This window comes from Gossypium raimondii, chromosome 6 (assembly GCF_025698545.1).
Source record: "Gossypium raimondii isolate GPD5lz chromosome 6, ASM2569854v1, whole genome shotgun sequence".
NCBI classification, from domain to species: domain Eukaryota; kingdom Viridiplantae; phylum Streptophyta; class Magnoliopsida; order Malvales; family Malvaceae; genus Gossypium; species Gossypium raimondii.
Window position 1 is genome coordinate 54014538 of NC_068570.1, and position 71833 is coordinate 54086370.

Here is a 71833-nt window from a genome sequence, read left to right on the forward strand (position 1 = left end):
CCATGAACAAATTAATAAAACCCAAAATGGAAATTAGGGTTTACAGAAAAAGAGAGAAAAAGAATACCGTAAGTGAGAGCACGAACAAGAGCGGAGTGTCGAGCGTTGTAGTCTTTGAAGATCTCTTCAACAGTACGAGGACTAGAGGAAGCCATTTTTTTCTTACAAATAACTATGAATTATTATAATTATAAATGTAACTCTGTTTGTGCAAAAAAGGAAAATTGTTCTTTATTTCGAAAAAAAATTACAGATCTTTTTGTTTGTTTGTTTGTTGTCCGAAAAGAAAAAAGGTTTTTAGCAGATTTTCATGGAACATAAAACAAGGCCTTGTTTGGTCTTGGCCCAAACCAAAATAACAAGGGCTTGTTTGGTCTAGGCCTCTAAAGATCACAAGGCCATTTTGGTTTATAATCATAATTATTTTAAATTTAAATATAACCCAAGTTATATTTTGGTACCTTCAAGAAATCCATTTTATGGAAAATTTTGATTTTATAGAATTTAATTAATTGGGTAAACTATAAAAATAGTTATTTTTATTTCTCTCATATTACATTTTAGTCATTTATGTTTGAAAATGTTAAGTTTTAGTCACTTATGTTATCGTTTTGTTACGAAGTGGTCATTTTTCTGTTAAGCTCCGTTACCTCTCTAACGGCAATCCTATGTGGCAGTCCAAATGAGTTTTAAATGGTAACTTGGATGTTTAACTGAGACAAGAATGGGTTTTTAATTAAATAAATTTAATTAATTGAAATTAAATTAATTATACCATGAACTGGAAAATAAAAACCGTTCGTCTTCTTTTTCTTTTAGTTTTATTTTTTATTTTGACTGAAAAAATTATTCTCATCCCAATTGGACATCCAAGTTGGCATTTAAAACCCATTTGAACTGTCACGTAGGATTTCCGTTAGGAGGTAACGAAGCTTAACGGTAGAGTGATTACTTCGTAATAAAATGATAATATAAGTGACTAAAACATAACAATTCAAATATAACTAAAATGTAATCTGAGTCAAATAAAAATGACTATTTTTGTAGTTTACCCTAATTAATTTTTATATAAAATGGTTATAACTTTAAAAGTATTTTTAAAGAATTTCAGCCAAATATTTAATTTTATTATGCATAATTTTGTGTTTGTTTAAGGTAGTAAAAATAACAATGGATAATTAGAGTAATATATTTTGTGATTGAAGTTTATGACAAAAAACAACATGTTTGTAATAATTATTTTAATAATTAAAAGTTTGTTGAGTGTTTTTTTCTGTTCCTCTTAGATGGTAATGTTTGTCTTTTTATATGATATAGGTATTGTTCATTGATATGATATATTAGGTACGTCTCATACATGTCAACACGTATTTTATTCTAGACTTAACACGTATTTATGTGGTCCCATGCACGACCTCACGTCTGGCTTCGCAGGAGAATGTAGGTACCCATCCTGCAAACATCTATTATCATGTGAGCTCGATAGAATCCGGGCCAAACCCTTTGGATTTTAGGCAGTGATAACAAGTAGCATAACAAGTTTCATTCAAGAATGCATAATACTATTTTTGTAATTCACACCAGATGGTTGGTGTTCCAATTACTGGTTCTCTAAGCTCAGACAATAAGGAAACAAACCACGCAATGTCAGCAACAGCATTTGCAATGTTGCCATACTTAACATCTGAAGGGGAGCGAGCAACCAGATGCTGCTTCTTGGAGGACCAACCAACAAGGTTTCCTCCCAAATAAATGCAAAACCCTAAAGTAGATCTCCGATCCTTAATAGAACTACCCCAATCAGACTCACAAAGGTTGTTAGGGTAAGTTTCGTAGCAGGTGTAAAACAGAAGACCATGAGACAATGTCCCTTGTAGATTTCTCTGCAATCACTTCACTGCCTACCAATGCTTATCAGTTGGAGCTTGCATGTACTGACTGATTTTATTCACGGCAAATTTAATATCTGGTCTGTTCAAACATACATATTGTAGACCACCAACAATACATTTTTACTTCACAACCTTGTCAGCAGATAAAGGTTGACCATCTGAAGCAGACAAGGTGGGAGATGTGATCATTGAAGTGGAAACAGACTAGGAACTTTTCGGCTCAGCTTTTTGCAAGAGCTCAGTGATATACTTCTTTTGTGACAAGTGAAGAGTACTTGTCTATGAACCTCGATACCCAAGAAATAATTCAATTCTCCTAAGTTTTTCAATGAAAACTCCTGATTCAAATCCCTTATAACTTCATCAATAGTGTGAAAACAATCTCCAATCAGTATAATGTCATCGACATATACTAAACAAAATATGCAAGCATCATTATGTCTTCAAATGAACAAAGAAGGGTCAACTACAGAAGTAGTAAACATCAGCTTGTTTATGCTCATAGAGAGCTTTTTTTCAATCTACACACTAGAGAGTTGCCAGTATCATCATATTGCTCAAATCTAGGGGGTTGGGTCATATATACTTCCTCAAGAAGCTCCCCGTTCAAGAAGGCATTGTTAACATCTACTTGCCTCAGCTGCCATTGATGATTAAAAGCTAAAGCAATGAGTGTGAACAGTGCATGTCTCTGCCACGGGACTGAATGTATCTTGATAGTCAAATCCAGCTTTCTGTGCATATCCCTTGGCCACCAGTTGAACTTTATAGCGATTAACCGTGCCATTAGCTTTTTTCTCAACTTTAAACAACCATCGACAGCCAACAACTTTTTGATTTTCTAGTAAGGGAATTAAATCCCAAGTTTTATTCTTTTGCAAGGCATCTAGCTCAGCATGTATGGCTTGCTGCCATTGTAGATACCTCATGGCTACATGAACATTTGCAGGATCAAAAGGAATATTAGTAGCATTATACACATGAAGTTCTAGCTTAACAGTACCTGATTTGCCTCTTGTAATCATAGGATGAGTGTTGATATCATGAGCATCAGCTTGTCGATGTGCTGAATCTAAATCTTCATCTTGCTGGGGTAAAGAATCACCAACAACATCAGTTATATGTTCAAAAATCATTATAGAACTTAAAAATAAACTTAAATTTGAATTTTTAATCGATTTAATCTTTCATTGGATCTTTAAATTTTTAGTTTGTATTACATGTCGGATTGAATTATATATCGATTTTTAATTTAATTGGTTGAATTGATAAATTCGATTTGTTGAAGCTTAACTTATTTATTCCTTATCAAATAGAATGATAAAGAGTAAAATATTAAAATAGTCTTTATTAGCAATTTAATCATTTTAGTCTCTATACTTTTTAAATATTTAAATTTCAATCTGATTCAAAGGGTAGTCATTAAATCCATTTGTGACATGTTTACGAGTATTATGTGAAAATAACAAATTGACATGACATTATACTTGTGATAATCTATTTGTCATGTACAATTTTAGAAATAGCAAAATATAACTTAATAATAAATGTAATGTCTACCATTTGGTTCATGATTGAAATTTTAAAATTCTAAAATCATAGAGCCTAATTGAACAAATTAGAATACACTCATTATAGGAATTAAATACGCAACTTATGCATAGTACAATGACCACTAGTAAAAGTTCACTAAAAATAAACAAATGAACAATTTTTTGTCTCAACAAAAAAGCAATTAGTTACTAACAAAGCAGCCCAAACTATTTGCATCCAATAAAAACAACAATAACATTCACCTTGTAACATTATGAACAAATTTTTTAACTCTCAAATTCGGCAATTTTTTTGCTGTATAAAACCATCAATAATCTCTCCTTATTCTTCCATCTTCCACTCAAGAAAAGAGTACAACAATGGCTACAACATTATCTTGTTGCTTCACATTGGCCGTTTTCATGGCCATTCTAATGGCAAGTCCTAGTTTGAGTTTGGCTAATATGAATGTAATCGATAAATGTTGGAGAGGGAACCCTCTTTGGCGAAGTCAACGACAACAATTGGCCAAATGCTCTGTCGGTTTTGCTGGCAAAATGATCAACAACATTGGTAAAGACGTCGTGAAATACAAGGTTACAGATCCTTCTGACGACCCTTTGAGTCCTAAATCAGGGACCCTTCGTTATGGAACCACAATGATCAAAGGAAAAGTATGGATCACATTCAAAAATAGCATGACCATCACACTCCAAAGACCACTTCTTTTAAGCAGCTTCACTACCATCGACGGTCGTGGCGTCGATGTCCACATAACTGGCGCTGGCTGCTTGCTGGTGTACCAAGCGACCGATATAATCATCCATGGGCTTCGCATCCACCATTGCAAGGCCCAACCACCTAGCACTGTGATGGGTCCAAATGCGAAGGTGATCCCTTTAGGCCAAATGGATGGAGACGCTATAAGATTGGTCACCGCAAGAAAAGTGTGGATTGATCATAACACATTGTATGAGTGCCAAGATGGCCTCCTCGATGTCACTCGCGGTTCCACCAACATCACCGTGTCGAACAACTGGTTTAGGAACCAAGACAAAGTTATGCTCCTCGGACATGACGATGGTCATTTGAGAGACAAAAACATAAAGGTCACTGTCATTTTCAACCATTTTGGACCTAACTGCAACCAAAGAATGCCAAGGTAAATAATAATTATGGATTGGTGAGCTCCATGTTTTTTAATTCATATTTACATGAATTATCTGAAGTTTTTATATATTAAATTATATTGCAGAGTTCGCCATGGATATGCACACGTAGCGAACAATTTCTACCAAGGGTGGGAACAATATGCCATTGGTGGTAGCATGAGCCCTAGCATCAAGAGTGAAGCCAATTTTTTCATCGCTCCTAATGATGTTGGGAACAAAGAGGTAACATGGAGAAAAGAGAGAAAGGTTTATGGAAATTTTATTCAAGCGGGATGTATTTAAAAATGGAGCATCTTTTAGTAAGCAAACATGTGTAGGTGGAGCTAAGCCTAACTATAACCAAGAACAAAATTTTAAAGTTGTCGATGCTGGATCTGTTAAGGAATTGACAAGTGAATCTGGTGTTTTACGATGCTCCAGAAGTTTAATATGTTGAAAGTAATTTGTGTTGGCTTCTCAAAGAGTAGGACTCGAGTTGTGACGTTAACATCCTTCCCACTAAATTGTAAAGTAAATGCTAATGCTTTACTTATATTTTGTTTGATGTAAAAAAAGGGTGATTATTTGTACAAGAGAAAGGGGATATTATTATCATATTGATATTTATATATGTGTCTGTTTTATTTTGTAAATAATAAATGAATCTCCATCTTTTTTGACTTTATAGAAATCCACAAAGAAGTCCTCTTATTTTAATTTTTTAAAATTCAATTATTGTGCTTTATGTAAATTCATAACTTATTTTGAAATCAACCATTCACATTTATATTTATCACTAATTTTTTGATTATTGGGTTTAGCAAGATTTTGGCATCACATTGGTTCTCCATTTGGAATTATGGGCGGTGTTTGATGGATTGGAAGTGGTTTGGAGGAGAGTTGTACATGGCTGGGACTAACAAAACTTTAGGGTCGGGTTGGATCCCTAAAAAGTAGCTTAGATTTTTTGTCCAAGTTTGATCTGGATAAAAATGTTAAAACTCAAGCTTGGTCTGGTTTGACCCATATTATTTTTTTAATTTTATTTTTATATAAAAAATTTAAAAATATAATACACCAAATACATTAAAAATATTAAAATAAAAGTTTTCTAACAAATTGAAAATGAGTTAAAAAAAAGTTTTTATATTTAAACAATACTAAGATAAGTGCAACTTAACAAGCAAATGACTCTAAAATAGTAGCAAAATTAACAATAAAACAAGTGTTATACAATATCCAAACGTTAACAACAAAATAGTAGTAACATAGTAGTGAAATGGTAGCAAAATAGTGGGAAAACAACGAAGAAAGCGTGGAAAACAGCAAGGCTTTTTTTTGAAAATTTGGGTTGGGTTGGGTCGGGCCAAAACCTTACCCGAGGCCTATCTCATTTTTAAAGCGGGTCTTTTTTTTGCCTAAGCCCGTTTTGAACCAATTTTTGCACAAACCCTCTCATTTTTGGGTTGGCCCAACCCGACCATGAACAACTCTAATTTGGAGTAAAGTCGTAATTCTAGAGTGATAGTAGCGGTATTTGCTCAAGTGGAGGACATGTTTGTTCATTGGTATGGCGTGTTAATATGTAGTTATAGCCACAACCAATGGCAAATTCAAATTTTTTAACAAGTTGGAAATTTAATTATAATTTTCATAGATCCAAAATATAAGTTTATTATGCATTAATTTATAATTTCATTGTTTCTAAAGTGATTAAATAACTTTTTTCATTTTAGGGAGGTTAAAGTGGAATTTTATTATATATTAATTTATATATATTTTTATTTATAAGAGGATTGTTTTACAAAATTTTCATTCTTTTAAGGTTAAAGTACAATTTCACTAAAAATATTAATTTATAATTTCTCGATTTATAAAGAGGCTAAATTGAAAATTTTCAAATATTGGGCCCAAATCCTCTACCTATCCCGACAAATTTGCCTTTGGTTACAATGGCAATGGGAGGTTAAGCTTGAGCCGGTACCAAGTGAAATCTATATTAAGTCCAAAATTGATCATGCAACCATAACATTAATCTCACCGCCACTACTATTTCTTAATTTATATTAAATTAGCAATTTAGACACTCACAATATATAATTTAATTAATTTGGACACTCTTGTTAAAATTGTGAACATAAAACCAAGCTAGATTTTTTATGCGGAGATTTTAAATATTATTACATTTTACAAAATTTACCATCAATATATTCATTTAATCATACCACCTTGAAATTATTATGAACTTAATCATACACTCGAATAAATATATTTGATAGTTAGTAAATTTGGATAGAAAATACAAATAATTGTAATAATTAAATTTTAAGTTAAGAAGTATCAAAATGTTATTTTTAATGAAACTAACTCTCAAACTTGACCACATATATTTTTACCTTGAGTAATGAAATAACCCTAAGCACACTCTTTTCTTTGTGAGTACAAAGCAAAGAACATTTTATAAAAAAATCAATTTTGCTATTACTCCATATACTATGCTTAAATTATAAATTTAGTTATTATATTTTAATTAAGTCAATTTAAATTTTGAAACTTTTGACACAGACAGTAACATTTAAATCCATTAGGCTTGTTATAAAAAAAATCCATTAGGCCTAATTTTGTTATTGGTCTCATGATATATGTAAGTTATAGGTTTAATCTATACTTTTGAAAATTTAAATTTCAATTCTAATTGAAACGATAGTTGTTAAATCTATTTGTGACATGTTTATGGGTATTATGTGAAAATAACAAATTGACATGATATTATACTTGTGATAATCTATTTGTCACATACAATTTTAGAAATAGCAAAATATAACTTAATGAATGTAATGTCTACCATTTGGTTCGTGATTTATGTAAGTTATAGGTTTAATCTATACTTTTGAATATCTAAATTTCAATCCCGATTCAAAGGGTAGTCATTAAATCCATTTGTGACATGTTTACAGTATTGTGTGAAAATAATAAATTGACATGACATTATACTTGTGATAATCTATTTGTCACATACAATTTTAGAAATAGCAAAATATAACTTAATAATAAATGTATCGTTTACCATTTGGTTCGTGATTGAAATTTAAAATTCTAAAACCACATGAATTAATTGACCAAATTAGAATACCTGGGATTAAATATGCAACTTATGCATAGTACAATAACCACTAGTAAAATTCACCAAAATAAACAAATGAACAATTTTTGTCTCAACAAAAAACAAGTTAGTTGCTAACAAAGTAGCCCAAACTATTTGCATTCAATAAAAACAACAATAACATTCACCTTGTAACATTATGAACACATTTTTTAACTCTCAAATTTGGTAATTTTTTTGCAATATAAATCCATCAATAATCTCTCATTATTCTTCCATCTTCCACTCAAAAAGCGAGTACAAAATGGCAACAACATTATCATGTTGCTTCACATTAGCCCTTTTCATGGTCATTCTAATGGCAAGTCCGAGTTCGAGTTTGGCTAATATGAATGTAATTGATAAATGTTGGAGACGGAACCCTCTTTGGCGAAGTCAACGACAACAATTAGCCAAATGCTCCGTCGGTTTTGTCGGTAAAATGATCAACAACATTGGTAAAGACGTCGTGAAATACAAGGTTATTGATCCTTCCGACGACCCTTTGAGTCCTAAATCAGGGACCCTTCGTTATGGAACAACAATGATCAAAGGAAAAGTATGGATCACATTCAAAAATAGCATGACCATCACACTCCAAAGACCACTTCTTTTAAGCAGCTTCACTGCCATTGACGGTCGTGGCGTCGATGTCCACATAACTGGCGCTGGATGTCTATTGGTGTACCAAGCGACCGATATAATCATCCATGGGCTTCACATCCACCATTGCAAGGCCCAACCACCTAGCACTGTGATGGGTCCAAACGCGAAGGTGATCCCTTTAGGCCAAATGGATGGAGACGCTATAAGATTGGTCACCACAAGAAAAGTGTGGATCGATCATAACACATTGCATGAGTGCCAGGACGGCCTCCTCGATGTCACTCGCGGTTCCACCAACATCACCGTATCGAACAACTGGTTCAGGAACCAAGACAAAGCTATGCTCCTCGGACACGACGATGGTCATTTGAGAGACAAAAACATGAAGGTCACTGTCATTTTCAACCATTTCGGACCTAACTGCAACCAAAGAATGCCAAGGTAAATAATAATTATGGATCGGTGAGCTCCATGTTTTTTAATGCATATTTACATGAATTATCTGCAGTTTTTATATATTAAATTATATTGCAGAGTTCGCCATGGATATGCATACGTAGCGAACAATTTCTACCAAGGGTGGGAACAATATGCCATCGGTGGTAGCATGAGCCCTAGCATCAAGAGTGAGGCCAATTTTTTCGTTGCTCCGAATGATGTTGGGAACAAAGAGGTTACATGGAGAAAAGGAGAAAGGTTTATGGAAATTTTATTCAGAGGGGATGTATTTAAAATGGAGCATCTTTCAATAAGCAAACATGTGTAGGTGGAGCTAAGCCTAACTATAACCAAGAACAAAATTTTAAGGTTGTCGATCTTTGGATCATTAAGAAATTGACAAGTGAATCGGTGTTTTACGATGCTCCGAAGTTTAATATGTTGAAAGTCATTTGTGTTGGCATCTCAAAGTGTAGGACTCGAGTTGTGGCGTTAACACCCTCCCACTAAACTGTAACATAAATACTAAAGCTTTGCTTATATTTTGTTTGATGTAAAAGCAGGGTGAATATTTGTACAAGAGAAAGGGATATTATTATCATATTGATATTCATATATGTGTGTCTATTTTGTTTTGTAAATAATACAATGAATCTTTGTCTTTTGACTTTTGAAAATCAACAATGAAGTCCTTTTACTTGATTTGTTCAAATTCAATTATTGTGCTTTATGTAAATTGATACCTTAATTTGATTGACTAATAGTACTTAATATTGATGTTAAATTGTTGACTTAAAAATCAATAAAAATAATTTATATGTAAAGTATTAACAAAAATCAATTATTCAAGTTTATATATTTATCACTAATTTTTTTTATTATTGGGTTTTGCAAGATTTTTGAATCACATCGGTTCTCCATTTGGAGTTGTGGGCGGTGTTTGATGAATTGGAAGTGGTTTGGAGTAAAGGCAAGTAATTCTCAAAAGTTATAGTAGTGAGGCGCTACTTAAGAGGGGATCATGTTTATGATATTTATAGCAGTAAACTTTAACCAAATACGTACCTGCATTTTCGGATAAGTAGATCTTTGGTGTTTTCCAGCTTTCAACCAAACAATCTTCTCTGTTATTCTCGTACCACGAACTGCTTCGAGTGTGGGCTTGAACCAATTAAACTAAAACACAGAACTTGAAAAAGTTTTCCTTTTGGGGGTGAAAACAGAAATTCTCTCTTTTTTAATAAAAATTGATAAAACCTATATTCTGGAAAAATATATTTAAAAGTTGAGAATAAATTCTCTTTATTTTTTGGTAGAATAACAATCTCTCAAAAATTGTTTAAATAGTTCTACTGGTGCCATCTATTTATAGGAAGAGAAGGTAGAACCCTTGTAGAGTTGTAGAAGTATATTTTAAATAGAAAAATAACATCCTACTTAGAGTAGGAGAGGGGTGAACTACTCACAATTGTATTTCTACTAGGGTTGTTACCCTCTTCATGTTAGATGAAGGGTTTTAAGCCTCTCTCACATCAGGTCCAATTAAGAGTACTTCCTAGACCTTTTTGTGACCCAGTACTCTGTAATATGATCCAACCCAACCCAATTTTTCTATTTCCTTAAATAAACATTAATGTTTATATATAAAAACAAATTTATCATCCCTAGTTTACCCTCAACAAAATTTTTACGAGTTTACCATTGGTAAAACTTTGACGATTATGTTTAATATGTCACAACTCAACATGTTCACTATGACCGAATGATTTATTTTCATTTTCAGGCTTCTAAACAGTCCAGAAACATAAACTCATTCTTTCATAATTTTTTAAGTAATCCTATATATGATTGCAAATTTCTATTTCCATTTCATTTTCATTTCCATTTTTGAAAACCTACATCCATTTCCAAATGATTCTATTTCTCCATTTCAAAGAAAACCATAATCATTCCTGAATGTTTCTCATTTCTCTTTTTCTATTCATTCTGTTCATTTCTATTCAAACACGCAATTCATTTCTAATTTCAACGAGCTACTGGAGGGACCAGTTGGACATATGTAGTTAAGGCTCAAATGATTTATAATTAAGTTCCGGCTTTTTTCCTATTAATTATAAACTCATTTAGTCACAAAGTCATTCCACTATAATATCATGATTGAGCTCTTCCCAATGACATATCATTACAAAAGCAACTATTAAGTACTCGTCCAATGACCTTGTCATTAGTGTGCTACCCTCATAGGATATCATTGATCTCTTTGGGATAATATACGTTCTCTCAATATGTCTTATTTTATCTCATGGTAACCATTACATCTTCCTTCATGAAAAGTCAATCACCATCAAATAGTGATCAAGTCATCCATCACAAAGATGGATGACCCGTGACCATGTTTACATTTCATCAATCATGTAATGTCAATGAGAGGATATCATTTACTATGTTTTGGGATATGAATTCCACTGTTGTGAATGACGCTACATACTACGGAAGTCGTACACTCAATGCACCAGCTTTCGATTCCTTATCTATTTGAACTCAGGCTTTTACTTACATCAAAGTGTATGAGTCAGGCATACGTAGTTCCCCTTCCACTTAGGATTTAGGTATACCACACTATGAACATAACAAGTGAATAAACCCATAAACAGATTCAGGATCTATTCTGCTTGGGTCCTACCTTCTAGGAGTCATCCGTTGTGCTGCCTACTAATACAAGCTTCTGGGAGTTAGTCATATCTATGTCTTTATTTTGTAGGAATCATCCGCTTCGATGCTCAAGACAAGACATCTCCCCAATTGGGCTTGATAGATGACATATTATTCTTTCAACCAGTTTGTTTATTTCCTATTAGACTAAGTAATGTTTAGGTTCATCTACTAATACAAGCTGTCCTTTTGTACTACAATCTGACCACGTAATATTGCTTAGTATTAGTTAAACATTAGACAACTAATAAGAAACATTTGCTTCCATTTTGCTTTGCGTGCAAAAACCATGAGAGGACAATTATAAAAATTATATTAATGTAATCAATGAATTTGTTTTATTAACCAATTTGTTCGGAAAAATTACAGTTGTATATTGATAAAAATATTACACTTAAGGCACCAGAGCCAACAGGTTAATACTAGTTCGGTTCAGTTAACCGTTCGGTTAATCGTTTTAACACCCGTAATGGCATGTACTCCGAACCATAGGCTAATTCTCGAGCGATAATGGGTTCACAATTAGGTATAAAGTCGTACCTATGGTTCCAAATATTGATATATTGCACATGGAATGTAACCCAACTTTCATTGGTTCTCCCCCGAAAGTCAATATTGTGCAGATCTTTGATGTATAACTTTATCAAATTTTTACATCTCCATTGTAGCATACACTATTAATGGCACCTTTATGTGCCAAATGTTAGGATTCACCCAATTTGGACAAGAAGTATGCTTGAATTCTCGGATCGGAGTATGACATCCGTTCAAACTATAATACAATAATAATTTTAATTATATATTTACTATTAATTTCAACATAAACTACGTTAATATTATATAATTGGAAATTTAAAAATACATACATCCACTTTCGATCGTTGATCTAACAGGAGCTATATATCTTGAAGCTCATCTGGTAGTCCCACATAACTCGGCACATGGTTCCACCTATTTAAATATTATGTTAATATAATAATTTAAATTTTAAATAATTTTATTATGATAAATATATTATATAATGAATTTTATATTGTCACGGGTGAGAATGTATAAGGGTAGTCCACTCAAGGACGTAAAAATGACAACCAATACCATGCCCATGGTTGCAGTAAGAGCATGCAACCACAAACTTTAATTTTTTGTGGTTGTATCGCCCAACACATCTCCTGGCACAATATCGCCAACACAACTAACCCCCAATTGAGTCGGTCTACTTCTTTAAGTCCTCAAGTTTTAGCAATCACCTTAAATGAACAAGATTTTAAATTTATCGGGTATTAGGAGACCCCCGATGATCCAAAGGATATACATCCGAGCGTGTTGTTATCTTTCAATTTCACTTGATTCTACATCGAGCCAAACAAAATATCTTTTTAACTAATTCATATCTATCTGGACTCCATAAATTGTGTTCGGAACCTTCCCAAAAAATTGCTCGCATATATCTCTCCAATCGGCAGTGACAACTGACCCAGTCACTAGCAGCTCATCCACCAGTAACTCGAGCTGTAACTGCACGTTCTCGAGTGTGATATTTCACTTGCCGCATGGAGGATGAAATGCGTGTGTCTTGGGTCTCCATTTTTCCACCAATGTGCTTACAAGTGTGGGTCCAATTAACATTCCCTACCCATGCAGGGCGGCGTGCAAAAATCTCACCTCTCTTAAGTATGGTTCAATTAATGACGATGGAGGAGCGGATAGATTGCGAATATACGTCCCCAAAATCCAATTTTCCGACTAATTATAAAAAAATACAAAGTCTTAAATTTCAATATAACAACAAAATAATTAAATTAGATTAGATTAAATATATTAAAAGAATTCTTACCATTTGCAATTGAATGATCGAAATGTGCTTGCCATCGAAATGAATTAGAGAATTTTCCATTCTTGATTTCAAGAATCTGAAAAAATTGCAATAAAAATTAATTAAAAATTGTAATACAAAATTAATTAGGCTAATTTTGTTATTGGTCCCATAATATCGTAAGTTATAGGTTTGGTCTTTATTATCAATTTAATCATTTTAGTCTCTATACTTCTTGAATTTTTAAATTTCAATCTGATTCAAACAATAGTCGTTAAATCTATTTGTGACATATTTATGAGTATTATTTGAAAATACCAAATTGACATGACATTATACTTGTGATAATCTATTTTTCTCATACAATTTTAGAACTAGCAAAATGTAACTTAATGAATGTAATGTCTACCATTTGGCTCATGATTGAAAATTTAAAATTCTAATATCATAGGGCCTAATTGACCAAATTGGAATACATTCAGTATAGGAATTAAATACGCAACTTATGCATAGTGTACAACTCAATTTTGCCCACTACCCAAACCAATGCCCACCTAAAACTACCCAGACCCAACAAACCTAACCCATCTAAAGGCCCATTTACCACTAATCAGCAACCCAATACCCAACTAGCCTAACCTAAAGCCCAAACAGCCCAATAAGCCCATCTTTCAAAAAAAATCTGCCTAGGGTTTCAGAAAAGAAACCCTAGTGCCGCAGCCCCCTATCCCTAGCTCAGACGACTTTTGGCCCTCTGCCACCGCCACTGTCGCGCCGCACCTGCCACCATCCCATCGCCACTTGCACCTGCAGAGAAGAAACAACAAGGAAGACAGAAACAGACCACAAAATCGGGGGGATTTTTTTTTCTTTTTTTCTCTTTGCTCTCGGTTATAAAAACCAATGATTGTAAAACAATGGGGTTCGGCCACTCTTTCACGATTGGAAGAAATAAAAAAAAAGCAGATTCAAAAACCCTTTTTCGGTATATCTATTTTCTTTTCTATTTTTCTTTCTTTATTTTTTTCTCTTTTCGAAACTATTTGCATTCTATTTTGTTTCTTTTATTTTTTTAAAACTATATATTTATAACATATAAAAAAAGCAAAAAAAATACCTTTTGAATTTTTCACCACTGGTGTACGGTGGCGGTCTTAACAAGGCCATGGCAGGTTGTTTCTTTATTCACTGATTAAGGCGGTTCGAAATGGGGAGGAATTGAGAGCATTTTCAGAAATTTTTTGGAGAAAAGAAGGGAAGAATGAAAATTTTGAAAAAAATTTAGCTTAAATAAGCTTCAAAAGCAGCGTCGTTTTGGGCGGCCTTCTCGAGCACCAAAGCGGCGCCTGCTTTTGCCCTGACCATAGCAGAACCCGACCCGCTCCAGGGGGGATCCGCGTGTTTTCGTTCAATGGTATATTTTCCACTTTAGCCCTTCCGCTTTTAAATAATTTTACAATCAAGACCCTTTTGTTTTTTTAAATTCGCACATTAGTTTATTTTTCTTTACAATTTGGTCCTATGATGCTGTGCGTTTTGGGAAAGAAGGAAAAATTGCTCTCTTGATCCCTTCTTGTTGTTCGCGCGCTCAACTTTGTCCTTACTCTTTTATTTATTTATAGATTTGGCCCCAAATTTTGTTTTAATATCTAATTTAGCCCTTTTTTTGTTATTTTGTTTGTTTTATTATTAAATCAATAAATGTGATGTTATTATTATTATTGTTATTTATTATTAGTTTTTATTTTCCCTTATATTTATTTATTTATTCATCATTATTATATAAATTAGTTTTGCATTACCTTTTATATATTATATTATATTATATATATATATTTTAGTTTTTAGTTTTTATATATATTTTTATCTTACTGTATCTTTTATTATTTATTATTTACTTCTAGCTTTTCATGTTTTCAAATTATTATTATTATTATTATTATTATTATTATTATTATTATACTCTTTTAATTTTAAAATTCTTGTTATATATTTATATATACAAACGCATACTTTTATAATATATATGTGTACATATTTTATTTTATTTTATTTTTTGTGTGTGAATATATACATTTTCCTAATACCTATACACATACATTTTAAAGTTATTATAAATATATTTTATATTTCATTTCTCATACTTACACATACCTATATCTATTTCTACGTATTTAATTACACATAGATATACGTATACATATTTTTAAATATATTCTATATTTTCATAATTCTAAAATATATATACATGTATTTATATATTTTATTTCTTTTGTGGTTTCGTTATTTTGCATGGTGTTTACTTTCTTTTATTTATTTATGCCCACTTTCATTGAATAGTTTATTTGCTTATTCTTTTGCATGTTTAATTCGTTTTTATTTATTTATCTTTTATTTGTTGTTAATCGTATTATTCATACTTACATTATCGAATTTATTATTGTTTTGTTACGAGCATTAACATCGTGTTTTATTTCTACTATTACGCGTTAAATTATTTTTCATTCAATGTATAAATTATGACTTTTGAATAAACAAAATTTCATGTTTAGACTCGAGAAGGTCGTACCTAACTTCTGGTTTCGATTTTCACGATAAATCTAAATCGTGAGTTTTTTTTAACCAAAGTTTTAAATGATCTCGAAAATTTAAAAAGGATCGTGTCCTAACTTACTGGTCGTGATCCCTTTTTTAATCCAAGATAATTAAACATCTTTTAAATAAGTAAATTTTGACATTCATTCGCGTATCGGGAATTCGAGACATTGTGTCCTAACTTACTGGATATGATGCTTTCTTTCTCGATTAACGTAGAACGTGTCCCTTTTTTCCAAAATTTTCAACATTTTAATACAAGGATCGTATTTTTAAATTTCCTTAAAGTTTTCAGTTTTTCGACACTAAGACATTAAGTAATCAATTAGGTACCAATTTTGGGCGTATCGAGGGTGCTAATCCTTCCTCGTGCGTAACCGACTCCCGAACCCGTTTTCTAAATTTCGTGGGCCAAAACCGTTGTTTTAATAAAATCAAATTATTTATTAAAAACAACATTTTTCAAGGTGACCCAATCACACCTCAAAAAGGATTGGTGGCGACTCCCGTTTTCGTTTTCATTTTTCAAAACCCAAGTCGACTCCTTCTTCATCCAAAAAAATGGTGTCAACACATAGTACAATGACGACTAGTAAAATTTAACTAAAATTAAACAAATGAACTCTTTTTTGTCTCAACAAAAAAGAAGTTAGTTACTAACAAAGCAACCCAAACTATTTGCATCCGATAATAAAAACAATAGCATTCACCTCATAACATTATGAACAAATTTTTTAACTCTCAAATCTGGCAATTTTTTTGTTGTTGTATAAAACCGTCTATAATCTCTCCTTATTCTTCCATCTTCCACTCAAGAAAAGAGTACAACAATGACTACAACTTTATCTTGTTGCTTCACATTGGCCTTTTCATGATCATGCAAACATTAATGTTGATGTGGACTTAAAAAAATTGCAATTTAGACACTCCCGTTAAAATTGCAAACATAAATCCAATCTAATTTTTTTTAAATGAAATTATTAGTTGGAGATTTTTAAATATTATTACAATTTACAAAAAAATCCACATGAGTTTTCTATCTACAATTTTGATGAGAGTGACCAAATTAATCAAACTATATAATGTACGCTTAAATTATAAACTATTTTAGTACCTAAAATAAAAAATTTAAAAATTAAATAACTATTTATCTGATTTACCCTTATTTTATTGAGTTAATAATCACTCTTTATATATTGAGATAATATATTGTGATTTGACTCATTAAATTTGAGAAAAAATAGTAATAAGCGTATATGTGTTTAATTTTTTATTTTTTATTTAACCAGGGTGAAGACAAAAAATTTTTAGAGGCCAAAATTAATTTTTAATAGTTTATATTTTTATAATTTCTAAATGATTAAATCAAATTTTTATTATCTTAGGGGGGCCAAAGTGTAATTTTACTTTTATTAATTTAAAATTTTAAAATCTCTAAAGGATTTAAATGGACAATTTTCTATTTTAGGGAAGCGGGGCCCTGCTAATCCCTAGATCCACCACTGCGTTTAATCGTATACAATTTGTAATATTATATAAATTATTTAATTTATATTTTTTTGGTACGACATTACACACACAAATTGCAGTCTAAAATAACGAAAAATTATTCTCTACCTTCTTCCATCAATTGATGAAGAAATGCATGCTTTAGAAAATAAAAATAAAAATTACATTAATTCACTCTGAAAAAAGAAAACTGTTTCATTTCATTGATGTCATGTTGACTAAGCGTGTGTTTTCCACCTCGTAGGAGCGTAGCCTATTCCATTTCCCAACACATGGTGGCTGTACACGATGAGTAAAGAGGCTTTGCAAGTCCACGGTTAGAGCAAGACTTGTTTGTCTTTCCAAATGGTATAAAAAAAACACAGGAAAAAGAAAGAAAGAAAATAAATAAATAAAGTCCTCTGAGATTCAGTTTTCAAATTTAAACTTGAATGTTTAAAGAGTTATAAAGTATATAAAAAAGAAAAAGAAAATAGAATATTCAATTTGAATTTTTGATTAGAACGTAATAAAAAAAAGCCGAAGGTTCTAATTTAAATTTAAATTATTAGGATCAATTTACAAAAAGAAAATTAAAAAAGGGTTAATATATATTTTGGCCCTCAAATTGTACTTTTGTACCAGGTTGGTATTTTCTTTTTTAACTTAGTTGGTACCTTCACTTGTATCGTGTCACATGGTTCGGTACCTTTATACTAATATCATTAGTTTGTGTTGACATGTCATTGATAGTCTATTTGGTGGTAACACATGGCAGCCTATTAGAATGTCACGTGTCAAACATAAATTAAAATAAAAAAAAATATAAAAATATATAAATTAATAAAAAGCATATTTTCCACATTAAAAATGCACCTAGACAATTGGTTGTCCATATACATCTGAATCTGGACAACAATTTGTCCAAATCAATTCTAGATGTGTTTTCATTGATTCTATATAATTTTAATTTTTAATAAAATATCATGTTATTTATACTATTATTAAATTTTAAAATATATAAAATTAATAAAAAAGTTTCATACCAAGAATGAACTTGAACAAATTATTGTCTAGATTCAACTACACCTAAATAACCATTTGTCCAAATTCATTCTAGGCGTGCTTTTAGTAATTTTATATATTTTATAAATTTAATTTTAAAAAAAATTAAATTTATAAATTTTTATTTTTATATATTTATACATTTATATAAATTTATAAATTATAAATTATAAATTTTATATTTTATATTTTCAAAATATTGTAGGATTTTTATATATTTTAATTGTATACATTTTTATAAATTTATATTTATATATTTCAAAATAATTATAATCTAAAAATTTTATATTATATAAATATATATATGATTACTAAAAACACGTGGAGTGAATCTAAATAAATGGATGTCTAGATACATCTAATATGAACAACCATTTGTCCAGATTCATTTTTGACGTGGAAAAAATTATAATTTTTTTAATTTAAATATTTTGATAGATTTTTAAAATTTTTTATTTATGTTTAACACGTAGTATTCTGAGAGGCTACCATGTATCGTCATCAGATTGATTATTAGTGTCACGCCAACACCAACTAACAAAGTTATTAGGATGGTACTAAATTATATAACATAATACAAATTCAGGTGTCAACTTTAGGGGGAAATATACTTACGCTTAAAACATCCTCATGTTGATAGAACAAAATAATGCCTAAAAGCCGATAAATGTAAAGCTCAATTTGGACAACCGGGAGGATCCAACACTTGAACCAACCTCCATCGCTAAACATCGAAAGGGAGCTAAGGGGAGGATTCAAAACCATTATAATTGCAGTTAACCATCAAAGTGAGCAATCACCTTTCACCTTGATGTAATAAACCTCTTTCTAATATTTTCGCTCTCGTAGTGATGAAAACTTCGTTTCTTAACCAATAACAAAAGATGTGTAAAACTTTGGAAAGATAACACGAGTCATCTAAGGCTCACCGAGTAAAGGTCATCATCGACAAATAAAAAAAGACCAATCATTGCACTCGAGCAAAAGAAATAGTCTTGAAAAAGGCTAAGTGCAATGCCAATTCCATAATGATAACCTTTACTGAGAAAAGAAAATGATTACCTTGATTCCAAAACTTATTATTCCAAAATGATTCTCATCACATGAAAAAATTTTCCGGTGGTCAGCGGATGGAGTGAAAAAGGCCACAAGTAGGGGTGGCAGCCAATTGCTTACCGCTAGAGGCTTTTCAAGCTCTAGAGCTCTTTATAAAAAGACTGACCGTTGAAGCTAGTTAAGGAGGTTGCCAACAAAGTTTTTTGAGATATTAACAAATGAATAAATGGCACGAAATGGGGGATATGGGCAATTTCGACAATGATCTTGCAAGCATAGGAGGAGATTGAAGTAGTTTTTCACTTAGGATTTAGGACTTCAGAGACCACCTACACTCAAACCGGTCAAGTGAAAAGCCAACAAACGATGCAAAGATGCTTCAACAACACTAAGAGAAAGTTCGAAAGATTGAGGGTTTGTACTTTTTGGTTAAATTTACACTAATAGGTAAGTATTTTGGGAAGACAAAACTAAAAACCAAAATGGGGAAGGAAAAAGGAAACAACGAATGTGTTTAATGTAGGGGATAAACTCGATTAAACAACAAACAAAATAAATAAAATATGAATCGAAAAGATCGAACATCAAATTTTATGTGGAAAAACTCCTCAAGTGAGGGTAAAAAACCACGGGCAAAATGAGATTCCACTATAATAAAGGAGAGTACAAAATATGGAGAGAGTTAAAAGAAAAACTCAAAGCCCTACAAGAAAAACACTTCAAAGCAAAGAACAAAATTCTCTCAATCTAAATAATTTTTTTTGTTGTGTAAAACCTAAAGTAACTATGGCCTATTTATAGGCTAGAATTCGTAGCGTATATAACTACAACAACTCTAGGTTAATTAGAGTTTAAATGGGAAACTAAAAATAAAGTTTAACTAGGAAAAGAAAAGACAAAATAAACTTTGGTAAAAATAAGAGGCATTCTCCCACAAATCTCCACATTGACTCGTATTTGGACCAACTCCCTTGCTGAACCCTATTACGCGCTTAACTGATTCTTCATCGGATACTTACCAAGTCCAAGTAATGCTCGAACTTTGAAATTGGAAGGCTATTTGTCAACATGTTGATTGGATTGTATTTTGTGCCAATTTTAAGAATATGAACATCCCCTTGAATGATCACCTGTCTAAAAAAATGATAACGAATGCTTATGTGCTTCATTCTCTCGCGATGCATTTGATCTTTATTCTTCCATCTTCCACTAAAAAAACGAGTACATTAATGGCTACAACATTATCATGTTGCTTCACAGTGGCTCTTTTCATGGTCTTTCTAATGGAAAGTCCGAGTTCGTGTTTGGCTAATATGAATGTAATTGATAAATGTTGGAGAGGGAACCTTCTTTGGCGAAGTCAACGACAACAATTGGCCAAATGCTCCGTCGGTTTTGTCGGCAAAATGATCAACAACATTGGTAAAGACGTCGTGAAATACAAGGTTATTGATCCTCCCGACGACCCTTTGAGTCCTAAATCAGGGACCCTTCGTTATAGAACCACAATGATCAAAGGAAAAGTATGGATCACATTCAAAAATAGCACGACCATCACACTCCAAAGACCACTTCTTTTAAGCAGCTTCACAGCCATTGACGGTCGTGGCGTCGATGTCCACATAACTGGCGCTGGATGCCTGTTGGTGTACCAAGCGGCCGATATAATCATCCATGGGCTTCGTATCCACCATTGCAAGGCCCAACCACCTAGCACTGTGATGGGTCCAAACGCGAAGGTGATCCCTTTAGGCCAAATGGATGGAGACGCTATAAGATTGGTCACCGCAAGGACAGTGTGGATCGATCATAACACATTGTATGAGTGCTAGGACGGCCTCCTCGATGTCACTCGCGGTTCCACCAACATCACTGTGTCGAACAACTGGTTCAGAAACCAAGACAAAGTTATGCTCCTCGGACACGACGATGGTCATTTGAGAGACAAAAACATGAAGGTCACCGTTATTTTCAACCATTTCGAACCTAACTGCAACCAAAGAATGCCAAGGTAAATAATAATTATGGATCGGTGAGCTCCATGTTTTTTAATGCATATTTACATGAATTATCTAAAGTTTTTATATATTAAATTATATTGCAGAGTTCGCCATGGATATGCACACGTAGCGAACAATTTCTACCAAGGGCGGGAACAGAAGACCTTGAGACAATGTCCCTTGTAGATTTCTCAGCAATCACTTCACTGCCTACCAATGCTTATCATTGAGCTTGCATGTCTTGGTGATTTTAGTCACGGCAAATTTAATATCCGGTCTGTTCAAACATACATATTGTAGACCACCAACAATACATTTTACTTCACAACCTTGTCAAGAGATAAAGGTTGACCATCCAAGCAGCACAAGGTGGGAGATGTGATCATTGAAGGGAAACAGACTAGGAACTTGTCGGCTCGACTTTTTTGAGAGCTCGTTGATATACTTCTTTTGTGACAAGTGAAGAGTACTTGTCTATGAACCTCGATACCTAAGAAATAATTCAATTCTCCTAAGTTTTTCAATGAAAACTCCTGATTCAAATCCCTCATAGCTTCGATGCTCAAGATAAGACATCTCCCCAATTGGGCTTGATAGATGACATATTATTCTTTCAATCGGTTTGTTTATTTCCTATTAGACTAAGTAATGTTTAGGTTCATCTACTAATACAAGCTGTCCTTTTGTACTACAATCTGACCACGTAATATTGCTTAGTATTAGTTAAACATTAGACAACTAATAAGAAACATTTGCTTCCATTTTGCTTTGCGTGCAAAAACCATGAGAGGACAATTATAAAAATTATATTAATGTAATCAATGAATTTGTTTTATTAACCAATTTGTTCGGAAAAATTACAGTTGTATATTGATAAAAATATTACACTTAAGGCACCAGAGCCAACAGGTTAATGCTAGTTCGGTTCAGTTAACCGTTCGGTTAATCGTTTTAACACCCGTAATGGCATGTACTCCGAACCATAGGCTAATTCTCGAGCGATAATGGGTTCGCAATTAGGTATAAATTCGTACTTATGGTTCCAAATATTGATATATTGTACATGGAATGTAATCCAACTTTCATTGGTTCTCCCCCGAAAGTCAATATTGTGCAGATCTTTGATGTCTAACTTTATCAAATTTTTACATCTCCATTGTAGCATACACTATTAATGGCACCTTTATGTGCCAAATGTTAGGATTCACCCAAAATTTGGACAAGAAGTATGCTTGAATTCTCGGATCGGAGTATGACATCCGTTCAAACTATAATACAATAATAATTTTAATTATATATTTACTATTAATTTCAACATAAACTACGTTAATATTATATAATTGGAAATTTAAAAATACATACATCCACTTTCGATCGTTGATCTAACAGAGCTATATATCTTGAAGCTCATCCGGTAGTCCCACATAACTTAAGACATGGTTCCACCTATTTAAATATTATTTTAATATAATAATTTAAATTTTAAATAATTTTATTATGATAAATATATTATATAATGAATTTTATATTGTCACGGGTGAGAATGTATAAGGGTAGTCCACTCAAGGACGTAAAAATGACAACCAATACCATGCCCATGGTTGCAAGAAGAGCATGCAACCACAAACTTTAATTTTTGTGGTTGTATCGCCCAACACATCTCCCCGCACAATATCGCCAACACAACTAACCCCCAATTGAGTCGGTCTACTTCTTTAAGTCCTCAAGTTTTAGCAATCACCTTAAATGAACAAGATTTTAAATTTATCGGGTATTAGGAGACCCCCGATGATCCAAAGGATATACATCCGAGCGTGTTGTTATCTTTCAATTTCACTTGATTCTACATCGAGCCAAACAAAACATCTTTTTAACTAATTCATATCTATCTGGACTCCATAAATTGTGTTCGGAACCTTCCCAAAAAATTGCTCGCATATATCTCTCCAATCGGCAGTGACAACTGACCCAGTCAAATGCACACGTAGCGAACAATTTCTACCAAGGGCGGGAACAGAAGACCTTGAGACAATGTCCCTTGTAGATTTCTCAGCAATCACTTCACTGCCTACCAATGCTTATCAGTTGGAGCTTGCATGTACTGACTGATTTTATTCACGGCAAATTTAATATCTGGTCTGTTCAAACATACATATTGTAGACCATCAACAATACATTTTTACTTCACAACCTTGTCAAGAGATAAAGGTTGACCATCCAAGCGCACAAGGTGGGAGATGTGATCATTGAAGGGAAATAGACTAGGAACTTGTCACCAACTTTTTGCAAGAGCTCAATGATATACTTCTTTTGTGACAAGTGAAGAGTACTTGTCTATGAACCTCGATACCTAAGAAATAATTCAATTCTCCTAAGTTTTCAATGAAAACTCTGATTAAAATCCCTTATAACTTCATCAATAGTGTGAAAACAATCTCCAATCAAGATAATGTCATCAACATATACTAACAAAATATGCAAGCATCATTATGTCTTCAAATGAACAAAGAAGGGTCAACTACTGAGTAGTAAACATCACTTGTTTATGCTCATAGAGAGCTTTTTTCAATCTACACACTAGAGAGTTGCCAGTATCATCATATTGCTCAAATCTAGGGGTTGGGTCATATATACTTCCTCAAGAAGCTCCCTGCTCAAGAAGGCATTGTTAACATCTACTTGCCTCACCGCCATTGATGATTAAAAGCTAAAGCAATGAGTGTGAATAAATGCATGTCTCGCCACGGACCTGAATGTATCTTGATAGTCAAATCCACTTTCATGCATATCCCTTGGCCACCAGCTTGAACTTTATAGCGATTAACCGCGCCATTAGCTTTTTCTCAACTTTAAACAACCATCGATGACCAACAACTTTTTGATTTTCTAGTAAGGAATTAAATCCCAAGTTTTATTCTTTTGCAAGGCATCTAGCTCAAGATGTATGGCTTGTCGCCATTGTAGATACCTCATGGCTACATGAACATTTGCAGGATCAAAAGGAATATTAGTAGCATTATACACATGAAGTTCTAGCTAATAAAGACTGATTTGCCTCTTGTAATCATAGGATGAGTGTTGATATCATGAGCATCGACTTGTCGATGTCTTGAATCTAAATCTTCATCTTCTTTGGGGTAAAGAATCACCAACAACATCGTTATATGTTCAAAATCATTATAGAACTTAAAATAAACTTAAATTTGAATTTTAATCGATTTAATCTTTCATTGGATATTTAAATTTTAGTTTGTATTACATGTCGGATTGAATTATATATCGACTTTTAATTTAATTGGTTGAATTGATAAATTGATTTGTTGAAGCTTAACTTATTTATTCCTTATCAAACAGAATGATAAAGAGTAAAATATTAAAATAGTCTTTATTAGCAATTTAATCATTTTAGTCTCTATACTTTTAAATATTTGAATTTCAATCTCGATTCAAAGGGTAGTCATTAAATCCATTTGTGACATGTTTATGAGTATTATGTGAAAATAACAAATTGACATGACATTATACTTGTGATAATCTATTTGTCATGTACAATTTTAGAAATAGCAAAATATAACTTAATAATAAATGTAATGTCTACCATTTGGTTCATGATTGAAATTTTAAAATTCTAAAATCATAGAGCCTAATTGAACAAATTAGAATACACTCATTATAGGAATTAAATACATAACTTATGCATAGTACAATGACCACTAGTAAAAATTCACTAAAAATAAAAAATGAAAAAATTTTGTCTCAACAAAAAGCAATTAGTTACTAACAAAGCACCCAAACTATTTGCATCCAATAAAACAACAATAACATTCACCTTGTAACATTATGAACAAATTTTTTAACTCTCAAATTCGGCAATTTTTTTGCTGTATAAAACCATCAATAATCTCTCCTTATTCTTCCATCTTCCACTCAAGAAAAGAGTACAACAATGGCTACAACATTATCTTGTTGCTTCACATTGGCCGTTTTCATGGCCATTCTAATGGCAAGTCCTAGTTTGAGTTTGGCTAATATGAATGTAATCGATAAATGTTGGAGAGGGAAACCTCTTTGGCGAAGTCAACGACAACAATTGGCCAAATGCTCTGTCGGTTTTGCCGGCAAAATGATCAACAACATTGGTAAAGACGTCATGAAATACAAGGTTACAGATCCTTCTGACGACCCTTTGAGTCCTAAATCAGGGACCCTTCGTTATGGAACCACAATGATCAAAGGAAAAGTATGGATCACATTCAAAAATAGCATGACCATCACACTCCAAAGACCACTTCTTTTAAGCAGCTTCACTACCATCGACGGTCGTGGCGTCGATGTCCACATAACTGGCGCTGGCTGCTTGTTGGTGTACCAAGCGACCGATATAATCATCCATGGGCTTCGCATCCACCATTGCAAGGCCCAACCACCTAGCACTGTGATGGGTCCAAATGCGAAGGTGATCCCTTTAGGCCAAATGGATGGAGACGCTATAAGATTGGTCACCGCAAGAAAAGTGTGGATTGATCATAACACATTGTATGAGTGCCAAGATGGCCTCCTCGATGTCACTCGCGGTTCCACCAACATCACCGTGTCGAACAACTGGTTTAGGAACCAAGACAAAGTTATGCTCCTCGGACATGACGATGGTCATTTGAGAGACAAAAACATGAAGGTCACTGTCATTTTCAACCATTTTGGACCTAACTGCAACCAAAGAATGCCAAGGTAAATAATAATTATGGATTGGTGAGCTCCATGTTTTTTAATTCATATTTACATGAATTATCTGAAGTTTTTATATATTAAATTATATTGCAGAGTTCGCCATGGATATGCACACGTAGCGAACAATTTCTACCAAGGGTGGGAACAATATGCCATTGGTGGTAGCATGAGCCCTAGCATCAAGAGTGAAGCCAATTTTTTCATCGCTCCTAATGATGTTGGGAACAAAGAGGTAACATGGAGAAAAGGAGAGAAAGGTTTATGGAAATTTTATTCAGTACAGGATGTATTTAAAAATGGAGCATCTTTTAGTAAGCAAACAGGTGTAGGTGGAGCTAAGCCTAACTATAACCAAGAACAAAATTTTAAAGTTGTCGATGCTGGATCTGTTAAGGAATTGACAAGTGAATCTGGTGTTTTACGATGCTCCAGAAGTTTAATATGTTGAAAGTAATTTGTGTTGGCTTCTCAAAGAGTAGGACTCGAGTTGTGACGTTAACATCCTTCCCACTAAATTGTAAAGTAAATGCTAATGCTTTACTTATATTTTGTTTGATGTAAAAAAAGGGTGAATATTTGTACAAGAGAAAGGGGATATTATTATCATATTGATATTTATATATGTGTCTGTTTTATTTTGTAAATAATAAATGAATCTCCATCTTTTTTGACTTTATAGAAATCCACAAAGAAGTCCTCTCATTTTAATTTTTTAAAATTCAATTATTGTGCTTTATGTAAATTCATAACTTATTTTGAAATCAACCATTCACATTTATATTTATCACTAATTTTTTGATTATTGGGTTTAGCAAGATTTTGGCATCACATTGGGGTTGGATCCCTAAAAAGTAGCTTAGATTTTTTGTCCAAGTTTGATCTGGATAAAAATGTTAAAACTCAAGCTTGGTCTGCTTGACCCATATTATTTTTTAATTTTATTTTTATATAAAAATTTAAAAATATAATACACCAAATACATTAAAAATATTAAAATAAAAGTTTTCTAACAAATTGAAAATGAGTTAAAAAAAAGTTTTTATATTTAAACAATACTAAGATAAGTGCAACTTAACAAGCAAATGACTCTAAAATAGTAGCAAAATTAACAATAAAACAAGTGTTATACAATATCCAAACGTTAACAACAAAATAGTAGTAACATAGTAGTGAAATGGTAGCAAAATAGTGGGAAAACAACAGTAAAACATGGAAAAACAGCAAGGCTTTTTTTTTTGAAAATTTGGGTTGGGTTGGGTCTGGGCCAAAAACCTTACCCGAGGCCTATCTCATTTTCTAAACGGGTCTTTTTTTTTTGCCTAAGCCCGTTTTTCGAACCAATTTTTTGCACAAACCCTCTCATTTTTTGGGTTGGCCCAACCCAGCCATGAACAACTCTAGTTTGGAGTAAAGTCAGGTAATTCTCGAGAGTGATAGTAGCGGTATTTGCTCAAGTGGAGGACATGTTTGTTCATTGGTATGGCGTGTTAATATGTAGTTATAGCCACAACCAATGGCAAATTCGAAATTTTTTTTAACAAGTTGGAAATTTAATTATAATTTTTCATAGATCCAAAATATAAGTTTATTATGCATTAATTTATAATTTCATTGTTTCTAAAGTGATTAAATAACTTTTTTTTTCATTTTTAGGGAGGTTAAAGTGGAATTTTATTATATATTAATTTATATTTTTTTATTTATAAGAGGATTGTTTTACAAAATTTTCATTCTTTTAAGGTTAAAGTACAATTTCACTAAAAATATTAATTTATAATTTCTCGATTTATAAAGAGGCTAAATTGAAAATTTTCAAATATTGGGCCCAAATCCTCTACCTATCCCGACAAATTTGCCTTTGGTTACAATGGCAATGGGAGGTTAAGCTTGAGCAGGTACCAAGTGAAATCTATATTAAGTCCAAAATTGATCATGCAACCATAACATTAATCTCACCGCCACTACTATTTCTTAATTTATATTAAATTAGCAATTTAGACACTCACAATATATAATTTAATTAATTTGGACACTCTTGTTAAAATTGTGAACATAAAACCAAGCTAGATTTTTTATGCCGTAGATTTTAAATATTATTACATTTTACAAAATTTACCATCAATATATTCATTTAATCATACCACCTTGAAATTATTATGAACTTAATCATACACTCGAATAAATATATTTGATAGTTAGTAAATTTGGATAGAAAATACAAATAATTGTAATAATTAAATTTTAAGTTAAGAAGTATCAAAATGTTATTTTTAATGAAACTAACTCTCAAACTTGACCACATATATTTTTACCTTGAGTAATGAAATAACCCTAAGCACACTCTTTTCTTTGTGAGTACAAAGCAAAGAACATTTTATAAAAAAAATCAATTTTGCTATTACTCCATATACTATGCTTAAATTATAAATTTAGTTATTATATTTTAATTAAGTCAATTTAAATTTTGAAACTTTTGACATGAGATAAAGAACATTTAAATCCATTAGGCTTGTTATAAAAAAAATCCATTAGGCCTAATTTTGTTATTGGTCTCATGATATATGTAAGTTATAGGTTTAATCTATACTTTTGAAAATTTAAATTTCAATTCTAATTGAAACGATAGTTGTTAAATCTATTTGTGACATGTTTATGGGTATTATGTGAAAATAACAAATTGACATGATATTATACTTGTGATAATCTATTTGTCACATACAATTTTAGAAATAGCAAAATATAACTTAATGAATGTAATGTCTACCATTTGGTTCGTGATTTATGTAAGTTATAGGTTTAATCTATACTTTTGAATATCTAAATTTCAATCCCGATTCAAAGGGTAGTCATTAAATCCATTTGTGACATGTTTACAGTATTGTGTGAAAATAATAAATTGACATGACATTATACTTGTGATAATCTATTTGTCACATACAATTTTAGAAATAGCAAAATATAACTTAATAATAAATGTAACGTTTACCATTTGGTTCGTGATTGAAATTTAAAATTCTAAAACCACATGAATTAATTGACCAAATTAGAATACATGGGATTAAATATGCAACTTACGATAGTACAATAACCACTAGTAAAAATTCACCAAAATAAACAAATGAACAATTTTTGTCTCAACAAAAACAAGTTAGTTGCTAACAAAGTAGCCCAAACTATTTGCATTCAATAAAAACAACAATAACATTCACCTTGTAACATTATGAACACATTTTTTAACTCTCAAATTTGGTAATTTTTTTGCAATATAAATCCATCAATAATCTCTCATTATTCTTCCATCTTCCACTCAAAAAAACGAGTACAAAAATGGCTACAACATTATCACGTTGCTTCACATTAGCCCTTTTCATGGTCATTCTAATGGCAAGTCCGAGTTCGAGTTTGGCTAATATGAATGTAATTGATAAATGTTGGAGACGGAACCCTCTTTGGGGAAGTCAACGACAACAATTAGCCAAATGCTCCGTCGGTTTTGTCGGCAAAATGATCAACAACATTGGTAAAGACGTCGTGAAATACAAGGTTATTGATCCTTCCGACGACCCTTTGATTCCTAAATCAGGGACCCTTCGCTATGGAACAAAAATGATCAAAGGAAAAGTATGGATCACATTCAAAAATAGCATGACCATCACACTCCAAAGACCACTTCTTTTAAGCAGCTTCACTGCCATTGACGGTCGTGGCGTCGATGTCCACATAATCGGCTTTGGATGTCTATTGGTGTACCAAGCGACCGATATAATCATCCATGGGCTTCACATCCACCATTGCAAGGCCCAACCACCTAGCACTGTGATGGGTCCAAACGCGAAGGTGATCCCTTTAGGCCAAATGGATGGAGACGCTATAAGATTGGTCACCACAAGAAAAGTGTGGATCGATCATAACACATTGCATGAGTGCCAGGACGGCCTCCTCGATGTCACTCGCGGTTCCACCAACATCACCGTGTCGAACAACTGGTTCAGGAACCAAGACAAAGCTATGCTCCTCGGACACGATGATGGTCATTTGAGAGACAAAAACATGAAGGTCACTGTCATTTTCAACCATTTCGGACCTAACGGCAACCAAAGAATGCCAAGGTAAATAATAATTATGGATCGGTGAGCTCCATGTTTTTTAATGCATATTTACATGAATTATCTGCAGTTTTTATATATTAAATTATATTGCAGAGTTCTCCATGGATATGCACACGTAGCGAACAATTTCTACCAAGGGTGGGAACAATATGCCATCGGTGGTAGCATGAGCCCTAGCATCAAGAGTGAGGCCAATTTTTTCGTTGCTCCGAATGATGTTGGGAACAAAGAGGTTACATGGAGAAAAGGAGAGAAAGGTTTATGGAAATTTTATTCAGTAGGGGATGTATTTAAAAATGGAGCATCTTTCAATAAGCAAACATGTGTAGGTGGAGCTAAGCCTAACTATAACCAAGAACAAAATTTTAAGGTTGTCGATGATGGATCTGTTAAGAAATTGACAAGTGAATCTGGTGTTTTACGATGCTCCAGAAGTTTAATATGTTGAAAGTCATTTGTGTTGGCATCTCAAAGTGTAGGACTCGAGTTGTGACGTTAACACCCCTCCCACTAAACTGTAATGTAAATACTAAAGCTTTGCTTATATTTTGTTTGATGTAAAAACAGGGTGAATATTTGTACAAGAGAAAGGGGATATTATTATCATATTGATATTCATATATGTGTGTCTATTTTGTTTTGTAAATAATACAATGAATCTTTGTCTTTTGACTTTTTGAAAATCAACAATGAAGTCCTTTTACTTCAGTTTGTTCAAATTCAATTATTGTGCTTTATGTAAATTGATACCTTAATTTGATTGACTAATAGTACTTAATATTGATGTTAAATTGTTGACTTAAAAATCAATAAAAATAATTTATATGTAAAGTATTAACAATAATCAATTATTCAAGTTTATATATTTATCACTAATTTTTTGATTATTGGGTTTTGCAAGATTTTTGAATCACATCGGTTCTCCATTTGGAGTTGTGGGCGGTGTTTGATGAATTGGAAGTGGTTTGGAGTAAAGGCAAGTAATTCTCAAAAGTTATAGTAGTGAGGTGCTACTTAAGAGGGGATCATGTTTATGATATTTATAGCAGTAAACTTTAACCAAATACGTACCTGCATTTTCGGATAAGTAGATCTTTGGTGTTTTCCGGCTTTCAACCAAACAATCTTCTCTGTTATTCTCGTACCATGAACTGCTTCGAGTGTGGGCTTGAACCAATTAAACTAAAACACAGAACTTGAAAAAGTTTTCCTTTTGGGGGTGAAAACAGAAATTCTCTCTTTTTTAATAAAAATTGATAAAACCTATATTCTGGAAAAATATATTTAAAAGTTGAGAATAAATTCTCTTTATTTTTTGGTAGAATAACAATCTCTCAAAAATTGTTTAAATAGTTCTACTGGTGCCATCTATTTATAGGAAGAGAAGGTAGAACCCTTGTAGAGTTGTAGAAGTATATTTTAAATAGAAAATAACATCCTACTTAGAGTAGGAGAGGGTGAACTACTCACAATTGTATTTCTACTAGGGTTGTTACCTCTTCATGTTAGATGAAGGGTTTTAAGCCTCTCTCACATCAGGTCCAATTAAGAGTACTTCCTAGACCTTTTTTTGACCCAGTACTCTGTAATATGATCCAACCCAACCCAATTTTTCTATTTCCTTAAATAAACATTAATGTTTATATATAAAAACAAATTTATCATCCCTAGTTTACCCTCAACAAAATTTTTACGAGTTTACCATTGGTAAAACTTTGACGATTTTGCTCCTGGTAAAATTTTGAAAAAATATGTTTAATATGTCACAACTCAACATGTTCACTATGACCGAATGGTTTATTTTCATTTTCAGGCTTCTAAACAGTCCAGAAACATAAACTCATTCTTTCATAATTTTTTAAGTAATCCTATATATGATTGCAAATTTCCATTTCCATTTCATTTTCATTTCCATTTTTGAAAACCTACATCCATTTCCAAGTGATTCTATTTCTCCATTTCAAAGAAAACCATAATCATTCCTGAATGTTTCTCATGTCTCTTTTTCTATTCATTCTGTTCATTTCTATTCAAACACGCAATTCATTTCTAATTTCAACGAGCTACTGGAGGGACCAGTTGGACATATGTAGTTAAGGCTCAAATGATTTATAATTAAGTTCCGGCTTTTTTCCTATTAATTATAAACTCATTTATTCACAAAGTCATTCGACTATAGTATCGTGATTGAGCTCTTCCCAATGACATATCATTACAAAAGCAACTATTCAGTACTTGTCCAATGACCTTGTCATTAGTGTGCTACCCTCATAGGATATCATTGATCTCTTTGGGATAATATACGTTCTCTCAATATGTCTTATTTTATCTCATGGTAACCATTACATCTTCCTTCATGAAAAGTCAATCACCATCAAATAGTGATCAAGTCATCCATCACAAAGATGGATGACCCGTGACCATGTTTACATTTCATCAATCATGTAATGTCAATGAGAGGATATCATTTACTATGTTTTGGGATATGAATTCCACTGTTGTGAATGACACTACATACTACGGAAGTCGTACACTCAATGCACCAGCTTTCGATTCCTTATCTATTTGAACTCAGGCTTTTACTTACATCAAAGTGTATGAGTCAGGAATACGTAGTTCCCCTTCCACTTAGAATTTAGGTATACCACACTATGAACATAACAAGTGAATAAACCCATAAACAGATTCAGGATCTATTCTGCTTGGGTCCTACCTTCTAGGAGTCATCCGTTGTGCTGCCTACTAATACAAGCTTCTGGGAGTTAGTCACATCTATGTCTCTATTTTGTAGGAATCATCCGCTTCGATGCTCAAGACAAGACATCTCCCCAATTGGGCTTGATAGATGACATATTATTCTTTCAATCGGTTTGTTTATTTCCTATTAGACTAAGTAATGTTTAGGTTCATCTACTAATACAAGCTGTCCTTTTGTACTACAATCTGACCACGTAATATTGCTTAGTATTAGTTAAACATTAGACAACTAATAAGAAACATTTGCTTCCATTTTGCTTTATGCAAAAACCATGAGAGGACAATTATAAAATTATATTAATGTAATCAATGAATTTGTTTTATTAACCAATTTGTTCGGAAAAATTACAGTTGTATATTGATAAAAATATTACACTTAAGGCACCAGAGCCAACAGGTTAATACTAGTTCGGTTCAGTTAACCGTTCGGTTAATTGTTTTAACACCCCTAATGGCATGTACTCCGAACCATAGGCTAATTCTCGAGCGATAATGGGTTCGCAATTAGGTATAAAGTCGTACCTATGGTTCCAAATATTGATATATTGCACATGGAATGTAACCCAACTTTCATTGGTTCTCCCCCGAAAGTCAATATTGTGCAGATCTTTGATGTATAACTTTATCAAATTTTTACATCTCCATTGTAGCATACACTATTAATGGCACCTTTATGTGCCAAATGTTAGGATTCACCCAAAATTTGGACAAGAAGTATACTTGAATTCTCGGATCGGAGTATGACATCCATTCAAACTATAATACAATAATAATTTTAATTATATATTTACTATTAATTTCAACATAAACTACGTTAATATTATATAATTGGAAATTTAAAAATACATACATCCACTTTCGATCGTTGATCTAACAGGAGCTATATATCTTGAAGCTCATCTGGTAGTCCCACATAACTCGGCACATGGTTCCACCTACTTAAATATTATGTTAATATAATAATTTAAATTTTAAATAATTTTATTATGATAAATATATTATATAATGAATTTTCTATTGTCACGGGTGAGAATGTATAAGGGTAGTCCACTCATGGACGTAAAAATGACAACCAATACCATGCCCATGGTTGCAGGAAGAGCATGCAACCACAAACTTTAATTTTTTGTGGTTGTATCGCCCAACACATCTCCTGGCACAATATCGCCAACACAACTAACCCCCAATTGAGTCGGTCTACTTCTTTAAGTCCTCAAGTTTTAGCAATCACCTTAAATGAACAAGATTTTAAATTTATCGGGTATTAGGAGACCCCCGATGATCCAAAGGATATACATCCGAGCGTGTTGTTATCTTTCAATTTCACTTGATTCTACATCGAGCCAAACAAAATATCTTTTTAACTAATTCATATCTATCTGGACTCCATAAATTGTATTCGGAACCTTCCCAAAAAATTGCTCGCATATATCTCTCCAATCGGCAGTGACAACTGACTCAGTCACTAGCAGCTCATCCACCAGTAACTCGAGCTGTAACTGCCCGTTCTCGAGTGTGATATTTCACTTGCCGCATGGAGGATGAAATGCGTGTGTCTTGGGTCTCCATTTTTCCACCAATGTGCTTACAAGTGTGGGTCCAATTAACATTCCCTACCCATGCAGGGCGACGTGCAAAAATCTCACCTCTCTTAAGTATGGTTCAATTAATGACGATGGAGGAGCGGATAGATTGCGAATATACGTCCCCAAAATCCAATTTTCCGACTAATTATAAAAAAATACAAAGTCTTAAATTTCAATATAACAACAAAATAATTAAATTAGATTAGATTAAATATATTAAAAGAATTCTTACCATTTGCAATTGAATGATCGAAATGTGCTTGCCATCGAAATGAATTAGAGAATTTTCCATTCTCGATTTCAAGAATACGAAAAAATCGCAATAAAAATTAATTAAAAATTGTAATACAAAATTAATTAGGCTAATTTTGTTATTGGTCCCATAATATGCGTAAGTTATAGGTTTGGTCTTTATTATCAATTTAATCATTTTTAGTCTCTATACTTCTTGAATTTTTAAATTTCAATCTGATTCAAACAATAGTCGTTAAATCTATTTGTGACATGTTTATGAGTATTATGTGAAAATACCAAATTGACATGACATTATACTTGTGATAATCTATTTTTCTCATACAATTTTAGAACTAGCAAAATGTAACTTAATGAATGTAATGTCTACCATTTGGCTCATGATTGAAAATTTAAAATTCTAATATCATAGGGCCTAATTGACCAAATTGGAATACATTCAGTATAGGAATTAAATACGCAACTTATGCATAGTACAATGACGACTAGTAAAATTTAACTAAAATTAAACAAATGAACTCTTTTTTGTCTCAACAAAGAAGAAGTTAGTTACTAACAAAGCAACCCAAACTATTTGCATCCGATAATAAAAACAATAGCATTCACCTCATAACATTATGAACAAATTTTTTAACTCTCAAATCTAGTAATTTTTTTGTTGTTGTATAAAACCGTCTATAATCTCTCCTTATTCTTCCATCTTCTACTGAAGAAAAGAGTACAACAATGACTACAACTTTATCTTGTTGCTTCACATTGGCCCTTTTCATGATCATGCAACCATAGAATGTTGATGTGGACTTAAAAAAATTGCAATTTAGACACTCCCGTTAAAATTGCAAACATAAATCCAAGCTATTTTTTTTAAATGAAATTATTAGTTGGAGATTTTTAAATATTATTACAATTTACAAAAAAAATCCACATGAGTTTTCTATCTACAATTTTGATGAGAGTGACCAAATTAATCAAACTATATAATGTACGCTTAAATTATAAACTATTTTAGTACCTAAAATAAAAAATTTAAAATTAAATAACTATTTATACAGTTTACCCTTATTTTATTGAGTTAATAATCACTCTTTATATATTGAGATAATATATTGTGATTTGACTCATTAAATTTGAGAAAAAATAGTAATAGCGTATATGTGTTTAATTTTTATTTTTATTTAACTGAGGTGAAGACAAAAAATTTTTAGAGGCCAAAATTAATTTTTAATTGTTTATATTTTTATAATTTCTAAATGATTAAATCAAATTTTTATTATCTTAGGGGCCAAAGTGTAATTTTACTTTTATTAATTTAAAATTTTAAAATCTCTAAAGGATTTAAATGGACAATTTTCTATTTTAGGAAGGGCCCTGCTAATCCCTAGATCCACCATCTGCTTAATCGATACAATTTGTAATATTATATAAATTATTTAATTTATATTTTTTGGTACGACATTACACACACAAATTGCAGTCTAAAATAACGAAAATTATTCTCTACCTTCTTCCATCAATTGATGAAGAAATGCATGCTTTAGAAAATAAAATAAAAATTACATTAATTCACTCTGAAAAAAGAAAACTGTTTCATTTCATTGATGTCATGTTGACTAAGCGTGTGTTTTCCACCTCGTAGGAGCGTAGCCTATTCCATTTTCCAACACATGGTGGCTGTACACGATGAGTAAAGAGGCTTTGCAAGTCCACGGTTAGAGCAAGACTTGTTTGTCTTTCCAAATGGTATAAAAAAACACAGGAAAAAGAAAGAAAGAAAATAAATAAATAAAGTCCTCTGAGATTCAGTTTTCAAATTTAAACTTGAATGTTTAAAGAGTTATAAAGTATATAAAAAAGAAAAAAAATAGAATATTCAATTTGAATTTTTGATTAGAACGTAATAAAAAAAAGCCGAAGATTCTAATTTAAATTTAAATTTAAAATATTAGGATCAATTTACAAAAAGAAAATTAAAAAAGGGTTAATATATATTTTGGCCCTCAAATTGTACTTTTGTACCAGGTTGGTATTTTCTTTTTTAACTTAGTTGGTACCTTCACTTGTATCGTGTCACATGGTTCGGTACCTTTATACTAATATCATTAGTTTGTGTTGACATGTCATTGATAGTCTATTTGGTGGTAACACATGGCAACCTATTAGAATGTCACGTGTCAAACATAAATTAAAATAAAAAAAATATAAAAATATATAAATTAATAAAAAGCATATTTTCCACATTAGAAATGCACCTAGACAAATGGTTGTCCATATACATCTGAATCTGGACAACAATTTGTCCAAATCAATTCTAGATGTGTTTTCATTGATTCTATATAATTTTAATTTTTAATAAAATATCATGTTATTTATACTATTATTAAATTTTAAAATATATAAAATTAATAAAAAAGTTTCATACCAAGAATGAACTTCAACAAATTATTGTCTAGATTCAACTACACCTAAATAACCATTTGTCCAAATTCATTCTAGACGTGCTTTTAGTAATTTTATATATTTTATAAATTTAAGTTTTAAAAAAATTAAATTTATAAATTTTATTTTTATATATTTATACATTTATATAAATTTATAAATTATAAATTTTATATTTTATATTTTTCAAAATATTGTAGGATTTTTATATATTTTTAATTGTATACATTTTTATAAATTTATATTTATATATTTCAAAATAATCATAATCTAAAAATTTTATATTATATAAATATATATATGATTACTAAAACACGTGGAGTGAATCTAAATAAATGGATGTCTAGATACATCTAATATGAACAACCATTTGTCCGATTCATTTTGACATGGAAAAATTATAATTTTTTAATTTAAATATTTTGATAGGTTTTTAAAATTTTTTATTTATGTTTAACACGTAGTATTCTGAGAGGCTACCATGTATCGTCATCAGATTGATTATTAGTGTCACGCCAACACCAACTAACAAAGTTATTAGGATGGTACTAAATTATATAACATAATACAAATTCAGGTGTCAACTTTAGGGGAAATATACTTACGCTTAAAACATCCTCATGTTGATAGAACAAAATAATGCCTAAAAGCCGATAAATGTAAAGCTCAATTTGGACAACCGGAGGATCCAACACTTGAACCAACCTCCATCGCTAAACATCGAAGGGAGCTAAGGGAGGATTCAAAACCATTATAATTGCAGTTAACCATCAAAGTGAGCAATCACCTTTCACCTTGATGTAATAAATCTCTTTCTAATATTTTCGCTCTCGTAGTGATGAAAACTTCGTTTCTTAACCAATAACAAAAGATGTGTAAAACTTTGGAAAGATAACACGAGTCATCTAAGGCTCACCGAGTAAAGGTCATCATCGACAAATAAAAAAAGACCAATCATTGCACTCGAGCAAAAGAAATAGTCTTGAAAAAGGCTAAGTGCAATGCCAATTCCATAATGATAACCTTTACTAAGAAAAGAAAATGATTACCTTGATTCCAAAACTTATTATTCCAAAATGATTCTCATCACATCAAAAAATTTTCCGGTGGTCAGCGGATGGAGTGAAAAAGGCCACAAGTAAGGGTGGCAGCCAATTGCTTACCGGTAGAGGCTTTTCAAGCTCTAGAGCTCTTTATAAAAAGACTGACCGTTGAAGCTAGTTAAGGAGGTTGCCAACAAAGTTTTTTGAGATATTAACAAATGAATAAATGGCACGAAATGGGGGATATGGGCAATTTCGACAATGATCTTGCAAGCATAGGAGGAGATTGAAGTAGTTTTTCACTTAGGATTTAGGACTTCAGAGACCACCTACACTCAAACCGGTCAAGTGAAAAGCCAACAAACGATGCAAAGTTGCTTCAACAACACTAAGAGAAAGTTAGAAAGATTGAGGGTTTGCACTTTTTGGTTAAATTTACACTAATAGGTAAGTATTTTGGGAAGACAAAACTAAAAACCAAAATGGGGAAGGAAAAAGGAAACAACGAATGTGTTTAATGTAGGGGATAAACTCGATTAAACAACAAACAAAATAAATAAAATATGAATCGAAAAGATCGAACATGCAAATTTTATGTGGAAAAACTCCTCAAATGAGGGTAAAAAACCACGGGCAAAATGAGATTTCACTATAATAAAGGAGAGTACAAAATATGGAGAGAGTTAAAAGAAAAACTCAAAGCCCTACAAGAAAAACCCTTCAAAACAAAGAACAAAATTCTCTCAATCTAAATAAATTTTTTGTTGTGTAAAACCTAAAGTAACTATGGCCTATTTATAGGCTAGAATTCGTAGCGTATATAACTACAACAACTCTAGGTTAATTAGAGTTTAAATGGCAAACTAAAAATAAAGTTTAACTAGGAAAAGAAAAGACAAAATAAACTTTGGTAAAAATAAGAGGCATTCTCCCACAAATCTCCACATTGACTCGTATTTGGACCAACTCCTTCTTGAACCCTATTACGCGCTTAACTGATTCTTCATCGGATACTTACCAAGTCCAAGTAATGCTCGAACTTTGAAATTGGAAGGCTATTTGTCAACATGTTGATTGGATTGTATTTTGTGCCAATTTTAAGAATATGAACATCCCCTTGAATGATCACCTGTCTAAAAAAATGATAACGAATGCTTATGTGCTTCATTCTCTCGCGATGCATTTGATCTTTATTCTTCCATCTTCCACTAAAAAAACGAGTACATTAATGGCTACAACGTTATCATGTTGCTTCACAGTGGCTCTTTTCATGGTCTTTCTAATGGAAAGTCCGAGTTCGTGTTTGGCTAATATGAATGTAATTGATAAATGTTGGAGAGGGAACCTTCTTTGGCGAAGTCAACGACAACAATTGGCCAAATGCTCCGTCGGTTTTGTCGGCAAAATGATCAACAACATTGGTAAAGACGTCGTGAAATACAAGGTTATTGATCCTTCCGACGACCCTATGAGTCCTAAATCAGGGACCCTTCGTTATGGAACCACAATGATCAAAGGAAAAGTATGTATCACATTCAAAAATAGCATGACCATCACACTCCAAAGACCACTTCTTTTAAGCAGCTTCACAGCCATTGACGGTCGTGGCGTCGATGTCCACATAAATGGCGCTGGATGTCTGTTGGTGTACCAAGCGACCGATATAATCATCCATGGGCTTCGTATCCACCATTGTAAGGCCCAACCACCTAGCACTGTGATGGGTCCAAACGTGAAGGTGATCCCTTTAGGCCAAATGGATGGAGACGCTTTAAGATTGGTCACCGCAAGGACAGTGTGGATCGATCATAACACATTGTATGAGTGCCAGGACGGCTTATCAGTTGGAGCTTGCATGTACTGACTGATTTTATTCACGGCAAATTTAATATCTGGTCTGTTCAAACATACATATTGTAGACCACCAACAATACATTTTACTTCACAACCTTGTCGCCAGATAAAGGTTGACCATCCAAGCGCATAAGGTGGGAGATGTGATCATTGAAGTGGAAACAGACTAGGAACTTGTCGGCTCACTTTTTGCAAGAGCTCAGTGATATACTTCTTTTGTGACAAGTGAAGAGTACTTGTCTATGAACCTCGATACCTAAGAAATAATTCAATTCTCCTAAGTTTTTCAATGAAAACTCCTGATTCAAATCCCTTATAACTTCATCAATAGTGTGAAAACAATCTCCAATCAAGATAATGTCATCAACATATACCAAACAAAATATGCAAGCATCATTATGTCTTCAAATGAACAAAGAAGGGTCAACTACGTAGTAGTAAACATCACTTGTTTATGCTCATAGAGAGCTTTTTTCAATCTACACACTAGAGAGTTGCCAGATCATCATATTGCTCAAATCTAGGGGTTGGGTCATATATTCCTCAAGAAGCTCCCTGCTCAAGAAGGCATTGTTAACATCTACTTGCCTCACCGCCATTGATGATTAAAAGCTAAAGCAATGAGTGTGAATAAAGGCATGTCTCGCCACGGACCGAATGTATCTTGATAGTCAAATCCAACTTTTCGTGCATATCCCTTGGCCACCAGTTGAACTTTATAGCGATTAACCGCGCCATTAGCTTTTTCTCAACTTTAAACAACCATCGATACCAACAACTTTTGATTTTCTAGTAAGGAATTAAATCCCAAGTTTTATTCTTTTGCAAGGCATCTAGCTCAAGATGTATGGCTTGTCGCCATTGTAGATACCTCATGGCTACATGAACATTTGCAGGATCAAAAGGAATACTAGTAGCATTATACACATGAAGTTCTAGCTAACAAGACTGATTTGCCTCTTGTAATCATAGGATGAGTGTTGATATCATGAGCATCACTTGTCGATGTGTGAATCTAAATCTTCATCTTTTGGGGTAAAGAATCACCAACAACATCAGTTATATGTTCAAAAATCATTATAGAACTTAAAAATAAACTTAAATTTGAATTTTAATCGATTTAATCTTTCATTGGATCTTTAAATTTTAGTTTGTATTACATGCCGGATTGAATTATATATCGACTTTTAATTTAATTGGTTGAATTGATAAATTCGATTTGTTGAAGCTTAACTTATTTATTCCTTATCAAATAGAATGATAAAGAGTAAAATATTAAAATAGTCTTTATTAGCAATTTAATCATTTTTAGTCTCTATACTTTTAAATATTTGAATTTCAATCTCGATTCAAAGGGTAGTCATTAAATCCATTTGTGACATGTTTACGAGTATTATGTGAAAATAACAAATTGACATGACATTATACATGTGATAATCTATTTGTCATGTACAATTTTAGAAATAGCAAAATATAACTTAATAATAAATGTAATGTCTACCATTTGGTTCATGATTGAAATTTTAAAATTCTAAAATCATAGAGCCTAATTGAACAAATTAGAATACACTCATTATAGGAATTAAATACGCAACTTATGCATAGTACAATGACCACTAATAAAAATTCACTAAAAATAAAAAAATGAACAATTTTTTGTCTCAACAAAAAAGCAATTAGTTACTAACAAAGCAGCCCAAACTATTTGCATCCAATAAAAACAACAATAACATTCACCTTGTAACATTATGAACAAATTTTTTAACTCTCAAATTCGACAATTTTTTTGCTGTATAAAACCATCAATAATCTCTCCTTATTCTTCCATCTTCCACTCAAGAAAAGAGTACAACAATGGCTACAACATTATCTTGTTGCTTCACATTGGCCGTTTTCATGGCCATTCTAATGGCAAGTCCTAGTTTGAGTTTGGCTAATATGAATGTAATCGATAAATGTTGGAGAGGGAACCCTCTTTGGCGAAGTCAACGGCAACAATTGGCCAAATGCTCTGTCGGTTTTGCCGGCAAAATGATCAACAACATTGGTAAAGACGTCGCGAAATACAAGGTTACAGATCCTTCTGACGACCCTTTGAGTCCTAAATCAGGGACCCTTCGTTATGGAACCACAATGATCAAAGGAAAAGTATGGATCACATTCAAAAATAGCATGACCATCACACTCCAAAGACCACTTCTTTTAAGCAGCTTCACTACCATCGACGGTCGTGGCGTCGATGTCCACATAACTGGCGCTGGCTGCTTGTTGGTGTACCAAGCGACCGATATAATCATCCATGGGCTTCGCATCCACCATTGCAAGGCCCAACCACCTAGCACTGTGATGGGTCCAAATGCGAAGGTGATCCCTTTAGGCCAAATGGATGGAGATGCTATAAGATTGGTCACCGCAAGAAAAGTGTGGATTGATCATAACACATTGTATGAGTGCCAAGATGGCCTCCTCGATGTCACTCATGGTTCCACCAACATCACCGTGTCGAACAACCGGTTTAGGAACCAAGACAAAGTTATGCTCCTCGGACATGACGATGGTCATTTTAGAGACAAAACATGAAGGTCATGTCATTTTCAACCATTTTGGACCTAATCGCAACCAAAGAATGCCAAGGTAAATAATAATTATGGATTGGTGAGCTCCATGTTTTTTAATTCATATTTACATGAATTATCTGAAGTTTTTATATATTAAATTATATTGCAGAGTTCGCCATGGATATGCACACGTAGCGAACAATTTCTACCAAGGGTGGGAACAATATGCCATTGGTGGTAGCATGAGCCCTAGCATCAAGAGTGAAGCCAATTTTTTCATCGCTCCTAATGATGTTGGGAACAAAGAGGTAACATGGAGAAAAGGAGAGAAAGGTTTATGGAAATTTTATTCAGTACGGGATGTATTTAAAAATGGAGCATCTTTTAGTAAGCAAACATGTGTAGGTGGAGCTAAGCCTAACTATAACCAAGAACAAAATTTTAAAGTTGTCGATGTTGGATCTATTAAGGAATTGACAAGTGAATCGGTGTTTTACGATGCTCCGAAGTTTAATATGTTGAAAGTAATTTGTGTTGGCTTCTCAAAGAGTAGGACTCGAGTTGTGACGTTAACATCCTTCCCACTAAATTGTAAAGTAAATGCTAATGCTTTACTTATATTTTGTTTGATGTAAAAAAAGGGTGATTATTTGTACAAGAGAAAGGGGATATTATTATCATATTGATATTTATATATGTGTCTGTTTTATTTTGTAAATAATAAATGAATCTCCATCTTTTTTGACTTTATAGAAATCCACAAAGAAGTCCTCTTATTTTAATTTTTTAAAATTCAATTATTGTGCTTTATGTAAATTCATAACTTATTTTGAAATCAACCATTCACATTTATATTTATCACTAATTTTTTGATTATTGGGTTTAGCAAGATTTTGGCATCACATTGGTTCTCCATTTGGAATTATGGGCGGTGTTTGATGGATTGGAAGTGGTTTGGAGGAGAGTTGTACATGGCTGGGACTAACAAAACTTTAGGGTCGGGTTGGATCCCTAAAAAGTAGCTTAGATTTTTTGTCCAAGTTTGATCTGGATAAAAATGTTAAAACTCAAGCTTGGTCTGGCTTGACCCATATTATTTTTTTAATTTTATTTTTATATAAAAAATTTAAAAATATAATACACCAAATACATTAAAAATATTAAAATAAAAGTTTTCTAACAAATTGAAAATGAGTTAAAAAAAGTTTTTATATTTAAACAATACTAAGATAAGTGCAACTTAACAAGCAAATGACTCTAAAATAGTAGCAAAATTAACAATAAAACAAGTGTTATACAATATCCAAACGTTAACAACAAAATAGTAGTAACATAGTAGTGAAATGGTAGCAAAATAGTGGGAAAACAACAGTAAAACGTGGAAAAACAGCAAGGCTTTTTTTTTTTGAAAATTTGGGTTGGGTTGGGTCTGGGCCAAAAACCTTACCCGAGGCCTATCTCATTTTCTAAACGGGTCTTTTTTTTTTGCCTAAGCTCGTTTTTCGAACCAATTTTTTGCACAAACCCTCTCATTTTTTGGGTTGGCCCAACCCAGCCATGAACAACTCTAGTTTGGAGTAAAGTCAGGTAATTCTCGAGAGTGATAGTAGCGAGGCGCTGCTCAAGTGGAGGACATGTTTGTTCATTGGTATGGCGTGTTAATATGTAGTTATAGCCACAACCAATGGCAAATTCGAATTTTTTTTAACAAGTTGGAAATTTAATTATAATTTTTCATAGATCCAAAATATAAGTTTATTATGCATTAATTTATAATTTCATTGTTTCTAAAGTGATTAAATAACTTTTTTTCATTTTAGGGAGGTTAAAGTGGAATTTTATTATATATTAATTTATATTTTTTTATTTATAAGAGGATTGTTTTACAAAATTTTCATTCTTTTAAGGTTAAAGTACAATTTCACTAAAATATTAATTTATAATTTCTCGATTTATAAAGAGGCTAAATTGAAAATTTTCAAATATTGGGCCCAAATCCTCTACCTATCCCGACAAATTTGCCTTTGGTTACAATGGCAATGGGAGGTTAAGCTTGAGCAGGTACCAAGTGAAATCTATATTAAGTCCAAAATTGATCATGCAACCATAACATTAATCTCACCGCCACTACTATTTCTTAATTTATATTAAATTAGCAATTTAGACACTCACAATATATAATTTAATTAATTTGGACACTCTTGTTAAAATTGTGAACATAAAACCAAGCTAGATTTTTTTATGCCAGAGATTTTTAAATATTATTACATTTTACAAAATTTACCATCAATATATTCATTTAATCATACCACCTTGAAATTATTATGAACTTAATCGTACACTCGAATAAATATATTTGATAGTTAGTAAATTTGGATAGAAAATACAAATAATTGTAATAATTAAATTTTAAGTTAAGAAGTATCAAAATGTTATTTTAATGAAACTAACTCTCAAACTTGACCACATATATTTTTACCTTGAGTAATGAAATAACCCTAGCACACTCTTTTCTTTGTGAGTACAAAGCAAAGAACATTTTATAAAAAAATCAATTTTGCTATTACTCCATATACTATGCTTAAATTATAAATTTAGTTATTATATTTTAATTAAGTCAATTTAAATTTTGAAACTTTTGACATGAAGTAACATTTAAATCCATTAGGCTTGTTATAAAAAAATCCATTAGGCCTAATTTTGTTATTGGTCTCATGATATATGTAAGTTATAGGTTTAATCTATACTTTTTGAAAATTTAAATTTCAATTCTAATTGAAACGATAGTTGTTAAATCTATTTGTGACATGTTTATGGGTATTATGTGAAAATAACAAATTGACATGATATTATACTTGTGATAATCTATTTGTCACATACAATTTTAGAAATAGCAAAATATAACTTAATGAATGTAATGTCTACCATTTGGTTCGTGATTTATGTAAGTTATAGGTTTAATCTATACTTTTGAATATCTAAATTTCAATCCCGATTCAAAGGGTAGTCATTAAATCCATTTGTGACATGTTTACTAGTATTGTGTGAAAATAATAAATTGACATGACATTATACTTGTGATAATCTATTTGTCACATACAATTTTAGAAATAGCAAAATATAACTTAATAATAAATGTATCGTTTACCATTTGGTTCGTGATTGAAATTTAAAATTCTAAAACCACATGAATTAATTGACCAAATTAGAATACACTGGGATTAAATATGCAACTTATGCATAGTACAATAACCACTAGTAAAATTCACCAAAATAAACAAATGAACAATTTTTGTCTCAACAAAAACAAGTTAGTTGCTAACAAAGTAGCCCAAACTATTTGCATTCAATAAAAACAACAATAACATTCACCTTGTAACATTATGAACACATTTTTTAACTCTCAAATTTGGTAATTTTTTTGCAATATAAATCCATCAATAATCTCTCATTATTCTTCCATCTTCCACTCAAAAAAACGAGTACAAAAATGGCAACAACATTATCATGTTGCTTCACATTAGCCCTTTTCATGGTCATTCTAATGGCAAGTCCGAGTTCGAGTTTGGCTAATATGAATGTAATTGATAAATGTTGGAGACGGAACCCTCTTTGGCGAAGTCAACGACAACAATTAGCCAAATGCTCCGTCGGTTTTGTCGGTAAAATGATCAACAACATTGGTAAAGACGTCGTGAAATACAAGGTTATTGATCCTTCCGACGACCCTTTGAGTCCTAAATCAGGGACCCTTCGTTATGGAACAACAATGATCAAAGGAAAAGTATGGATCACATTCAAAAATAGCATGACCATCACACTCCAAAGACCACTTCTTTTAAGCGACTTCACCGCCATTGACGGTCGTGGCGTCGATGTCCACATAATCGGCGCCTGGATGTCTATTGGTGTACCAAGCGATCGATATAATCATCCATGGGCTTCACATCCACCATTGCAAGGCCCAACCACCTAGCACCGTGATGGGTCCAAACGCGAAGGTGATCCTTTAGGCCAAATGGATGGAGACGCTATAAGATTGGTCACCACAAGAAAAGTGTGGATCGATCATAACACATTGCATGAGTGCGGGACGGCCTCCTCGATGTCACTCGCGGTTCCACCAACATCACCGTGATCGAACAACCTGGTTCAGAACCAAGACAAAGCTATGCTCCTCGGACACGACGATGGTCATTTGAGAGACAAAACATGAAGGTCACCGTCATTTTCAACCATTTCGGACCTAATCGCAACCAAAGAATGCCAAGGTAAATAATAATTATGGATCGGTGAGCTCCATGTTTTTTAATGCATATTTACATGAATTATCTGCAGTTTTTATATATTAAATTATATTGCAGAGTTCGCCATGGATATGCATACGTAGCGAACAATTTCTACCAAGGGTGGGAACAATATGCCATCGGTGGTAGCATGAGCCCTAGCATCAAGAGTGAGGCCAATTTTTTCGTTGCTCCGAATGATGTTGGGAACAAAGAGGTTACATGGAGAAAAGGAGAGAAAGGTTTATGGAAATTTTATTCAGTAGGGGATGTATTTAAAAATGGAGCATCTTTCAATAAGCAAACATGTGTAGGTGGAGCTAAGCCTAACTATAACCAAGAACAAAATTTTAAGGTTGTCGATGCTGGATCTGTTAAGAAATTGACAAGTGAATCTGGTGTTTTACGATGCTCCAGAAGTTTAATATGTTGAAAGTCATTTGTGTTGGCATCTCAAAGTGTAGGACTCGAGTTGTGACGTTAACACCCCTCCCACTAAACTGTAACATAAATACTAAAGCTTTGCTTATATTTTGTTTGATGTAAAAACAGGGTGAATATTTGTACAAGAGAAAGGGGATATTATTATCATATTGATATTCATATATGTGTGTCTATTTTGTTTTGTAAATAATACAATGAATCTTTGTCTTTTGACTTTTGAAAATCAACAATGAAGTCCTTTTACAGATTTGTTCAAATTCAATTATTGTGCTTTATGTAAATTGATACCTTAATTTGATTGACTAATAGTACTTAATATTGATGTTAAATTGTTGACTTAAAATCAATAAAATAATTTATATGTAAAGTATTAACAAAAATCAATTATTCAAGTTTATATATTTATCACTAATTTTTTTATTATTGGGTTTTGCAAGATTTTTGAATCACATCGGTTCTCCATTTGGAGTTGTGGGCGGTGTTTGATGAATTGGAAGTGGTTTGGAGTAAAGGCAAGTAATTCTCAAAAGTTATAGTAGTGAGGCGCTACTTAAGAGGGGATCATGTTTATGATATTTATAGCAGTAAACTTTAACCAAATACGTACCTGCATTTTCGGATAAGTAGATCTTTGGTGTTTTCCGGCTTTCAACCAAACAATCTTCTCTGTTATTCTCGTACACTAACCGCTTGAGTGTGGGATTGAACCAATTAAACTAAAACACGTAACTTGAAAAAGTTTTCCTTTTGGGGTGAAAATGAAATTCTCTCTTTTTAATAAAATTGATAAAACCTATATTCTGGAAAAATATATTTAAAAGTTGAGAATAAATTCTCTTTATTTTTTGGTAGAATAACAATCTCTTAAAAATTGTTTAAATAGTTCTACTGGTGCCATCTATTTATAGGAAGAGAAGGTAGAACCCTTGTAGAGTTGTAGAAGTATATTTTAAATAGAAAAATAACATCCTACTTAGAGTAGGAGAGGGGTGAACTACTCACAATTGTATTTCTACTAGGGTTGTTACCCTCTTCATGTTAGATGAAGGGTTTTAAGCCTCTCTCACATCAGGTCCAATTAAGAGTACTTCCTAGACCTTTTTTCCTATTAATTATAAACTCATTTAGTCACAAAGTCATTCCACTATAGTATCGTGATTGAGCTCTTCCCAATGACATATCATTACAAAAGCAACTATTCAGTACTCGTCCAATGACCTTGTCATTAGTGTGCTACCCTCATAGGATATCATTGATCTCTTTGGGATAATATACGTTCTCTCAATATGTCTTATTTTATCTCATGGTAACCATTACATCTTCCTTCATGAAAAGTCAATCACCATCAAATAGTGATCAAGTCATCCATCACAAAGATGGATGACCCGTGACCATGTTTACATTTCATCAATCATGTAATGTCAATGAGAGGATATCATTTACTATGTTTTGGGATATGAATTCCACTGTTGTGAATGACGCTACATACTACGGAAGTCGTACACTCAATGCACCAGCTTTCGATTCCTTATCTATTTGAACTCAGGCTTTTACTTACATCAATTTTGTTAAAAATTTTTCACTTTAAGAAATTTTCAAATTTTCTTTTCCCATAAGGGTTTTAAAATTTAAAAAGGAAATTAATTTTTTATTAATTTGTTTCAAAATTTTTCCCTTAATATTAAATTTTAATTAAACAAAAAAAATTTTCCTTATTTTGTTATTAAGGCCCTTTATTTTTTTCCCCAAAGGCAGGAAAATACTTAATTTAATAAAATTTAAATAAAAAAATTAAATTTAATTTTTTATATTAAATTTTTCACAAAAAATTTAAAAAATTTATTTAAAAATCAAAATTTATTTTTGTTTTTCCCAAATTTTAAACCCCCAACCCAAATACTTAAGCCCAAATTTAAACACCCAAATAAAAGAATATTTATTAAAATTTTAAAATTTATATGAAATTTTAAAATTTTCATAAAAAAATTTTTAAATTTATTTACTAAAAGGGAAAAAAATTGAAAAATACCAACCCTATTTACACCAAAATTTAAAATTTGTTTGTATCCCCCAAAAACTTGGGCCCTTTTCCCCAAATTTAAAAAATTAAAAATTTTTAAAAATTATTTTAAATTTTTAATGAAAAGAAAATTAAGGGTAAATATTCCCAAAATTTAAAACTTTTTTTCATTTTTCAAAAACCAAACAAAATTTAATTTTTTTATTAAAATTTTTAAAAATTCCCAAAAATTTCCCAAATTTCCCCAATAATAAAATCCCAACTTAAAAAAAAAAAAAATTTTTTAAAATTTATAAAAAAATTGGCTTTTTTTACTTTAATTTGTTTAAAATTTCCCAATATTTTAAAAATTCTCTATATTTTAATTTTAATTTCCCTTTCCAAAAATTGTCCCAAAATTTAATTTAAAACAATTTAAAAATAAAAAAATTTTTTAAACAAAAAAAGGAAAAAAAAGGAATTCCCTTTGCCATTGAAAATTTAAATTCCCATAATGGGAAATTTCCTTTTTGGGTCATTTCAAAAAATTTAAATTGGGTTTAAAAATTAAAATTCTAATTATCCTTTTCTAAAAAGGGTTTTATTAAAAAAAAAGTATTTCGTTTTCCCCAAATTTAAAAATTTTAAATTAAATTTTAATTTTTGTTTTTAAAACCTTAAACAACAAATTTATTTTAAAAATTGATAAATTTATTTTTGAATTCCCTTTGAATTAAAATTTTAAATTTAAATTCTTTCCACCCAAAATTGAAAAAATAAGGAATTTTTTAAAAATTATAATTTTAAAAATAAAAAACAAAAAATTAAAAAAATTTTTTAAAAAAAAATTTTAAAAAAAGCAAAAAATTTTTCCCTAAAAAAAAATTTTTTAAATCTTTAAAAATTTTTATTAAAATCAATTTTTTTTTTAAAAATTTTTTCCTTTTTGGAAAAAATTTAAAAGGGAATTTTTATTTTTTTTTTGGGTTTTTAAATAAATTTAAATTTTTTAAAAAATTTTTAAATAAAATTTTTTAAAAAAATTTAATTTAAAATTTAAAATTTAAATTTTAATTAAATTTTTAAATTTAATTTTAAATTTAAAAAATTTGAAATTTTATTAAATTTAAATTTAAAATTTTAATAAACTTATAAAAGGGTTAAAAAAAAAATTTAAAATTTAAAATTAAAATAATTTTTTCCAAAAAAAAAAATTTTAAATTACTTTAAAAAAAATTTTTTTTGATTTTAAAATTTTAAAAAAAAGCTATATTTTTTAAAAATTTTTTAACCTTAAAAAAATTTTTGGGTTTTTTTTTTAATTTTTAAAACCCAAAAAAAAAAAAAAAAGGGGTTTAAAATTTAAATTTTTAAAAAATTTATTTTTTTTAAGGGTTTAGAATTTAAATTTAATTTGAATTTTTAAAATTAAAAAAATTTTTTTAAAAAAAAAATTGACAAAAACAAAAAAAATTTTTTTTTTAAAATTTTTTAAATTTATTTTTTTAATTATTTTTTTAAAATTTACTAGTTTTTTCCATTTGGGGGAACCATTTCAAACCTTTTGTACGAAATATAAAATTTTAAAATTTAAAAAAAAAATTTTTTTTAAAAAAAAAAAAAAAATTTAAAAAAGCCCTTTTCCCTTTTAAATTTAAATTATTTTAAAATTTAAATTAATAAAAAAAAATTTAAAATTAAAATTTAAAAAAAAAAAAGTTTAAAAAAAGAATTTTTAAAAATTTTTTAAATTTTTTTTTAAAAAAAAAAAAAATTTTTTTTAAAAATTTTTTTTAAAAATTTTTTTTTTTAAATTTTTTTAAAATTTATTTTAAAAAATTTTTATATTTTAAAAATTTTTTGAATTTTTTTAATTTTTAAAATTTTAAAATTTTTTAAATTTTAAAATAAAAATTTAAAAATTTTAAATTTTAAAATTAATAAAAACCCTTTAATTAAAAGAAAAAATTTGAATTTAATTTTTTAAAAAATTTTTTTTTAAAAATTTTTATTAAATTTTAAAAAATTTTTTTTTTAAAATTTTTATTTTAAAAAATTTTAAAAAAAAATTAAAAAATTTAAAAAATTAAACAAATTAAATTCAATTCCTAAAAAAAACTTTTCCTTTTAAAATTTTTTAAAAAATTTTAAAATTTTTTAAAAATTAAATTTAAAATTTTTAAAAACTTTTTTAAAAAAAATTTAAAATTTTTAAAAAAGGGTTTAAAAATTTTTTTTTAAAAATTTTTTAAACCCAAAAAAAAAAAAAAAAAAAATTAAAAATTTAAATTCCCTTAGGTTCAATAAATTTAAACCCAAAAAATTTTAAAAAAATTTAAAAAAAAATGGGAAAATTATTTTGATTAAACCTTTAAAAAAGGATTTTTAATTAAAAAAATTTTAAAATTAAAATTTTAAAAAAAAAATTTTAAGGGGGAAAATTTTGGCCCAAAATTCTTTTGGGGTTTTTTTTTAAATAAAAATGACCGGGTTTTTTAAATTAACAAATTTTAAAAAAGGGGGTTAAAACCAAAATTGATATTTGGGAACACAAATTTTAAATTTTAAATTTTTTTCCTTTAAAATTTAAAAAAAAAAAAATAAAAAAAAAAGGAAAAAACCCAAAATAAAAAGACCCCGAAAAAAATGGGTTTAAAAATCCAAATTAAATTGGGAAACCCTTTTAAAAAAAAAAAGTTGTTTTTAAAAATTATTCCCAAAAAATTTTTAATAAAAATTTAAAAATATGAAAAAAATAATAAAAAAAAAATTAAATTTTAATAAAAAGCAAATTTGGGGAAGAAAACCAAAAAAATTTTAAAAAAATTTAACAAAAAAGGCCAAAAATTTTCAAAAGGCTTTAGTAAAATTTATTTTTTTTTAATTTTAAAAAAAAATAAATTTAAAAAAAAAAAAAATTTTAAATTTTAACAAATAAAAAAATTTTAAAAATTATTTTATTTTTTTTTAAATTTTAATTTTAATTGAAATTTTTAAAAATTTAAAAAATTTTAAAAAAAAAAAAATTTTTAAAATTTTAAAAAAAAAAAAATTTTAAAAAATAATTTTAAAAAATAAATAGGGAAACCCCAAAAAAATTTTTTTGGAAATCATTGGGGGAAAAAAAAAAAAAATTTTAAAAAAAAATTTTTTTTTTTTTTTTAAAAATTTAAAGGTTTATTTCAGCCCAATTAAATCAAACAGGAAAAATTAAAGGAAAAAAAAAAAAGATAAAAAACTTTTAAAAAAAAATAAAAAATTCCAACTTTGAAATAAATTTCTTTTTTCCCCAAAGAAAAAATCCTTAAAAAAATTAAATTTAAAGGCTATTTGAAAACCGGGGAGTCCAAATTTTGAAACACCCTAGAAATTCGAAAAAAAGGGCTTTAAAAAGGACAAAACTTTATTTAAATTTCCATTTAAAAACCATAAATAGGGAAATTTTTTATTTTAAAAACTTTCAAATTTTCCTCGTTTTTTAAAAAAATTTTGTTTTAAAAAAAAAATTTTTCTTTTAAGAAAACCCATTCAAATCCCCTTTTTTAAAAAAACATTTAAAAAAAAAAACCAAAAATTTTGCCCTTAGCCCAAAATGCAAAGGGAAATTCCTTATTAAAACCCTTTTTAAAGAAAATTTTTTAATCAAAAACTAATTCCAAAAATTTTAAACAATTTCAAAAATTTTCCCGGTCCGGGGTTGGGTAAAAAGGCCCAAAGGTGGCACAATTTAAAAAGGTTTTAATTTGAAAGCCCTTTTAAAAAACCGGCCGGGGAACTTTAAGGATTCCCCAAATTTATTTAACAAAAAAATGGACCTTTATTTTGGGTTTCAAATTTATTTTTCAAGGGGAAATTAATTTTCCTTGGTCCCAAACATACATAAAGGAAAAAAAAACCCAAACAGAAAGGCCTCAACAAAAAGGGAAAAAAGGGAAAGGTTTGAAAATTTTTTACTTTTTGGGTAAAAAAAATTTTTTAAAACAATATAAAAATAAATTTTTTTCCCTAAAATAAAAAAAAAAAAATTTTTAAAAAAAATAAAAATTTTTATAAAAAAAAAAAAAAAAATATTTTTAAAATTTTTTCCCAAAAAATTTGAAATTTCAAATTTAGGGTTTTCCTTAAACAGGGAAAATTGTTTTTCCATATTTGGAAACTTGAGAAATTTTAAAAAAAAACCCAAAAGGGTTTTTTAAAAAAAATTAAAAAAAGAAAAATTTTTTAAATTTTTTAAATTTTTTAAAACCTAAAATAAAAGCTTTTTCCCCAAAATTTTTAATTTAAACCAAAACCAAAAATTTTTAAAGAAAATTTAAAAATTTTAAATTTTTAGGAAAAAAAAACTTTTCCCTTTAAAAAAAAGGCCAAAATTTCCCAAAAATTTTCCCACATTTGTTTTGGAAATTTTTTAAATTTTAAGATTTTAATAAACCAAATTAAATTTTTGGGAAAAAAAAAAACCGAAAAGTTAAAATTTAATTTTTTAAAAATTTAAATTTTGAAAAAAAAAATTAAATTTCAAAAAAATATAAGTGTTTTTTAAACCCTATTTTTTAATTTTACAAAATTTTAAAGTTGTCGATGTTGGATCTCATTAAGGAATTGACAAGTGAATCGGTGTTTTACGATGCTCCGTAAGTTTAATATGTTGAAAGTAATTTGTGTTGGCTTCTCAAAGTGTAGGACTCGAGTTGTGACGTTAACATCCTTCCCACTAAATTGTAAAGTAAATGCTAATGCTTTACTTATATTTTGTTTGATGTAAAAAAAGGGTGAATATTTGTACAAGAGAAAGGGGATATTATTATCATATTGATATTTGTATATGTGTCTGTTTTATTTTGTAAATAATAAATGAATCTCCATCTTTTTGACTTTATAGAAATCCACAAAGAAGTCCTCTTATTTTAATTTTTAAAATTCAATTATTGTGCTTTATGTAAATTCATAACTTATTTTGAAATCAACCATTCACATTTATATTTATCACTAATTTTTGATTATTGGGTTTAGCAAGATTTTGGCATCACATTGGTTCTCCATTTGGAATTATGGGCGGTGTTTGATGGATTGGAAGTGGTTTGGAGGAGAGTTGTACATGGTCGGGACTAACAAAACTTTAGGGTCGGGTTGGATCCTAAAAAGTAGCTTAGATTTTTGTCCAAGTTTGATTTGGATAAAATGTTAAAACTCAAGCTTTGGTCTGCTTGACCCATATTATTTTTTAATTTTATTTTTATATAAAAATTTAAAATATAATACACCAAATACAATAAAATATTAAAATAAAAGTTTTCTAACAAATTGAAAATGAGTTAAAAAAGTTTTTATATTTAAACAATACTAAGATAAGTGCAACTTAACAAGCAAATGACTCTAAAATAGTAGCAAAATTAACAATAAAACAAGTGTTATACAATATCCAAACGTTAACAACAAAATAGTAGTAACATAGTAGTAAAATGGTAGCAAAATAGTGGGAAAACAACAGTAAAACATGGAAAAAATGGAAAAACAGTACAAAAATGGCTACAACATTATCATGTTGCTTCACATTAGCCCTTTTCATGGTCATTCTAATGGCAAGTCCGAGTTCGAGTTTGGCTAATATGAATGTAATTGATAAATGTTGGAGACGGAACCCTCTTTGGCGAAGTCAACGACAACAATTAGCCAAATGCTCCGTCGGTTTTGTCGGCAAAATGATCAACAACATTGGTAAAGACGTCGTGAAATACAAGGTTATTGATCCTTCCGATGACCCTTTGAGTCCTAAATTAGGGACCCTTCGTTATGGAACAACAATGATCAAAGGAGAAGTATGGATCACATTCAAAAATAGCATGACCATCACACTCCAAAGACCACTTCTTTTAAGCAGCTTCACTGCCATTGACGGTCGTGGCGTCGATGTCCACATAACTGGCGCTGGATGTCTATTGGTGTACCAAGCGACTGATATAATCATCCATGGGCTTCGCATCCACCATTGCAAGGCCCAACCACCTAGCACTGTGATTGGTCCAAACGCAAAGGTGATCCCTTTAGGCCAAATGGATGGAGACGCTATAAGATTGGTCACCGCAAGGAAAGTGTGGATCGATCATAACACATTGTATGAGTGCTAAGACGGCCTCCTCGATGTCACTCGTGGTTCCACCAACATCACCGTGTCAAACAACTGGTTCAGGAACCAAGACAAAGTTATGCTCCTCGGACACGACGATGGTCATTTGAGAGACAAAAACATGAAGGTCACTGTCATTTTCAACCATTTCGGACCTAACTGCAACCAAAGAATGCCAAGTAAATAATAATTATGGATCGGTGAGCTCCATGTTTTTTAATGCATATTTACATGAATTATCTGAAGTTTTTATATATTAAATTATATTGCAGAGTTCGCCATGGATATGCACACGAAGCAAATAATTTTTACCAAGGGTGGGAACAATACGCCATCGGTGGTAGCATGAGCCCTAGCATCAAGAGTGAGGCCAATTTTTTTGTTGCTCCAAATGATGTTGGGAACAAAGAGGTTACATGGAGAAAAGGAGAGAAAGGTTTATGGAAATTTTATTCAGTAGGGGATGTATTTAAAAATGGAGCATCTCTCAATAAGCAAACAGGTGTAGGTGGAGCTAAGCCTAAGTATAACCAAGAACAAAATTTTAAGGTTGTCGATGCTGGATCTGTTAAGAAATTGACAAGTGAATCTGGTGTTTTACGATGCTCCAGAAGTTTAATATGTTGAAAGTCATTTGTGTTGGCATCTCAAAGTGTAGGACTCGAGTTGTGACGTTAACACCCCTCCCACTAAACTGTAACGTAAATACTAAAGCTTTGCTTATATTTTGTTTGATGTAAAAACAGGGTGAATATTTATAAGATGATTGTTTTACAAAATTTCCATTTTTTGAAGGTTAAAGTACAATTTCACTATATTTGTTCATTTATAATTTCTCGATTTATAAAGGGGCGAAATTAAAAACTTTCAAATATTGGGGACCAAATTCTCTACCTATCCCGACAAATTTGCCTTTAGTTACAATGGTAATGGGAGCTTAAGCTTTGGCAAGTACCAAGTGCAATTTATATTAAGTCCAAAACTGATCATGCAGCCATAGAATGTTGATGTGGACTTAAAAAATTTTGCAATTTAGACACTCACATTACATGATTTAATTAATTTGGACACTCCTGTTAAAATTGCGAACATAAATCCAAGCTAGATTTTTTTTTTTGCCGGAGATTTTTAAATATTATTACAATTTACAAAAAAAAAATCCACATGTGTTTTCTATCTGCAATTTTGATGAGAGTAACCAAGTTGATCAAACTATATAATGCAGACACTTAAATTATAAACTATTTTAGTACCAAAAATAAAATAAAAAATTGATAATTGAATAACTATTTATGGAATTTACCCTTATTTATGTAATCTTTTATGTATTTTATAAACTATGCAAAGATTTTCTAGTCAAAATTTACCATCAATATATTCATTTAATCATAACACCATAGATTGAAATTATTATGAACTTAATCATACCATCAAGACACTCAAATAAATATATTTGATAATTAGTAAATTTGAATAGAAAATACAAATAATTGTAATAATTAAATTTTAAATTTTAAATTAAGAAATATCAAAATTTTATTTTTAATGAAACTAACTCTCAAACTTGGCCACATGTTTTTTACGTTGATTAACAAAATAATCCTAAACACACCCTTTCCTTTGTAAGTATAAAGAAAAGAATATTTTGTAAAAAAAAAACCTTTTGTTATTACTCCATATACTATGCTTAAATTATAAATTTAGTCCTTATATTTTAATTAGGTAAATTTGAATTTTGAAAATTTTGACACAAACGGTAACATTTAAATCCATTAGGCCTAATTTTTTATTGTCTCATAATATATGTAATTTATGTGTTTAGTTTTTATTATCCAATTTAATCATTTTTAATCTCTATACTTTTGAATATCTAAATTTCAATCCCGATTCAAAGGGTAGTCATTAAATCCATTTGTGACATGTTTACTTAGTATTGTGTGAAAATAATAAATTGACATGACATTATACTTGTGATAATCTATTTGTCACATACAATTTTAGAAATAGCAAAATATAACTTAATAATAAATGTAACGTTTACCATTTGGTTCGTGATTGAAATTTAAAATTCTAAAACCACATGAATTAATTGACCAAATTAGAATACACTGGGATTAAATATGCAACTTATGCATAGTACAATAACCACTAGTAAAAATTCACCAAAATAAACAAATGAACAATTTTTGTCTCAACAAAATCAAGTTAGTTACTAACAAAGTAGCCCAAACTATTTGCATCCAATAAAAACAACAATAACATTCACCTTGTAACATTATGAACAAATTTTTTAACTCTCAAATTTGGTAATTTTTTTGCAATATAAATCCATCAATAATCTCTCATTATTCTTCCATCTTCCACTCAAAAAAACGAGTACAAAAATGGCTACAACATTATCATGTTGCTTCACATTAGCCCTTTTCATGGTCATTCTAATGGCAAGTCCGAGTTCGAGTTTGGCTAATCTGAATGTAATTGATAAATGTTGGAGAGGGAACCCTCTTTGGCGAAGTCAACGACAACAATTGGCCAAATGCTCCGTCGGTTTTGTCGGCAAAATGATCAACAACATTGGTAAAGACGTCGTGAAATACAAGGTTATTGATCCTTCTGACGACCCTTTGAGTCCTAAATCAGGGACCCTTCGTTATGGAACCACAATGATCAAAGGAAAACTATGGATCACATTCAAAAATAGCATGACCATCACACTCCAAAGACCACTTCTTTTAAGCAGCTTCACTGCCATTGACGGTCGTGGCGTCGATGTCCACATAACTGGCGCTGGATGCCTGTTGGTGTACCAAGCGACCGATATAATCATCCATGGGCTTCGCATCCACCATTTCAAGGCCCAACCACCTAGCACTGTGATGGGTACAAACGCGAAGGTGATCCCTTTAGGCCAAATGGATGGAGACGCTATAAGATTGGTCACCGCAAGAAAAGTGTGGATCGATCATAACACATTGTATGAGTGCCAAGACGGCCTCCTCGATGTCACTCGCGGTTCCACCAGCATCACCGTGTTGAACAACTGGTTCAGGAACCAAGACAAAGTTATGCTCCTCGGACACGACGATGGTCATTTGAGAGACAAAAACATGAAGGCCACTGTCATTTTCAACCATTTTGGACCTAACTGCAACCAAAGAATGCCAAGGTAAATAATAATTATGGATAGGTGAGCTCCATGTTTTTTAATGCATATTTACATGAATTATCTGAAGTTTTTCTATATTAAATTATATTGCAGAGTTCACCATGGATATGCACACGTCGCGAACAATTTCTACCAAGGGTGGGAACAATACGCCATCGGTGGTAGCATGAGCCCTAGCATCAAGAGTGAGGCCAATTTTTTCGTTGCTCCGACTGATGTTGGGAACAAAGAGGTTACATGGAGAAAAGGAGAGAAAGGTTTATGGAAATTTTATTTAGTACGGGATGTATTTAAAAATGGAGCATCTTTCAATAAGCAAACAGGTGTAGGTGGAGCTAAGCCTAACTATAACCAAGAACAAAATTTTAAGGTTGTCGATGCTGGATTTATTAAGAAATTGACAAGTGAATCTGGTGTTTTACGATGCTCCAGAAGTTTAATATGTTGAAAGTCATTTGTGTTGGCATCTCAAAGTGTAGGACTCGAGTTGTGACGTTAACACCCCTCCCACTAAACTGTAATGTAAATACTAAAGCTTTGCTTATATTTTGTTTGATGTAAAAACAGGGTGAATATTTGTACAAGAGAAAGGGGATATTATTATCATATTGATATTCATATATGTGTGTCTCTTTTGTTTTGTAAATAATACAATGAATCTTTGTCTTTTGACTTTTTGAAAATCAACAATGAAGTCCTTTTACTTCACTTTGTTCAAATTCAATTATTGTGCTTTATGTAAATTGATACCTTAATTTGATTGACTAATAGTACTTAATATTGATGTTAAATTGTTGACTTAGATATCAATAAAAATAATTTATATGTAAAGTATTAACAAAAATAAATTATTCAAGTTTATATATTTATCACTAATTTTTTGATTATTGGGTTTGGCAAGATTTTTGCATCACATCGGTTCTCCATTTGGAGTTGTGGGCGGTGTTTGATGAATTGGAGATGGTTTGGAGTAAAGGCAAGTAATTTTCAAAAGTTATAGTAGTGAGGTGCTACTTAAGTGGGGATCATGTTTATGATATTTATAGCAGTAAACTTTAACTAAATATGTACCTGCATTTTCGGATATGTAGATCTTTGGTGTTTTTCGGCTTTCAACCAAACAATCTTCTTTGTTATTCTCGTACCACGAACTGCTTCGAGTGTGGGCTTGAACCAATTAAACTAAAACACAGAACCTGAAAAAGTTTTCCTTTTGCGGGTGAAAACAGAAATTCTCTCTTTTTTAATAAAAATTGATAAAACCTATATTCTGGAAAAATATATTTAAAAGTTAAGAATAAATTCTATTTATTTTTTGGTAGAATAACAATCTCTCAAAAATTGTTTAAATAGTTCTACTGGTGCCATCTATTTATAGGAAGAGAATGTAGAACCCTTGTAGAGTTGTAGAAGTATATTTTAAATAGAAAAACAACATCCTACCTAGAGTAGGAGAGGGGTGAACTACTCACAATTGTATTTCTATTAGGGTATTTACCCTCTTCATGTTAGATGAAGGGTTTTAAGCCTCTCTCACATCGGGTCCAATTACGAGTACGTCCTAGACCTTTTTTTGACCCCGTACTCTGGAATATGATCCAACCCACCCAATTTTTCTATTTCCTTAAATAAACATTAATGTTTATATATAAAAACAATTTTCGCATCCCTAGTTTACCCTCAACAAAATTTTGACGAGTTTACCATTGGTAAAACTTTGACGATTTTGCTCCTAGTAAAATTTTGAAAAAATATGTTTAATATGTCACAACTCAACATGTTCACTATGACCGAATGATTTATTTTCATTTTCAGGCTTCTAAACAGTCCAAAAACATAAACTCATTCTTTCATAATTTTTTAAGTAATCCTATATATGATTGCAAATTTCCATTTCTATTTCATTTTCATTTCCATTTTTGAAAACCTATATTCATTTCCAAATGATTCTATTTCTCCATTTTGAAGAAAACCATAATCATTCCTGAATGTTTCTCATTTCTCTTTTTCTATTCATTCTGTTCATTTCTATTCAAACACGCAATTCATTTCTAATTTCAACGAGGTACTGGAGAGACCAGTTGGACATATGTAGTTAAGGCTCAAATGATTTATACTTAAGTTCCGGCTATTTGCCTATTAATTATAAACTCATTTAGTCACAAAGTCATTGCACTATAGTATCGTGATTAATCTCTTCCCAATGACGTACCATTACAAAAGCAACTATTCAGTACTCGTCCAATGACCTTGTCATTAGTGTGCTACCCTCATAGGATATCCTTGATCTCTTTGGGATAATATATGTTCTCTCAATATGTTCTTATTTTATCTCATGGTAACCATTACATCTTCCTTCATGAAAAGTCAATCACTATCAAATAGTGATCAAGTCATCCATCACAAAGATAGATGACCCGTGACCATGTTTACATTTCATCAATCTTGTAATGTCAATGAGAGGATATCATTTACTTATGTTTTGGCATATAAATTCCACTGTTGTGAATGGCGCTACATACTACGGAAGTCGTACACTCAATGCACCAGCTTTCGATTCCTTATCTATTTGAACTCAGGCTTTTACTTACATCAAAGTGTATGAGTCAGACATACATAGTTCCCCTTCCACTTAGGATTTAGGTATACCACACTATGAACATCACAAGTGAATAAACCCATAAACAGATTTAGGATCTATTCTGCTTGGGTCCTATCTTCTAGGAGTCATACGTTGTACAGCCTACTAATACAAGCTTCTGGGAGTTAGTCACATCTATGTCTCTATTTTGTAGGAACCATCCGCTTCGATTCTGAAGACAAGACATCTCCCCAATTGGGCTTGATAGATGACATATTATTCTTTCAATCGGTTTGTTCATTTCCTATTAGACTAAGTAATGTTTAGGTTCATCTACTAATACAAGTTGTCTTTTTGTACTATAATCTGACCACGTAATATTGCTTAGTATTAGTTAAACATTAGACAACTAATAAGCAACATTTGCTTCCATTTTGCTTTACGTGCAAAAACCATGAGAGGACAATTATAAAAATTATATTAATGCAATCAATGAATTTGTTTTATTAACAAATCTGCTCGAAAAAATTACAATTGTATATTGATAAAAATATTACACTTAAGGAACAAGAGCCAACAGGTTAATACTAGTTCGATTCAGTTAACCGTTTGGTTAATCATTTTAACACCCCTAATGGCATGTACTCCGAACCATAGGCTAATTCTCGAGCGATAATGGGTTCGCAATTAGGTATAAAGTCGTACCTATGATTCCCAATATTGATATATTGCACATGGAATGTAACCCAATTTTCATCGGTTCTCCCCCGAAAGTCAATATTGTGCAGATCTTTGATGTATAACTTTATCAATTTTTTGCATCTCCATCGTAGCATACGCTATCAATGGAACCTTTATGTGCCAAATGTTAGGATTCACCCAAAATTTGGACAAGAAGTATGCTTGAATTCTCGGATCGGAGTATGACATCCGTTCAAACTATAATACAATAATAAATTTAATTATATATTTACTATTAATTTCAACATAAACTACGTTAATATTATATAATTGGAAATTTAAAAATACATACATCCACTTTGGATCGTTGATCTAACAGGAGCTATATATCTTGAAGCTCATTGGTAGTCCCACATAACTCGGCACATGGTTCCACCTATTTAAATAATATGTTAATATAATAATTTAAATTTTAAATAATTTTATTATGATAAATATATTATATAATGAATTTTATATTGTCACGAGTGAGAATGTATAAGGGTAGTCCACTCAAGGACGTAAAAGTGACAACCAATACAATGCCCATGATTGCAGTAAGAGCATGCAACCACAAACTTTAATTTTTTGTGGTTGTATCACCCAACACATCTCCTGGCACAATATCGCCAACACAACTAACCCCCAATTGAGTCGATCTACTTCTCTAAGTCTTCCAGTTTTAGCAATCACCTTAAATGAACAAGATTTCAGATTTAACGGGTATTAGGAGACCCCTGATGATCCAAAGGATATACACCCGAGCGTGTTGTTATCTTTCAATTTCACTTGATTCTGCATCGAGCCAAACAAAATATCTTTTTAACTAATTCATATCTATCTAAACTCCATAAACTGTGTTCGGAACCTTCCCAAAAAATTGCTCGCATATATCTCTCCAATCGGCAGTGACAACTGACCCAGTCACTAGCAACTCATCCACCAGTAACTCGAGCTGTAACTGCACGTTCTCGAGTGTGATATTTCACTTACCGCATTGAGGATGAAATGCGTGTGTCTTGGGTCTCCATTTTTCCACCAATGTGCTTACAAGTGTGGGTCCAATTAACATTCCCTACCCATGCAGGGCCACGTGCAAAAATCTCACCTCTCTTAAGTATGGTTCAATTAAAGATGATGGAGGAGAAGATAGATTGTGAATATACGTCCCCAAAATCCAATTTTCCGACTAATTATAAAAAAAATACAAAATCTTAAATTTCAATATAACAACAAAATAATTAAATTAGATTAGATTAAATATATTAAAAGAATTCTTACCATTTGCAATTGAATGATTGAAATGTGCTTGCCATCAAAATGAATTAGAGAATTTGCCATTATCGATTTCAATAAATACTAAAAAATCGCAATAAAAATTAATTAAAAACCACAATACAAAATTAATTAGGCTAATTTTGTTATTGGTCCCATAATATCGTAAGTTATAGGTTTAGTCTTTATTATCAATTTAATCATTTTAGTCTCTATACTTCTTGAATTTTTAAATTTCAATCTGATTCAAACAATAGTCGTTAAATCTATTTGTGACATGTTTATGAGTATTACGTGAAAATACCAAATTGACATGGCATTATACTTGTGATAATCTATTTTCACATACAATTTTAGAACTAGCAAAATATAACTTAATGAATGTAATGTCTACCATTTGGCTCATGATTGAAATTTTAAAATTCTAAAATCATAGGGCCTAATTGACCAAATTGGAATACATTCTGTATAGGAATTAAATACGCAACTTATGCATAGTACAATGATGACTAGTAAAATTTAACTAAAATTAAACAAATGAACTCTTTTTTGTCTCAACAAAAAAGAAGTTAGTTACTAACAAAGCAACCCAAACTATTTGCATCCGATAATAAAAACAATAGCATTCACCTCGTAACATTATGAACAAATTTTTTAACTCTCAAATCCGGCAATTTTTTTGTTGTTGTATAAAACCGTCAATAATCTCTCCTTATTCTTCCATCTTCCACTCAAGAAAAGAGTACAACAATGACTACAACTTTATCTTGTTGCTTCACATTGGCCCTTTTCATGATCATGCAACCATAGATTGTTGATGTGGACTTAAAAAATTTGCAATTTAGACACTCCCGTTAAAATTGCAAACATAAATCCAAGCTAATTTTTTTTAAATGAAATTATTAGTTGGAGATTTTAAATATTATTACAATTTACAAAAAAATCCACATGAGTTTTCTATCTACAATTTTGTTGAGAGTGACCAAATTAATCAAACTATATACTGTACGCTTAAATTATAAACTATTTTTAGTACCTAAAATAAAAATTTTAAAATTAAATAACTATTTATACAGTTTACCCTTATTTTATTGAGTTAATAATCACTCTTTATATATTGAGATAATATATTGTGATTTGACTCATTAAATTTGAAAAAAATAGTAATAGCGTATATGTGTTTAATTTTTTATTTTTTATTTAACCAGGGTGAAGACAAAAAAATTTTTAGAGGCCAAAATTAATTTTTAATAGTTGGTATCTTCACTTGTATCGTGTCACATGGTTCGGTACCCTTATACTAATATCATTAGTTTGTGTTGACATGTCATTGATAGTCTATTTGGTGGTAACACATGGCAACCTATTAGAATGTCACGTGTCAAACATAAATAAAAATAAAAAAATATTTAAAAATATATAAATTAATAAAAAGCATATTTTCCACATTAAAAATGCACCTAGACAAATGGTTGTCCATATACATTTGAATCTGGACAACAATTTGTCCAAATAAATTCTAGATGTGTTTTCATTGATTCTATATAATTTTAATTTTTAATAAAATATCATGTTATTTATACTATTATTAAATTTTAAAATATATAAAATTAATAAAAAAGTTTCATACCAAGAATGAACTTGAACAAATTATTGTCTAGATTCAACTACACCTAAATAACCATTTGTCCAAATTCATTCTAGACGTGCTTTTAGTAATTTTATATATTTTTATAAATTTAATTTTTTTAAAATTAAATTTATAAATTTTATTTTTATATATTTATACATTTATATAAATTTATAAATTATAAATTATAAATTTTATATTTTCAAAATATTGTAGGATTTTTATATATTTTTAATTGTATACATTTTTATAAATTTATATTTATATATTTCAAAATAATTATAATCTAAAAATTTTATATTTTATAAATATATATATGATTACTAAAACACGTGGAGTGAATCTAAATAAATGGATGTCTAGATACATCTAATATGAACAACCATTTGTCCAGATTCATTTTTGACGTGGAAAAAATTATAATTTTTTTAATTTAAATATTTTGATAGATTTTTTTAAATTTTTTTATTTATGTTTAACACGTAGTATTCTGAGAGGCTACCATGTATCGTCATCAGATTGATTATTAGTGTCACGCCAACACCAACTAACAAAGTTATTAGGATGGTACTAAATTATATAACATAATACAAATTCAGGTGTCAACTTTAGGGGAAAATATACTTACCCTTAAAACATCCTCATGTTGATAGAACAAAATAAACTTTAGTTTTAGATTACCTTTTAAATTTATTATTACACAAGAAAAAGTAAATAAATAAATCTACATTACGTGACATGCTCTCTAGGTGAAAAGGAAAAATATGTATAATTTAAATGAACAAATTTTTTAAAAAAATATGTATAATTTAAATGAATAATAATTCAAATCGTAGAGCTTGTAATTGTTGTCTTTTGATCCTATTTGATTCTTGATATTTCTTCTTCATGGATTCCCAAATGTGCTTGGAGACATCCTTACAAAGAATTAACTCCAAGATTGAACGTTCAATGACCTGAAACAAGTAGTTTTTGACCTTAAGATCCTTCAACTTCATCCCTTTTATTTCTGTGTCTAACATTGTTGTTGTTGACTCTGGCACTCCATCCGAGACAACTTGGCAGTACTCTTTTGATCTTAGATTTCTCTATTAGCATGCTCCAGTGATCATAACCACCATCAAAGCAAGGTATTGCTGGTTGCACGAAATTTTCAAACGCCATGGAATACGAAAAATTGCTACCTTTGTCTTTGCTTTTTGATAACTTGGCTCGGATATCATTTTTAACTGAGAGTTTTTGCTACAAATGAATAAAAGACTTTAATAAGAAAATAAACTCAGAGGAGAAGAAGTTGAACTATATGTTTTATTCATCAAATAGCAGCTCAATAACTAAAAATTAAGAAACAATCTACAAAAGAGTATGAACTACCAAAACAAAAAACTCCTATTTCTTAGAAAAATATATTAACATATATATATGTTGAATATGAATACCTTTTTTTGTTGATGAGAAACTTTCATATATGAGATAGTTTTATAGGTATTGGGAGCCAAATTTGGTACAAGTGAACAAAAGTGAAAGTTTCAAACAAGACAACTTTTAACAAGCTCAATATTAATGAACAAGAACCACTATTTTGACCAATACAAAATAATGCCTAAAAGCCGATAAATGTAAAGCTCAATTTGTACAACCGGGAGGATCCAACACTTGAACCAACCTCCATCGCTAAACATCAAAAGGGAGCTAAGGGGAGGATTCAAAACCATTATAATTGCAGTTAACCATCAAAGTGAGCAATCACCTTTCACCTTGATGTAATAAACCTCTTTCTCATATTTTCGCTCTCGTAGTGATGAAAACTTCGTTTCTTAACCAATAATAAAAGATGTGTAAAACTTTGGAAAGATAACACGAGTCATCTAAGGCTCACCGAGTAAAGGTCATCATCGAGAAATAAAAAAGACCAATCATTGCACTCGAGCAAAAGAAATAGTCTTGAAAAAGGCTAAGTGCAATGCCAATGCCATAATGATAACCTTTACTGAGAAAAGAAAATGATTACCTTGATTCCAAAAATTATTATTCCAAAATGATTCTCATCACATCAAAAAATTTTCCGGTGGTCAGCGGATGGAGTGAAAAAGGCCACAAGTAGGGGTGGTAGCCAATTGCTTAACGCTAGAGGCTTTTCAAGCTCTAGAGCTCTTTATAAAAAGACTGACCGTTGAAGCTAGTTAAGGAGGTTGCCAACAAAGTTTTTTGAGATATTAACAAATGAATAAATGGCACGAAATGGGGGATATGGGCAATTTCGACAATGATCTTGCAAGCATAAGAGGAGATTGAAGTAGTTTTTCACTTAGGATTTAGGACTTCAGAGACCACCTACACTCAAACTGGTCAAGTGAAAAGCCAACAAACGATGCAAAGATGCTTCAACAACACTAAGAGAAAGTTAGAAAGATTGAGGGTTTGCACTTTTTGGTTAAATTTACACTAATAGGTAAGTATTTTGGGAAGACAAAACTAAAACAAAAATGGGGAAGGAAAAAGGAAACAACGAATGTGTTTAATGTAGGGGATAAACTCGATTAAACAACAAACAAAATAAATAAAATATGAATCGAAAAGATCGAACATGCAAAATTTATGTGGAAAAACTCCTCAAGTGAGGGTAAAAAACCACGGGCAAAAGGAGATTTCACTATAATAAAGGAGAGTACAAAATATGGAGAGAGTTAAAAGAAAAACTCAAAGCCCTACAAGAAAAACCCTTCAAAACAAAGAACAAAATTCTCTCAATCTAAATAATTTTTTTTGTTGTGTAAAACCTAAAGTAACTATGGCCTATTTATAGGCTAGAATTCGTAGCATATATAACTACAACAACTCTAGGTTAATTAGAGTTTAAATGGGAAACTAAAAATAAAGTTTAACTAGGAAAAGAAAAGACAAAATAAACTTTGGTAAAAATAAGAGGCATTCTCCCACAAATCTCCACATCAACTCGTATTTGGACCAACTCCCTTGCTGAACCCTATTACGCGCTTAACTGATTCTTCATCGGATACTTACTAAGTCCAAGTAATGCTCGAACTTTGAAATTGGAAGGGTATTTGTCAACATGTTGATTGGATTGTATTTTGTGCCAATTTTAAGAATATGAACATCCCCTTGAAAGATCACCTGTCTAAAAAAATGATAATGAATCCTTATGTGCTTCGTTCTCTCGCGATGCATTTGATTTTTATTCTTCCATCTTCCACTCAAAAAACGAGTACATTAATGGCTACAACATTATCATGTTGCTTCACAGTGGCTCTTTTCATGGTCATTCTAATGGAAAGTCCGAGTTCGTGTTTGGCTAATATGAATGTAATTGATAAATGTTGGAGAGGGAACCTTCTTTGGCAAAGTCAACGACAACAATTGGCCAAATGCTCCGTCGGTTTTGTCAGCAAAATGATCAACAACATTGGTAAAGACGTCGTGAAATACAAGGTTATTGATCCTTTCGACGACCCTTTGAGTCCTAAATCAGGGACCCTTCGTTATGGAACCACAATGATCAAAGGAAAAGTATGTATCACATTCAAAAATAGCATGACCATCACACTCCAAAGACCACTTCTTTTAAGCAGCTTCACTGCCATTGACGGTCGTGGCGTCGATGTCCACATAACTGGCGCTGGATGCCTGTTGGTGTACCAAGCAACCGATATAATCATCCATGGGCTTCGCATCCACCATTGCAAGGCCCAACCACCTAGCACTGTGATGGGTCCAAACGCGAAGGTGATCCCTTTAGGCCTAATGGATGGAGACGCTTTAAGATTGGTCACCGCAAGGACAGTGTGGATCGATCATAACACATTGTATGAGTGCCAGGACGGCCTCCTTGATGTCACTCACAGTTCCACCAACATCACCGTGTCGAACAACTGGTTCAGGAACCAAGAAAAAGTTATGCTCCTCGGACACGACGATGGTCATTTGAGAGACAAAAACATGAAGGTCACTATCATTTTCAACCATTTCGGACCTAACTGCAACCAAAGAATGCCAAGGTAAATAATAATTATGGATCGGTGAGCTCCATGTTTTTTAATGCATATTTACATGAATTATCTAAAGTGTTTATATATTAAATTATATTGCAGAGTTCGCCATGGATATGGATACGTAGCGAACAATTTCTACCAAGGGTGGGAACAGAAGACCATGAGACAATGTCCCTTGTAGATTTCTCAGCAATCACTTCACCGCCTACCATCACAGATCGGTTGGAGCTTGCATGTCTTGTTGATTTTATTCACGGCAAATTTAATATCCGGTGCATTCAAACATATATATTGTAGACCACCAACAATACATTTTACTTCACAACCTTGTCGCAGATAAAGGTTGACCATCCAAGCAGAACAAGGTGGGAGATGTGATCATTGAAGTGGAAACAGACTAGGAACTTTTCGCTCGACTTTTGCAAGAGCTCGATGATATACTTTTTTGTGACAAGTGAAGAGTACTTGTCTATGAACCTCGATACCCAAGAAATAATTCAATTCTCCTCGTTTTTTAATGAAAACTCCGATTCAAATCCTTATAACTTCATCAATAGTGTGAAAACAATTTCCAATCAAGATAATGTCATCGACATATACTAAACAAAATATGCAAGCATTATTATGTCTTCAAATGAACAAAGAAGGGTCAACTACGAAGTAGTAAACATCACTTGTTTATGCTCATAGAGAGCTTTTTCAATCTACACACTAGAGAGTTGCCGGTATCATCATATTGCTCAAATCTAGGGGTTGGGTCATATATACTTCCTCAAGAAGCTCCCCATTCAAGAAAGCATTGTTAACATCTACTTGCCTCATTGCCATTGATGATTAAAAGCTAAAGCAATGAGTGTGAATAGTGCATGTCTCGCCACGGACCTGAATGTATCTTGATAGTCAAATCCGACTTTCTGTGCATATCCCTTGGCCACCAGTTGAACTTTATAGCGATCAACCGTGCCATTAGCTTTTTATCAACTTTAAACAACCATCGACGACCAACAACTTTTTGATTTTTAGTAAGGAATTAAATCCCAAGTTTTATACTTTTGCAAGGCATCTAGCTCAAGATGTATGGCTTGTCGCCATTGTAGATACCTCATGGCTACATGAACATTTGCAGGATCAAAAGGAATATTAGTAGCATTATACACATGAAGTTCTAGCTTAACGAAGACTGATTTGCCTCTTGTAATCATAGGATGAGTGTTGATATCATGAGCATCGACTTGTCGATGTGTGAATCTAAATCTTCATCTTCTTTGGGGTAAAGAATCACCAACAACAACAGTTATATGTTCAAAAATCATTATAGAACTTAAAATAAACTTAAATTTGAATTTTAATCTATTTAAGATTTCATTGGATCTTTAAATTTTAGTTTGTATTACATGCCGGATTGAATTATATATCGATTTTTAATTTAATTGGTTGAATTGATAAATTCGATTTGTTGAAGCTTAACTTATTTATTCCTTATCAAATAGAATGATAAAGAGTAAAATATTAAAATAGTCTTTATTAGCAATTTAATCATTTTAGTCTCTATACTTTTTAAATATTTAAATTTCAATCTCGATTCAAAGGGTAGTCATTAAATCCATTTGTGACAAGTTTACTTAGTATTATGTGAAAATAACAAATTGACATGACATTATACTTGTGATAATCTATTTGTCATGTACAATTTTAGAAATAGAAAAATATAACTTAATAATAAATGTAATGTCTACCATTTGGTTCATGATTGAAATTTTAAAATTCTAAAATCATAGAGCCTAATTGACCAAATTAGAATACACTCATTATAGGAATTAAATACGCAACTTATGCATAGTACAATGAGCACTAGTAAAAATTCACTAAAAATAAAGAAATGAACAATTTTTTGTCTCAACAAAAAAGCAATTAGTTACTAACAAAGCAGCCCAAACTATTTGCATCCAATAAAAACAACAATAACATTCACCTTGTAACATTATGAACAAATTTTTTAACTCTCAAATTCGGCAATTTTTTTGCTGTATAAAACCATCAATAATCTCTCCTTATTCTTCCATCTTCCACTCAAGAAAAGAGTACAACAATGGCTACAACATTATCTTGTTGCTTCACATTGGCCGTTTTCATGGCCATTCTAATGGCAAGTCCTAGTTTGAGTTTGGCTAATATGAATGTAATCGATAAATGTTGGAGAGGGAACCCTCTTTGGCGAAGTCAACGACAACAATTGGCCAAATGCTCTGTCGGTTTTTCCGGCAAAATGATCAACAACATTGGTAAAGACGTCGTGAAATACAAGGTTACATATCCTTCTGACGACCCTTTGAGTCCTAAATCAGGGACCCTTCGTTATGGAACCACAATGATCAAAGGAAAAGTATGGATCACATTCAAAAATAGCATGACCATCACACTCCAAAGACCACTTCTTTTAGCGACTTCACTACCATCGACGGTCGTGGCGTCGATGTCCACATCTTGGCGTTGGCGCTTCGGTGTACCAAGCGATCGATATAATCATCCATGGGCTTCGATCCACCATTGCAAGGCCCAACCACCTAGCACCGTGATGGGTCCAAATGCGAAGGTGATCCTTTAGGCCAAATGGATGGAGACGCTATAAGATTGGTCACCGCAAGAAAAGTGTGGATTGATCATAACACATTGTATGAGTGCCAAGATGGCCTCCTCGATGTCACTCGCGGTTCCACCAACATCACCATGTCGAACAACTGGTTTAGGAACCAAGAAAAAGTTATGCTCCTCTGACATGAC

The 71833-nt window shown here is 31.2% G+C and overlaps 9 protein-coding genes and 6 pseudogenes across 10 annotated transcripts in view; 12 read left to right on the plus strand and 3 right to left on the minus strand.

Annotated features, from left to right (window-relative positions):
- LOC105774013 (PHD finger protein ALFIN-LIKE 2) overlaps nt 1–263 on the minus strand; it is a 2510-nt gene extending 2247 nt beyond the window's left edge. Inside the window, exon 1 of one of the 2 annotated variants that reach the window (XM_012596302.2) lies at nt 68–263. In XM_012596302.2, the coding sequence (XP_012451756.1) occupies nt 68–155 (88 nt within the window). In that variant the 5' untranslated portion in view covers nt 156–263. The remainder of the gene's footprint in view (nt 1–67) is intronic. The other variant, XM_012596301.2, reaches the window with a different exon arrangement.
- Nucleotides 264–1562: 1299 nt separating this feature from the next.
- LOC128041764 (uncharacterized mitochondrial protein AtMg00810-like) lies at nt 1563–2081 on the minus strand. Its single transcript, XM_052632081.1, has 2 exons — nt 2025–2081; nt 1563–1883 (listed from the first exon to the last, which is right to left on the minus strand). Exons 1-2 carry the CDS (start codon nt 2079–2081, stop codon nt 1563–1565), a joined length of 378 nt encoding a protein of 125 aa, XP_052488041.1.
- A 464-nt stretch (nt 2082–2545) lies between these two features.
- On the minus strand, nt 2546–3028 carry LOC128041765 (uncharacterized mitochondrial protein AtMg00820-like). The gene has a single exon (XM_052632082.1). The coding sequence runs from the start codon at nt 3026–3028 to the stop codon at nt 2546–2548; it is 483 nt and encodes a 160-aa protein (XP_052488042.1).
- Nucleotides 3029–3805: 777 nt separating this feature from the next.
- On the plus strand, nt 3806–5033 carry LOC105772092 (probable pectate lyase 4). The gene is given in 4 exon segments (XM_052632125.1): nt 3806–4587; nt 4681–4829; nt 4832–4861; nt 4864–5033. Coding segments are annotated over 4 exon segments (1131 nt in total).
- Nucleotides 5034–7983: 2950 nt separating this feature from the next.
- Nucleotides 7984–9272, plus strand: LOC105772097 (probable pectate lyase 4; annotated as a pseudogene).
- Nucleotides 9273–20720: 11448 nt separating this feature from the next.
- Nucleotides 20721–21677, plus strand: LOC128041766 (pectate lyase 1-like; annotated as a pseudogene).
- A 3760-nt stretch (nt 21678–25437) lies between these two features.
- LOC105772093 (probable pectate lyase 4) lies at nt 25438–26667 on the plus strand. The gene is made up of 2 exons (XM_052632128.1): nt 25438–26219; nt 26313–26667. The coding sequence occupies exons 1-2, from the start codon at nt 25438–25440 to the stop codon at nt 26665–26667; spliced, it is 1137 nt and encodes a 378-aa protein (XP_052488088.1).
- Nucleotides 26668–29546: 2879 nt separating this feature from the next.
- Nucleotides 29547–30776, plus strand: LOC128032009 (probable pectate lyase 4). The gene is made up of 2 exons (XM_052632130.1): nt 29547–30328; nt 30422–30776. Exons 1-2 carry the CDS (start codon nt 29547–29549, stop codon nt 30774–30776), a joined length of 1137 nt encoding a protein of 378 aa, XP_052488090.1.
- Nucleotides 30777–39630: 8854 nt separating this feature from the next.
- On the plus strand, nt 39631–40266 carry LOC105772094 (pectate lyase 1). Its single transcript, XM_012593431.1, has one exon. The coding sequence runs from the start codon at nt 39631–39633 to the stop codon at nt 40264–40266; it is 636 nt and encodes a 211-aa protein (XP_012448885.1).
- Nucleotides 40267–42110: 1844 nt separating this feature from the next.
- LOC105772096 (pectate lyase 1-like) lies at nt 42111–43799 on the plus strand (annotated as a pseudogene).
- A 2505-nt stretch (nt 43800–46304) lies between these two features.
- Nucleotides 46305–47533, plus strand: LOC128041788 (probable pectate lyase 4; annotated as a pseudogene).
- Nucleotides 47534–55068: 7535 nt separating this feature from the next.
- LOC105772565 (probable pectate lyase 4) lies at nt 55069–56297 on the plus strand (annotated as a pseudogene).
- A 1757-nt stretch (nt 56298–58054) lies between these two features.
- LOC105772099 (probable pectate lyase 4) lies at nt 58055–59284 on the plus strand. The gene is made up of 2 exons (XM_052632133.1): nt 58055–58836; nt 58930–59284. Exons 1-2 carry the CDS (start codon nt 58055–58057, stop codon nt 59282–59284), a joined length of 1137 nt encoding a protein of 378 aa, XP_052488093.1.
- Nucleotides 59285–68276: 8992 nt separating this feature from the next.
- Nucleotides 68277–69233, plus strand: LOC128041767 (pectate lyase 1-like). Its single transcript, XM_052632084.1, has 2 exons — nt 68277–69058; nt 69152–69233. Exons 1-2 carry the CDS (start codon nt 68277–68279, stop codon nt 69231–69233), a joined length of 864 nt encoding a protein of 287 aa, XP_052488044.1.
- Nucleotides 69234–71141: 1908 nt separating this feature from the next.
- Nucleotides 71142–71833, plus strand: part of LOC128041789 (pectate lyase 1-like) — a 1223-nt pseudogene continuing 531 nt past the window's right edge.

Bases quoted from the DNA above. Each gene is read 5' to 3' on its own strand.
- LOC128041764 (XM_052632081.1), bottom strand. From the start codon at position 2,081: ATGATCACATCTCCCACCTTGTCTGCTTCAGATGGTCAACCTTTATCT. The intron at 1,884-2,024 runs GTTGTGAAGTAA...AAGTGATTGCAG, and splicing joins AACCTTTATCTGCTGACAAG to AGAAATCTACAAGGGACATT.
- LOC128041765 (XM_052632082.1), bottom strand. From the start codon at position 3,028: ATGATTTTTGAACATATAACTGATGTTGTTGGTGATTCTTTACCCCAG.
- LOC105772093 (XM_052632128.1), top strand. From the start codon at position 25,438: ATGGCTACAACATTATCTTGTTGCTTCACATTGGCCGTTTTCATGGCC. The intron at 26,220-26,312 runs GTAAATAATAAT...ATTATATTGCAG, and splicing joins TGCAACCAAAGAATGCCAAG to AGTTCGCCATGGATATGCAC.
- LOC128032009 (XM_052632130.1), top strand. From the start codon at position 29,547: ATGGCTACAACATTATCACGTTGCTTCACATTAGCCCTTTTCATGGTC. The intron at 30,329-30,421 runs GTAAATAATAAT...ATTATATTGCAG, and splicing joins GGCAACCAAAGAATGCCAAG to AGTTCTCCATGGATATGCAC.
- LOC105772094 (XM_012593431.1), top strand. From the start codon at position 39,631: ATGGCTACAACGTTATCATGTTGCTTCACAGTGGCTCTTTTCATGGTC.
- LOC105772099 (XM_052632133.1), top strand. From the start codon at position 58,055: ATGGCTACAACATTATCATGTTGCTTCACATTAGCCCTTTTCATGGTC. The intron at 58,837-58,929 runs GTAAATAATAAT...ATTATATTGCAG, and splicing joins TGCAACCAAAGAATGCCAAG to AGTTCACCATGGATATGCAC.
- LOC128041767 (XM_052632084.1), top strand. From the start codon at position 68,277: ATGGCTACAACATTATCATGTTGCTTCACAGTGGCTCTTTTCATGGTC. The intron at 69,059-69,151 runs GTAAATAATAAT...ATTATATTGCAG, and splicing joins TGCAACCAAAGAATGCCAAG to AGTTCGCCATGGATATGGAT.